We start from the raw sequence: 72089 nt of genomic DNA on the forward strand, positions 1-72089 counted from the left end.
GAGGTGGAATGCCCAGGGGAGGCAAAGAACTATTAGAATAATCTTGAGAGCCCGCGGAGGTAGGTAGGAGACATTCCATGATATGATTACTCTGGAAAGCTCAAATTTATTGATCAAATTGTGTTTGCATACCAACCACTAAATTTTCTAGCCTTATGACTTTGGAAAAACTGATTTTACATCTCTGGGCCTATTTATTAAACCATGTACTGGGACTGTCAGTTTTGGTTTGGTAGAGTTCTTATAATGATTGATAATGACACATATAAAGGTCATGGCATGGTAAATACTCAAAAAGGGTGGGTTTTTCATGATTATTACTCTTATTATTGTTACAGACAGTTGCACACCCTTGTTAGGGATAATATCATTTGACAACACAAACAAATCAGTTATCATGACACTCAGCATTAACAATAGGGCATCAATGAAGGGTTGTCAGTTCTCCAGATGTGAAGTTTAGCAAAGGAAGCTTGAACTTCCCTGCACATGGCAAAAATAAAATGAATCATATTATTTACATATTAGACATTGGGTTGCATATCATTATCTCATTAAAGGATTTCAACTAGGCAAGAGAAAAATAAAGCTATACCTTATGTGTATGCTTAGTTCTGTTTTTAGCCCTACCTTTTCTTTGGAGTAGGTATTAATGCAATTTAACCCTGAGAAAAAATGAAAATGCCTGTACATGAACACAAAATTAGCATAACTATTCTTAATCTCCTTGTAGGACTCCACTGGGTGAATTGCAAATGGATCCCATAACAATAATTTCATGCTTTATGGGGACAATTATTCTGTGGCTATGAAATATTTTCTTAGTTGAGAAAGCAAAAAATAGGCACCTATCTCTCAAAGGGCCTGATATTTAAAAGCTACAGTAGTACATAGTAAATTTTGTATATACAAACCAGCAATGATCATACCTTAAAGAAATGCACTTAAAAGGTGAAATACCAGTGACTCAAAGGTGAAAGCTGATATTTCTCTACTTGAATGTATCATTACAATAGTGTCAGGTAACTGGGTCAAGGTAATATGTTTATTCATTGCTGCTAGCAACTTAAAGAGTACCTCTAGTAGCTATATATTCAGAGTTTCAGTGTGACAGAAACTGAGTAATTGCTGTTTTGAAGTAAGGACCTCTCTGTCTTGGGAGAGAAAAATGATTTATTAAAAAGCCCAATAACTACATTAGCTTCATTGTCCAGTTGATTTGGGTTTTTGATATTAAGGATTTAGTTTGCTTAAAGAGATTTGGGGAAGAAAAGGTTGCATTGCATCTGGTGGTTAGTGAAGCATTTAAATGTACTTTAGGCTCCAAATCCTATGTATTTTATTGTTATATCTTAGAGAAACGTAAGTTTTTATTTTTATTTATATTTTTGTATAGGAGCTGTAGGTACTAAAATGTAGCTTTCACCTAAAACATCCAGTCCTGATTATTCTCATATTGATCAACTGAAGCCAAGACACTTAGGTGGCCCTTGTAAACTGGCAAAGTGAAAAAAAAAGGAAGGAGGCACAACTTTTGCAAGTTGTATCTCTTTCAAGAAGGGTATAGAGATAAATGTTTATGCCCAACTAAGGATGAAGTTAAACAGAATTTCATTCATGTGTAGTGTTCTATTGGATTTGCAGGGTTAAATAATGCCAAATGATTCTATTGTTATTAACAATGATGGAGTGCCAAACCATATGCATCAGGAATGGCACAGATAAAGCATTTTCAAAGATGTTGTCCTTAGTTTAGTATAATCTAGAGGTTTCAGAGCATAAGCTTCAGAGTCAGAAAGTCTTAGCTCAAATAGCTGATCTAGTTTTTGACACCAGTTTTGTTCATTTTGAGCAAGATATTTAAGTTCTCTGGGCCCGTGTTACTTCATTAGTAAAATAAAGATTATAATAGTTTAAGGAGTTCTATAATAAATGTACGACATATAATATAGCCCTTGGTTCAGTACCTATGCATTTTGTCTTTTACTATCAAGAATCTCTTTCCCTCCAATTCCCTTTCTTTTCATATCACAGGCCATTTAATTTCACAGGGCCTTTAAATTTTTATGTGGTGGTGATGGTGGAAACATGCATTGGATAAACAGGCAGCATCTAATTAATTTGAACCGTTCAAATATTCATAAGTAAAATGACCAAGTAAATGTCATATTGATATTTGATTAGTAGTATACTACTTGTAATATGTATATATTATACTTGGAATATGTATATACTATACAGAATGACAATGGATTAATTACAAGTACATGGTACAATAGAATCTCTAAAACATAATGTTGAGTCCATTGCATTCAGACAGAAAAGTCTATATATTGTCATTTCCATTTATTCAAAGCTTGAAATTGGCAAGAATAATTGATGATGTTAAGACTCAAGATAGTGGTTAATTGAGGATTTAATGAGGGATATGTGGGTTCTAGTAATGTTTCTTGAATTTATGTTAGTTCTACAGGAGTATGCAGTTTGAGAAAAAAATCTGATTGTATTTGGCCTGCATGTCATATTTCAATATAATGTTTATACCTTACAACAGCTCTATGGGATGCTAATGGCCAATGTAAAAGATCATGACATGAAATAGATTAACTTTTTCCATGTGGAAAACACCAGTAATTATCTATCAGGAAAGCTGTCTTTTAGTTTTCAAAATTCTCTGGCATGTTATCCTTTATATTCCATAGGAAAATAGTATGCAGTTCTCGGTCCATTCACTAATTGATATAGCTAGAGATTTAGCACCTTGTTTGACAAGAGTGTGTGTGTGTGTGTGTGTGTGGATGGGGATGGAATCTAGGGCCTTCTACATTCTACGCAAATACTCTACCACTGGGATATACCTCCAGCCCTGTGATAGTATTTCCTAAAGAAATTTTTATTTCTTGGAAACAAATATTTCTGGAAATATTCACTAATATTTACAAAACAAGTAGAGTTTGATAGTCTAGTGAACAGCTTCATGTATTATATTAACACTTTTTTTGCTGGTCCTGGGACTTGAACTCAGGGCCTTGGCATTGTCCCTGAGCCTTGTTGTGACAAAGGCTAGTGCTCTATCACTTGAGTCATAGTGCCACTTTTGGCTTTTTTGAATAGTTTATTGGAGATAAGAGTTTCCCGGAGACTTTTATGTCAAGGCTGGCTTCAAACCGAGATTCTCAGATCTCAGCCTCCTGAGTAGCTAGGATTACAGGTGTGAGCCACCATGCTTATTATTATCTTTAAGTAGTTGTACAAAGGAGTTGCCATTTAACAAATCAATTTATGAATACAATGTCTTCATCAATTTCACCTTTCCTTTATGTGTGTAAATTCCTTGTTATATGAATTTTAATATACTATTTAATTTTACTATAGAACACTGGGATTTATTCATATTTTAAACATACATCCATGTTTATTATGTCACTGGTTTTTGTGAGCATGTTTCATTACTCTCTCATTTGAACAGACATTTCGCATCCAAATAGCTAGAAAAAAAAAAGCTTTAGGTAAAAAATTCTTATTGTTTTGTCACTAAGAATTAAAGTAAAGGACTTTCCATGGTTAATAACATAAAGGTGATACTAGTATGAAAAAGATCAATTTTTATTTTATTTTCTGACCAAAACCACAGTTATGAGCTGATTACTTTGTTACTAGTGACTTATTCCTAACTAAATCTATTAGTGACATTTGGCTTTTTTTTTTTTAAGAAAAAGCTAATCTGATTCATGGCTGTGGTGTGTGTGTGTCAAGGAAGAAAAGGTCCAGAGTTGAAAGTCCAGCATTGCACAACTCAGTGAATAGGAATCACTAATATTAATTTTGAAGTTTTGCACAACTAAAGCAGAACTTGTCATATTGTTATATGGGAGACTGATCAGGTCAACCCCAGTCCCAAAGACTTATAGCCCAGAGTGTAGCTTATAAAAGCAAAAGACACCGGATGGGCTGGGGAGCAAACCTAACAAAAGTACTATACATGAGCAAAGCATACCATCTAGGGGAACAATCAGGGGCCAGCATTCCCTGGGTCAAAACTTCCCTGGGGCTAAACTGCCTGACACCTCTTCATATTCTCAGGAGCAGAGTTCTCCTGGGGACAAAACAATGTAATTCATCTGCAATTCAAAGAATTCTAAGCTTTTCAGAATGAGCTGAAAAGCCCTACACCACTCATCAAGGCACCAGGATGGTGGTGAGGACTAGACATTGTTACTTAGACCCTGTATTCTTATTTCAATATGTCCTTTCCTTGTTAGCCCTCTTTTTTTTTTTTAATTGCCTACAAACCATAGTTTAGTCTTGGACTGTACATGAGTGGCTTCATTTTCTTTCCCCAACCTTATTCCTTGTTACTCCAAGTATCAGCAGATTCTTATGATCCCTCACACCTACTCATCTAAACAAATAGGTTAAAATGCACAACATGCTTTCTTCATTAGTTAATAAGCAGATTTCCAAGAAGAGATCTTGGAGGTAAATTCTTGATCAGTCATCATTTCTTTTTATTTTTTTTCGACAGCAGTAATTAAATGGTCTGTCCAAATGAAACATTACCATACACATTTACTGAATGCTTGCTTTCCATCAGGTTCTGTGCTAGATGCTTGGAATACAAAGATCAAGGCAATCTTTCTTGCCTCTTAAGAACTCATAATCTAGAGCCATAGAGGAAAGTAATTTCATGAAATGTGAAAAGAATGTAGGTTACATAGGAATACAGAAGAGAAGCATCTTAGTTTAGTCTGTGGTAGTACAGGAGGAACCACTGTGAAAGGACCAGAGAAGATGACACCTTCACAGAAACTTAAAGGATGAGTAAGTAACTAACCAAATAAAGAGGAAGATGAGAATTTCCAGAAATGAAATTGTATGAGTAAAGTCACAGGAGTAAGAAACAGTCTGTATAGGACAGTACACACAAGCTTAAGAGTTCCACACAAAAAAATGGAAAGAAATGATAGTAACACATAGGCATCTGTAATTTCATTGAAAGCTGTGCAGGGTGTGGAAACAGCTTCAAACAAAAATGTATATTCCCTAAAATAGTTTTTATCTGAAATTTTGTGCCTCAGGTAATTCCAAATGTACCACACAAGGAGAATGACTAGTTTTTCCTTGCACATATCACTTGCCCCTTCATTGTGATCTCCATAATCTACATGTCTGATTCCTATTCTCTTTCTATTCCCTCAGTTACCAACTGTTTGCAGCAGTCCATAGTGGGTCCTTTTATTTCCTATGGGACTCTGATAACTTGGAAATAATTACATGTGCTTTTCAGCGTATCCTTTTACAAATAGGCTTACAAACCCTACATGCTACACTCTTCTGTGACAAAGACAGGCTAAAAACTATTTCATCTTAGCTCTCTCTCTTCCTCCCTCTCCCTCCCTCCTTCCCTCCCTTCCTCTCTCTCTCTCTCTCTTACACACATACACATAGACACACACACACACACACACAGCTTATGTCATTCACAACATCAAGTTACATGAATTTATGAGTGCTTTTTCCTTATAACCTCCTTACTTTTCTTGTGGATTTTTGTAGCTCTACCTGCCTGGATTCCTGAGAGCATAATTTGATTGCAGATGGGAAATTCTTGTCAGTCAGTAGGGAACAAAGGAACTACACATAGCATGCGTAATTTGGCTCTCTGCTTGGTTCTTCTGGTTTCATGGATTTGTGTTGCGTGTTGTTGAGCTTGCAGCATCCCCTACCAGATAAATTGAATGTAAACTCTTTAAATTCTTGATGAAAAGGTGTTAAATATGTAAACAGTATTATAATGATTATTTAATCCCTGGTCAAGCTGAGATGTGTCCTTTCAGTTTACTTTCTAGGCCTCACCCTTCTTGCAGTGTGGAGTCCTTTGTTAGGGTTAGAATTTCCCATAAACCTGCTCAATAATTTGTTTGTATTTGGCTGCTTTGAAATACTACACAAAGCAATCCTTGTAAAAGGCAAAACTGTTCGGAAGGCTGAGAAAGGAGCTTGAGACACAGACTCAAAGTTGCTCTTTTCAGGTAGAGCCAGCTGGGTAATCTTATCTTAGCTTGCTACATTTCTAGGTATGTGGATCAGGGGTTTTCACTGAGGGAGCATATGCCTCAGGGGATGAAGAGCTTTCTAATGAGGGGGCAAACTTTGAGAAACCCAAGGGCCCAAGTCAGTCTGGTCCATTAAGGGTAGTCTTAGTAAACAGAATGAATCTCACAGACTGTGCCCCTCCCATCTTTAACACCACAAAAGATCAGCACTTGGCCCCAGGACAGAGACCAAATTGAGAAGCAAGGTTAATAGGAAGCCAGGGGGAATCCAGGAAAGAAGGCAAGATTGCTAAGGCACCTGAAACGCTCTGAGTCAAAGGCTGTCAGTCATCTAGGCTCCGGTTGCTCGGCTCACTTGCTCCTAGCCCAGCCCTTTCTTGGGGCTGGGACCAGGAATTGCTACATGCAGGATTATCTGGGGAAAAACCTGAGGCTCACTTTGGTCCTTTCCGGAAATTGAGTCCGACTAGGCACCGGGGGAGTGGGAGGAGAGAGCTTCCCTTCATAAATGGTCCCACCCCTGGGCAAGGTGGCTCACTCTGGCAGGTGGAAACGGGGAAGGGTGCGTCTGCCACTAGTCAAGCTCAGCCAGACTGTGAGAAGAGGCCAGGCGGAGTCAGCCAAGGGATTGAGCAAACCATGGACAAATTGAAGTGCCCCAGCTTCTTGAAGTGCAAGGGGAAGGAGGTAGGGGTCTGGGAGCTGCTGGATGTGTGGAGGGCCCGGGATGGGAATATTTAAGAGAAAGGACAAGTTTCAATTTTTACTTTCTGTTACTGCCTTTATTCTCCACATTTCTGTGCAATTATCTTCAAGTGTGCCTGTAATCTCCTAACAGAATAGAGGGGGTAAAATAGTCTTTCTACCCTCTCCCCTGAGGGAGGGGAAAGTATCCTAGCTAGGAACTATATCTTAACTTGGGAACATTTCAGCCTGTATCTTGGTAGCACCTACGGACTCCTCCTGTTCTCTGTCCTGTCCACTGTACCCTGTGCTGGAGGAAAATGCAGAAGCATAATGTCCTTAACTGACCCAGGGAGCCTTCCCTACCGCAAAGCAGCTAAGAGGATGGGAGAGAAACCCTCTTCCCTCTCTCCTCCTACCTTCAATGGAAGAGATAGCTGCTCCAAGTGGTGGGACAGGAAAAATTTATACTAGCACATTATTTATGTGGCTTTTAGAAAAGCACTGTTTCTATGGGATAAGCCGTGGAGAGAAACTACATTTGACTTAACCCTAAACATCTGAAACTATCAGCACATAAGAACAGGAGTACGTAAATTTCTTCATATTTAAGTAGAAACTAAATTTGCTTCTTTTTCCCAAAGATCAAGAACTATAATCTCTAGTGTTGACTTTTCTTAACTCATCTTTAAGACTTGATTTGTCCACTTTTGTTTGCTCTTCCTGCTGGCGTAGTGTTTAACTTTTCAACAAACCTAGGATGGTCTAGTGAAATTTTCTACCTGCACGTTTTCTTTTTATTGTTTCAAGAAGAAAATGTTAAGAGAAAGCAGCTATTTGCAGAGATCTCCCAACTTTGGTAAGAACTCCTTTGGGATCCAGTATTCAGGGACTGTCTGCTCTTTCTACCTTTCTCTTTCTTGTAAGTATAAATGGGTGAAATTATGCTTCTCTGCAATTTGTAAGAGTAAAACAAGTTATTGATACATATTTTCTTTCCTTCTTCAGAAAGTAACAGCGTCATCTGAGAATTTCCATGTTGATGAAGGTGATGAGAATCAGGATCGGGGAAACTGGTCCAAAAAATCAGATTATCTCCTCTCTATGATTGGATATGCAGTGGGATTGGGAAATGTGTGGCGATTCCCATATCTCACCTATACAAATGGCGGAGGTATTCTTCCTAACTTTCCCCTGCTTTGTTTGTAAATGGGGTGCTACATAATCTGAGGATATTTTAAGAGCTAAAGAAAGGTATACAATATTTAGGGTAATTAGGAGGATGAGAAATAAGTATACTAGTTGAAGTTAGGAATCTGGATTCCAGACAGTCTCAGAAAAAAAAAAAAAAACTTGATAAAAGTTTTACATTTTAGCACTTCTGAGATGAGCACCTTAAATTTTTTTGTGTGTTCCTGTCATAATCAAGACTCAAATTGTGCTTTGATCTGTAACTAAATCTAAGAAAAAATCAGGGAAATACAATTCTACTTATATGTGCAAATAAATTGTTTGCTTAAGAAGAATAAGGCATTATATTTGGTATTCAATGTGAAAAGAAATGATTAAAAAGCAATAAAAAATTTAATACTTTAAAGATGCATTATTCAGTTACGTGTATTCCACATTGGACTGACCATGTAGAAGAGCCTTCTAAAATCAGCAACCATAAGACTAGGTATTTTTATTCTTGCAAAATAATACTGTTTATACATTGTAGATCGTTAAGGCATGCTCAATTAGAACAAGGAGTAAAAAATAACTGAGGTGACATACACAGGGAAAGAAAATGAATTGCACAATTGTCTAGTAATGTGGAAACAACTTTTCACTTACAGTATATTTTATTTACTAGAAATTACAGTTTCTGTTAGAATCAGAGAACTGACATGTCTTTTCATTTCATAACTGACTACCAGTGTACCTGTGCCATCATAATTATTTTTTTTCATAGTACAATAGTATTTTGTGTGATAATACTTAAATCTTATGTCTTGTTAATTAAGTTCATTAGAAATATTCACATTGGCTTTCAGAGATTTAAGAAAGGAGTTCTGTTCATTTAGCACTTTAAGTGTTCCTTATCTAGGGCTTAGGTCACTCCATAGTGGATTTGATATATTATTAGCTGGGAAATGAATCAGGTATTATGATGTTTTGTAACATCCGTAAGTTCAGTGTGGTAAAGACAAGTACTTAGGGTCAAAAGGACCCTTTTGACCTTGCTATGCTGAGTATAAGATATTCCCTGTGATTTTACATTATAACCTATGACCTAGTATTTTCTGTAAGTTTCTTTCTTTCTTTCTTTTTTTTTTTTGATCCAGTAGTGGAGCCTGAACTCTGGACCTGAGCGCTGTCCCTCAGCTCTTCAGCTCAAGGCTAGCTCTCTACCACTTGAGCCACAGCGCCACTTCCGGATTTTTTTTCTTTTTTCTTATATGGTGCTGAGGACTTGAACCCAGGGCCTCATGCATGCAAGGCAAGTGCTCTACCACTGAGCCACCTTCCCAGCCCCTTCTGTAAGTTTCTAGGAACTATACCATACTAGATTTATTAGAGAATTTTTAGATACAGTCTAAAAAAAATAATATTTATTATAAACTATTGTTTTTTTTTGCCATTTCCTCTAAAATTAATATACTGTTTGGGCTCTAACATTCTATTTGTTTTTGTGCTGGTCTTGGGGCTTGTACTCAGTGCCTGGGCACCGTTCCTGAACTTTTTTGCTCAAGGCTGGCACTCTAACACTTCCAGTTTTCTATGGGTTAATTGGAGATAAGGGTCTCATGGACTTACCTGCCCAGGTTGGCTTCAAACTGTAATCTTTAGATCTCAACCTTCTGTATAGCTAGGATTACAGATATCAGCTACCTGCACTTAAAGCTTAGCTCTCAACTTTTTCAAATAATTTCCAGTAATTATCTAGGCTCTCTCAACTGTTTCTTTTTAACTAAGAATTCAATATGCATATGACATTCAAGTTTCTCAAATGTTAAAAGTGATCTATTAAAATATATTTTTAAAAGATCTAAACTTAATAGCTTAATTTTTGTCAGGATTGGAAAACAAAGCTAACATAAACTGTTTAAATCTGGAAATAGTTTTATCTTCAGATTTTTAAAATAATTTATGAAATAGAAGTGTTACCCTAATGTAAGCTATCTATTAGTAATATGAACATCTTGTAGCCACTATACTAAACAAATGCTTAATTATTCCTTCTACTAATAATGAAATAATGGGTAAAAAGCCATATATAACACTGAAAGAATCTTTTCCTTTTTTCCAAAATGTCTGTCTGTGATAGACTGGCAATATCTTTGTTCATTGTGGTAGGTAAACCTATTTTGTGTTTGTTTTTTCTTCATATTTATCATTGGTACTGTTTGGACTTCAATTAGTCATAGTAGTAATGGTATCCACATTGCAACATCTATGCAAACATATTTTTCCCTATGGTCTGGTGACTTCTGTGGCTAGTATTAAAGCCAGTTAAATATAAGTTTGAACAAATAATTGTCTCATTTTCAAAAGAATCTATTTTAAGGTTGCAAAACATGTAATTCTGAGCTATGATGTTATAATATCATAGGATGAAAAGTGCTTGAGTGAATCTTTAATATGAGTAGAAGAAATTTCTTATTTGCATCCACTGAACCCATATTACTTTTGTCACACTTTACCAAGACTTCCAGAATGCTTGATCAATAAGTTTAATGTTTTATCTTTGCTTCACATTTTAATTTAGTAATGATTTTAATTGGCATATTATGCCCAAAAGTGGATAAAACAAAAATAATAAAAGTTTCTTTAAAAAGAGGAATAGGTCTGGATAAGCTAACACTGGTAAAATAGTTCATATAATATTGAAAGTTAACTATTAGTATCTTAAAAGTTGAAATTCTTCTACTAAATCAATAAATTTCCTATTATCATTGAAAAAGTCTTGTGACTATTTGGAGAGCAATAAACTTAATTGCAGTAATTTTCACTGTGAACTACATTTAGCATTTTTACCCTAAGTCTTATAAATAGGACATTTATTTTTTATTTATTTTTATTATTTACTTATTTATTTATTTTTTATTGTGAAAATACTGTACAGAGGGGTTACAATTACATGGGCAAGATAGTGAGTACATTTCTTAGCAAGCATTATAGCCTCCTCCTTTGTTTCCCCTTCCCATCTTCCCCCTGCCCCCCCCCAACCCCCCCCCCCCAATCCTCCCCGCTCCCCCTCCCCCCTCACCAAAGTTGTAAAGTTGGTTTTTGACATAACGACTTGTACATCTCATTGTTGCAATGGGTCCACCTGTATCCCTATTTAAACGATTTGTTTTTCCCCTTCCCTTCAACAAATTATACTGACATCAAATACAGTGAAAGCAGGGATTATACTGTGGGGGAAGGACATACAAAGCAACAAAGAAATAATCATAAATATGTTAGAAACAATCGCATGAAAGAAAAAAAAAACATTTGGATACATATCTTAGGGTTCATTTCCCTAACATCACCTTATCTGACCTTTTCTGCTTGACTCAGACATGTACTAGATATTGCAAATAAGGGAAACCATGGGACCTATGTTTCTTAGGCCTGGCTTACTTCACTTAATATAATTTTTCCAAGTCTTTCCATTTCCTAACATATGGGGCAATGTCATTCTTTCTGATGGAGACATAGAATTCCATTGTGTATATATACCACATTTTCTTGATCCATTCATCTACTGAGGGGCATCTGGGTTGGTTCCATATCTTATCTATAGTAGGACATTTATTTTTAAAGGACAAAAGACGTGAGGGAAATTATTATTGAACACATGCCTGTCATGTCAAGTGTTTTCACATAGGCCTAGTATTTAATCCCTTGCTAAAAACTGATGAATTGGTGTTGTACTCTTTTCTTTTGTTTGCCAATCCGGGGGCTTGAATTCAGGGCCTGGGCACTGTCCCTGAAATTCTTTTGCTCAAGGTTAGCACTCAACCACTTGGGCCACAACACTACTTCTGGACTTTTTTGTTTATGTGGTACTGAGGAATCAAACCCAGGGCTTCATGCATGCTAGGCAAACACTGTACCACTAAGTCATATATCCGGCCCTTGTTCTCCCCTTTATGAGGAACACAAAGGTCTATAGGTTAGGTAAATTGTCCTAGGAGACATAATTGATAAATTATAAAGCCAACAATTTAATCCAAGTCCATCTAGCTCCACAGATTGTGAACATTTCATCTCTGCCTTACTTTTGACAGGCCATCCATTTTAATAATTGCAACATCTTTGTTAACTAATAGTAACATTCTAATTTCTTGGATGAGAAACCCAATATTTAGTGAATCAATCACCTTTCTCACAGAAAGTAAGTGAATTAGGGTTCCAAATCTAGGATATTGATTCCACTGTATCAGGAGACTTTAAAAATGTTGTACTGGTTGTGAAAGTAACATCAAGTCTTTGAACTGTAGTGATACTTCTGTTCTTTTTTTGTCTTTTCTAGGTGCTTTCTTAATACCTTATACAATTATGCTAGCATTGGCTGGTTTACCTTTGTTCTTCCTAGAGTGTTCACTGGGGCAATTTGCTAGCTTAGGTCCTGTTTCAGTTTGGAGGATTCTGCCATTATTTCAAGGTTGGTATTCAAGACTTTTCATCATCCTAACTATTGGTCTAATTATGCCCCCTTCTCTTTGTGAAAAGAAACCATGTTTTCTGTGTATTTTTCTACAATAAACCTTGCAAATTAAATATTTATTTTTATTTTTGTTTAACCTGGATGCAGACATGAGAATGATTAGGAAGGTGACTAGAATGGCATTTAATTTTTTTTCACTATTTGAATTCTTTGTTATTTAATCCTGTTGTGTATTATCTTTACGACTTTTTCTTTATACTTCTTATGAGGTCCTTGTCTTCCTGCCTTTGCATGTCTTTTTTACAAAGCCTCATTCAGAAAAGTTGAAGAGCAAGTCAGTACTATTTCTTGGATGCTTCTAATAAAATAGGACACTAATAAAGTGGAAAAATGCTTTGATTGTTATTAAGCATCAAACTCACTTTCTTCCTGAAGATTAAATATCATTTTGGTATGTATTAGCTGCTGGAAATTATTTGTAAAAGGCACAATGCAATTTCAAAAATAAATCCTGCTGGTTGCTGGTGGGTCACGCCTGTAATTCTAACTACTCAGGAGGCTGAGATCTGAGGATCACAGTTCAAAGCCAGCTGAGGCAGGAAAGTCCATGAAAGTCTTATCTCCAATTAACCACCAGAAAACCGGAAGTGGTGCTGTGGCTCAAGTGGTAGAGTGCTTGCCTTGAGCTGAAGAGCTGAGAAACAGTGCCCAGGCCCAGAGTTCAAACCCCACGACTAACAAAAAAAAAATCCCTAGTGAGGTAAATAGAATACTGTGTTGGAAGATTGAAGGGCTGATTTCAAAACTAGTCTCAAGTATTGGAGCTATATCCAGTATGCTAAAATACATTTTGAAATTTGAGGTGAAGAAAATTTCAAAATTTGAATTTAAATTATTACTGAATCACTGAATTTCCTTTACACATACGTCTAAAAATTCAGTACTAGGTCCTTTCAAGACATTAATGCAGAGACCTCCTTTTTTGTGTGGCAAATGCTGCTTTACAGATAAGTTGTAGTGAGTCAATAGAGCCTGAGTTTTGAAATTTTTTAGTGTTAAGTATGCTTATTGTGAGAAGGATTTTAAAAATTAAAAAGTAATAAACACAAGGTTTATGTAAATTTTATGAGTTTGACTTAATACATTTTCTAAACAACTAGAAAATTGTCTCAAAACCCCAATCATCCAAGTGTTGGTAGCTCATGCCTATAATCTTAGCTACTCTGGAGGCTGAGATCTGAGGATCATGATTCAAAGCCAGCCTGGGCCAGAAAGTCTGAGACTATTATTTCCAATTAAAGAGCAAAAAGGTGGACGTGAAGCTGTGGCACAATCGGTGGAGTGCTAGCTCAGAGAACAAAAGCTCAAGGACAGTGTCCAGGCTCTGAGTTCAAGCCCCAGGAATGGCCCAAAAAAGCCAGTTATCAAAATAGTTTTAAATCTTGTATAAAAGGTACTCTGAGTGTATCACCTTTTCATCTCTAACCCTTCTCAAAGGATGACAGAGTTACATGAAATAATTTTTTTATTTAAAATAGATTTTGTAGAAGTTGAGATGAAAGCCTTTTTGTGATTTAACAAGACAAATGTCTCATGAGTTTAATTGTTCTCTTTTCCAGGTGTGGGAATCACAATGGTCCTAATATCCATCTTTGTGACAATATATTACAATGTCATAATTGCCTATAGTCTTTACTACATGTTTGCTTCTTTTCAAAGTGAACTACCATGGAAATATTGTTCTTCTTGGTCAGACAGAAACTGTAGCCGATCCCCAATAGGTAAATTTCATTGATTTAATTTTTAAGATATAATCAACTTTTTCTTTTAAAAAATCTTCTAAAATAGACTTAAAGGATTAAACTATTTTCTAAGTAATTTAGGTAAAATTTTATGTACTCCATGGGTCACTGGGTAAAACAGAATATAGCACAAATCACCTGAAAATATGATTAATGTAACATGTTTCCAGGAATGCTAAATCATGCCTAGGAGTACTTCTTGCAGACCTAAGTCCTGGGCAGAATAGAAATGAGAATGTGATAAAGAGAAAAGTGCTTTGCACTATAGTAGTACTGTAGGTTTTGGAGAACATTGGGGATTGTCTTTGTCAATATGTTGCTAATCTTTGGGATAATGTCCCACTGTGATTATATATACATATCAGTGGATACAGTTATAAAGATTTCATACTTTTAAAGAATTGAAAGACATGTTTATCTATGTAGGTTAAATAAGTAAGTTCACCTACTAAAAATTCCTTCAAGTACTAAATATCAACTTAAACAATATTATTGTTAATTATCATAAATACTAAAATGACTTAAAAGGGCTGGTGATATTATACTTCTTTGCAACATAGTATTAGAGAAGAATCACATGTTGACTGTACATAGTTTATTCTTTAATTTTTGTCAGTTGTGGCGCTTGAACTCAGGGCCTAGGCACTGTCCCTGAGCCTGTTTGTGCTCAAGGCTAGTGTTCTATCACTTGAGCCACAGTGTCACTTCTGATTTTTGAGTGGTTAATTGGAGATAAGTGTCTCCTGGGGACTTTTCTGCCAGGGCTGGCTTCAAACTGCAATCCTCAGATCTGAGTAGATAAGATTATAGGCACAAGCCACCAGCACTTGGCTTTATAATTTTTTTAATTCTACCATCACCATATAACAATTTACAGAGTAATTTACGTATTTTATCATTAAAACTTTTTCAATAGGAAAGTAGTCTTTTAGAATTAAGAATATGTCTATGTCTGAACTTTATTTTTTTATCCTTTTTAGTAACTCACTGTAATGTGAGTACAGGAAGAGAGTTCATCCAAGTGAATATAAGCTGGGTAGATGCCAACAACTTTACTTGCATTAATGGCAGTGAAATTTATCAGCCAGGACAGCTTCCCAGTGAACAGTATTGGGAGTAAGTACACTAGATGATTTATTACAAAGGTTATGGAAAGGTTTTATAAAGAAAATCAAAATCCTTACCAGTTCTTTTTCTAGCAGTCATAAGTAGAAAAAAAGGAAATCATAGCAGATTAGACTTCATTTGACTCAGAGATTTACTTATCCTACATAAGTAGTTATTTCTTGAGACTTCAGCTTATAATTAGTAATATGTATTTTATCAGTTATTCAAGGTGTACAGTATTATAAGTAATAATTTAGTACTTACTAGCTAGAAAATTAACAGATTACTTGGAAAAATATCCAATTTTTTGGCTATAATAAAGAAATTTTGATGATGAATTGGTGGGTAATACTGCTAGTCACTTTTTTTGTTTTACTAAGTTTTGAACTCAGGACCTCTTTCTTGGTAGGCAAATGCTCTACCACATGAGCCATGCTTACAACCTTGATTTTGCTATTTTCTATATAGTCTCATAAACTTTTCTGCCTAAGCTGGTCTCAAAGTATGATCTTTCCATTCTCAAACTCTTGAGTAGCGAGGATTACATTGTGAGACACTGGTAGCTGGCCCAACTTTCCTTCTAAAGTTGCAATTTTACATTATCCATTTTGCTTACAATTGTCACTGTAACAATAGATACTTAGGGTTATGTTTACTTTTATTAATCTTATTTTTGTTTATTTTTTAATTTAACATTTTATCTTTAAGTAGTTGTACAAATTTGTCAAAGCAGTTTATGAATACAATATATCTTGATCAATGTCACTCCTTTCAAAATTCACTCCCATCCCTTATGTACCCAGTCTTTTCCTCATTCTTATAATTTTGTAATATATACGTTGGGTTTTGACTGTTTTCTTCTCCTTTCTCCTCTTTATTTGTCTACTCCTTCCCCTTTGAACCATCTCTCTTTACTGCTTTTATACCTATCCATTACCCTTAGCTAATATACATGACTCTATTGTTTAATGAGCTCTTCAGCCTCATGTTAAGACCCTAAACCTTATGTTTAACTGATACATTTAAACCTAAAAGATACATATTAATGGTAGACTGTGTGATGTTTTGCTACATAAATATGCTGTGTGATGATTAAATAAATATTCAATAACATCTCTAACACCATTTCTTTATGGTGAAATCTCAAAATCTCTTTGTTTAGCTTTTTGAATTTGAGGTGCATTGTTATAGTTACCATGCTGTGCCACAGCACACTACATTGTCTTGTTCCTGTCTAATTTAGCTTAGTGAACATAGTACCTATTGGCCTCTGGTGGCACTGTTCTTTTTTCATCTTCTATGAGATCAGCATTATACATTCCATAAATGAGTGAGATCATGAAATACTTGTCTTCTTTGTCTGGCTCATTTCATGTAATTCAGTGACTTCCAGCTTGATGTACAAAGGAGAGGATTTCATTACTGAATAAGGCAAAATAGAATTCTATTGTATATATGTACCACCTTTTTTATCCAATCATATGATGGACATCAAAGCTGTTTCCATTTCTTGGCTGTTGTGAAAGGTGCTCCCAAGCTTCAGAATGCAGATGTTTCTTCCATACACTAAAACCATTCCCTTTTAGTATATACCCAATAGAGAAATTGCTAGAACATGGTAGATCTATTTATATTGTTTAAGGAACCTTCATCCTACCTTCTATAGCGTCACTCTAAAATCTTAAGTCTTGAAATGATAAACATCAAGAATTGAGAGTCTAGATCCATGTGTATTGTTAGGGAAAAATCAGGAAACCTTTTAAAAAGATAAATAATGGGATGTTTTGAATTTGGCAATATGTACAAGTATGAAAGAAGAAACTATCTAATACAATTTAACATGTTTTCTTTATTATTCTGAGAAAAAATATAATGATGAGTCAACTGAAGACAGGATATATGATTAAATTTTTCACAGTAAAAGTTTTAAATATTAAGGGAAAAATCATACATGAAACTAGTAGATTTTTTTTCATTATAGGTTTTAGAAATTTAGACTGGCTGTGATTAGCCTGACTTTTAAGTTTATAAATACATTTATTTTTTATTTTTACATTAGCATACATTAATAGGAGAGGATTTGATAGTGCCAATTCCATAGATGAATACAGGTCTCTTCAGAGCTTAATTTTTTTTTTTTTTTGGTCCGGTCCTGGGGCCTGAACTCTGGGCCTGGGCGCTGTCCCTCAGCTCTTCAGCTCAAGGCTAGAGCTCTACCACTTGAGTCACAGCGCCACTTCTGGCTTTTTTCTTTTTTGCTTATGTGGTGCTGAGGAATCGAATTCAGGGCCTCATGCATGCAAGGCAAGCGCTCTACCACTGAGCCACCTTCCCAGCCCCAGAGCTTAATTTTTTTAATGGTATTATTTTTGTGCCTTCCTAGAATAGAATCTATCAATGAAAGAGTCCCACGACATTGCTGTATTAATCAGATACATTACTCATGATACTTTCCCTTAGAAGAAACAGACCCCAAAGTTCAATAATTTAAAAAGAAATGATGCTGTGTTCATAAAGGGACTTTTGTGTTTCAGTAAAGTGGCACTTCAACGGTCTAGTGGAATGGATGAAACTGGAGTAATTGTGTGGTATCTAGCACTTTGTCTTCTTCTGGCTTGGCTCATAGTTGGAGCAGCACTATTTAAAGGAATTAAGTCTTCTGGCAAGGTAATATAGGAAGTGCTTCAGATAATGATGTTGTGACCTTCCAATTTCATTGTATTTTTGTCTATAATAGTTTTCATTCAAATATATGAGAACTTTTAAAGTAGACATTCTAAAGTAAATACATTAGATCACTGCTACTGTTAACAAGAAAGCAAAATCTAAATGCAAGAGTTGTATAATTTTTCAGAATTGAAGCTTAACTATATTAAAAAATTTGTCCCACTATAATAATAAGCATCTTGAATGTTATATAGTATTTTAGTGTTTGGTTTGAAACATTGAATTCCACTATGCATAGGTGAAACATTGAATTCCACTATGCATAGGGCAATAATATTGGGACTACTCTTATAAGAGAGACAGAGAGAGACAGACAGACAGAGAGAGACAGAGACAGAGACAGAGAGAGAGAGAGAGAGAGAGAGAGAGAGAGAGAGAGAGAGAGAGAGAGAGAGAGAGAACTTGGTATTTATTTTCCTAAATTAAACCTTTACAAATGGACTCACCTTTTCGCAGCAAAAGGGCTTCTTTAAATTAAAAAATCTGTCATATTTTTCCTCTTTATTTGTTCATGTATTAGTCTGTGGTTTGTGCCAGTACTGGATCTTGAACTCAGGGCTTCACTTTCTTGCTTGGCCTTTCTGCTCAATGCTAGCACTCTACCACTTAGCCATACACCCAGTATGATATTTTTATTTTGCAGAACTTACAGTGGCTTAAGTGGTACAGCACATGCCTAATAAGTGCAAGGCCCTAAGTTCAATCTCCCAACATTGCCAAAAGTAAAAAATCCCAAATCTTTTCATTAGTGTAATGATGATTTCAAAGAACAATATGAAAAGTTCCCTCTGAGGAGTTATACAGTATTTAGGAAAATAATTGTATTTTTTACTATTAAAGTTTATTGAAAGCAGATAAACAGTAATAGCAGGATAATATCTTTTTATTATTGTTATGATATCTAGCACCTTTAATTCATGAGACATGCTTATATTGTAAAAATACCATGAATATCACAACCTAGGTGGAAATTTCCAACATGTTTCAATTGCACATTTTTTGAAACTCTTGGTTCTTTTTTGGTATTAACATTGGAAGAGTCCATTAAATACCATTTACCCAGGCAATTAATTTTTATTGGCCATTGGATGACTTGTTTAAATAATCTCCCTGAGCATATTATCAAATACAGGACATCTATGGATCAAAGAAATTACATTAATGAAAAGCCAGCTACAAAGACGGTTTGTTCAATTGGAACTATGTATGGTCTAGGACCACAGCAGTATGTTTGAATGTGTGCTATCAATGCTCTTAATAGTAGCTTCAAGTAAAAATTGTTCACTATTTAATAAAACTTTCATGGAATTTGGACATGCACTCAGATATTTTTCTTCTTTGGGGGACATGACACTGTACTAACTATTGTAGAATTTTAAATAATTCTTTCATCTTTATGCAATAATTTGATGAAAGACATTCTGTCCCCTCGATGTTTCTACAAGGACATACTTAAGTATTTCAGCTAGATCTCAAGTTATCACTGCCGATGTATTGCTGTTTACAGCATGAACCTGTGAAATATTGCTTCATACATCAGTGTTTTGCAAATAGATCCTCTGAGAGTGGAGAGAACAGAAATGTGAAATTCTATTCACTGTGATAAAGGAATCATCAAACTTATTAATAACCTTATGAAATCTCTAGTATTTTATTTTACTAATCTCAATTGACTAATCATTCAACTTGCATTCAACTGTGCCAAGATTTTAGAATTACACTAACTCTTGGTTGTTTTTATTTGTTAGGTGGTATATTTTACAGCCATTTTCCCTTATATTGTCCTACTTATCTTGTTAATACGAGGTGCAACTCTGGAGGGTGCATCAAAAGGCATTTCATACTATATTGGAACACAGTCAAATTTCACAAAACTTAAGGAAGCTGAGGTAAGAATTTGGATTTAAAATTAACAGAGAATGTAAACCTTAATAGAAAACATTGAAATCCTTTTGTTTCATGTAAATACCATGATACAGTAGCTTGCAAAAGAACATGTAGTTTATTTTTTTAAAGATTAGAAAATAAAATTTAATTTGTGTTATGAATATAAATTAAACTTGTTTTTAAAAAATGTGATAAAATAAACATTGAAAATTAAAATTATAAAGCATAACAAGATTTCTCCTAAACAATTCTAAAATATTTAGAACATGTAGTTGAATATTAAGAGTTCTGGCCACCAGGATGTCTGATATTACTGTGTATATGACAGTAGTCCTCTCCTGTGAATGAGATAACTTTTATCAATAGAAAAATTCAAATTTAATATTTATTAATTGTAAAAATTGTACAAAGGGGTTTTATTGTTATAGTTCCACACATAGACATATATGGTCATATTCATCCCATTATTCTTTCTTAACACTTCTCACCATTTGAAAATATAATATGAATGTGCTTCATTACTCTGTTTTCATATATGTCTACAGTATACTTAAATTGCATCTTTATTTCACCATTTTGTTATTTGCTGAAATAAAGGATACAGGTTGACCCATTGTAACAATGAGATGTAGAAGACACTATTTTGAAAACAAACTTTACAACTTGCAGGGGGGTAGGGGGGTGAGTTGGGGAGGTTGAGAGGGAAGGGATGGTATAGGAAAAACAAAAGAGGAGTTAACTGCTCAATAGGATATGTACTCATTACCTTACTCATGTAACTGTAACCCCTTTATAATAATAATCTTTAAAATAAAAAATATATACTAACATTTAAAAAAATTGTATCTCTCCATCACTTTCTCCTTTTATCTCCACTGGTTTCCTCACTCTCCCTTATTATATTCACGTTCAGTTTTGAGTAATAGACTAAGTCCTTTTATTAACATAACTGATTCTCTTTGACTAGTAGCAGTGAAGGATTATTAATTTTCAAAAGGATATTTCTTTGCTGAAAATTTCATGCCCTATTATACATCTTATTTTACTTATTTTTTGCCAGTCGGGGAGCCTGAACTCTGGGCCTGGGCACTGTCCCTCAGCTCTTCAGCTCAAGGCTAGCACTGTACCACTAGATCCACAGCACCACTTCTGGCTTTTTCTGCTTATGTGGTGATGAGGAATCGAACCCAGGGCCTCATGCATGTAAGGCAAGCACTACCACTGAGCCACCTTCCCAGCCCCCTATTATAAATTTAATTATCTTCAAATATTAATATGCCAAAAGTGAGATCAATTTTTGTCTACTATATTATAAAGCTAAAATAGAAATTTAACACAGACTAAGTATTCTATATATAAAATTTTTACATAAACATGTGCAATGAATGTGAGTCAGGTAGCTGTATTAACTTTGGCATATCTGTAGATAATGGCTTATGTCATGGCACATGATAATTTTACAATTTTTGGAGGAAGAGAGCAAGAATAGTAGTGTACTGTAGATACTAACATCCTATGGTTACAAGCTAAGAATGTTTTCATAGTTTTTGTAGACAACATTTACAAACTGTATATTTTAAGCCTCTGGTAATTTAGAAACTCATACTCATCAAAATCAAGCAAGCCGGGCTCTGGTGGCTCATGCCTATAATCCTAGCTACTCAGGAGGTTGAGATCTGAGGATCCCAGTTCAAAGCCAGCCAGGGCAAGAAAGGCCGTGAGACTCATTCCAATAAACCACTAGAAAACAGGAAGTGGCGCTGTGACTGAAGCAGTAGAGTGCTTGCCTTGAGCTGAAGAGCTGAGGGATAGTGCCCAGGCCTAGATTTCAAGCCTCACGACCGACAAAAAAAAAAACAACAAAAACAACAACAAAACAAAACCAAGCAATAATGTTATCTGCGAAACTAGAACTAGTAGAGCTATAAAGTCTTCTATATAGAATTCATGTTAATTTCCAGCCAGTGGTGTTGTAAACCACCACGAGCACCTTAACCTAGCACGACAGAGAGCAAGGCAGCAATGGAAACTGGACCATGAAAATGGTTTAGGGGAACCAAGGGGGCCTGTGCCTCTTGCCAGCAACAGATTCCCCAAGGTCCCTCATTTTTTTTTATTTTTGAATTTTTTTATTATGAACAAAACTGTACAGAGGGGTAACATTTACATGGACAAGATAATGAGTATATTTCTTATCAAGCATTGTAGCATCCTCCTTTATTTCCCCTTCCCATCCCTTCCAAGCCTCCACCTCCCACCCAATACTCCCCCGACCCCCTCACCAAACTTGTAAAGTTTGTTTTCGACATGACAACTTGTACTTCTCATTGTTGCAACGGGTCCACCTGTATCCTTACTTAAACGACTTGTTTTTCCCTTTCCCCTCCACAAATTATACCGACATCAAATACAGTGAAAGCAGGGGTTCTACTGTGGGGGAGGGACATACAAAGCAACAAAGAAATAATCATGTAAATGGGTTAGAAACAAATGCATGAAAGACAAAAAACAATTAAATACATATCTTAGGGTTCATTTTCCTAACATCACCTTATCTGACCTTTTCTACTTGACTCTTACATATACTAACTATTGCAAATGAGGGAAACCATAGGACCTATATTTCTTTGGGCTTGGCTTACTTCACTTAATATAATTTTTTAGTGTGGTCTTGTTTGTAAACATTTGGGTAAATGCCCAAAAGTGGGATTGGTGGGTCATAGGGGAGCTCTATGTGGAGTCGTTTGAGGAACTTCCATACTGATTTCCAAAGTGGTTGAACAAGTTTACACTCCCACCAACAATGCAGTAAGGTTTCCTTCTGTCCACATCCCATCCAGCATCTGTTATTAGAGTTCTTGATTTTTGCCATTCTTACTGGGGTGAGGTGGTATCTTAATGTTGTTTTGATTTGCATTTCTTTAATGGCTAGGGAGGTTGAACATTTCTTCATGTGTCTATTGGCCATCCTTCTTTCTTCTTCAGAGAAGTTTCTCTTTAAGTCTTTAGCCCACTTATTTATTGGGCAGTTGTTTCTTTGAGGATTTCTTCTTGGGGGATTTAATTTTTTGAGTTACAAGTATATTTTAGATATGAGACCCTTGTCGGTTGTATGGCTAGTGAAGATCTTCTCCCAATCCGTAGGCTTTCTGTTGATCTTGCTAGCTATGTGCTTTGCCATGCAAAAGCTCTGCAACTTCATGCAATCCCATTTGTCCAAACTTTCTTTGATTTGTTGTGTTTCCGGGTCTCTATTAAGAACATTTTGGCCTGCGCCAAGGAGACCTAGGGTTTCTCCTATTCCATCCTGTAATGTTTTCAGAGTGTCTGCTATAACTCTGAGGTCTTTGATCTATTTGGAGTTGATTCTGGTGCAGGGTGATATAGAAGGATCTAGCTTTAGTTTTCCACAAGTAATTAACCAATTTTGCCAGCACCATTTGCTGAAGAGGCTATCTTTCTTCCATTCTATTTTTTTTAGCTCCTTTATTGAAGATTAGATGGCTATAGGTCTGTAGGTTCATTTCTGGGTTTTCAATTCTGTTCCATTGGTCCTGAGGTCTGTTCTTATTCCAGTACCAAGTTGTTTTGATTACTATGGCTTTATAGTAGAGTTTGAAATTTCATATTGATATTCCTCCAGCAGCGTTCTTTCCATTGAGGAGTGTTTTTGCTATTTGGGGTCTTTTATTGTTCCATATGAATTTTTGGATTGCCTCTTCTATTTCCTTGAAGAATGAGGTTGGAATTTTGATAGGTATCGCATTGAATTTGTAGATAGCCTTGGGAAGTATTGCCATTTTCACGATATTAATCTTTCCATTCCAGGAGCATGGGAGTTTTTGACATTTTCTAAGTTCTGTTTTGATTTCCTTTTTCAAGTTTTTAAAGTTTTCATCATAGAAGTCCTTCACTTCTTTGGTTAAGTTAATTCCTAGGTATTTTATTTTTTGTAAGGCTATTACAAATGGAGTTGCTTTCCTAATTTCAGCCACACTTTTCTCATTGTTGGTATACAGAAAAGCCATTGATTTTGGGGGTTAATTTTATACCCTGCTACTTTGCCAAAGTTTTGAATCAGCTTGAGTAATTTGGGAGTGGAGTCTGTAGGATTCTTTAAATACAAGATCATATCATCCTCAAAGAGGGAGTGTTTTATTTCTTCCTTCCCTATTTGGATCCCCTTTATGTTTGCATCTTGTCTTATTGCTGTAGCTAAGCATTCTAATACTAGATTGAAGTGGAGATAGTGGACATCCTTGTCTTGTTCCTGAGTTAAGAGGAAATGGCTTTAGCTTTTCACCATTAAGTATAATGCTGGCTGTAGGTTTTTCATATACAGCCTTTATTGTGTTGAGTAATGATCCATGGATTCTTAATTTTTCCAAAACCTTCATCATAAAGCGGTGTTGGATCTTGTCCAATGCTTTTTCTGCATCTATTGAGATAAACATGTGGTTCTTATCCTTGCTCCTGTTGATGTGATGAATAATATTAATTGATTTGCATATATTGAACCAGCATTGCATCCCTGAAATGAATCCTGTTTGATCATAGTGTATAATTTTTTGGATGAATTGTTGAAGTTCATTGGCCTAAATTTTGTTGAGAAATTTTGCATCAATGTTCATCAAAGAAATGGGTCTATAGTTCTCTTTCTTTGATGAGTCCCTGCCTGGTGTTGGGATCAGGGTTATGATGGCTTCATAGAATGTGTTCGGTAGTAAACTTTCTCTTTCAATTTCATTGAAGAGTTGGAGGAGTATTGGTGTGAGCTCTGCTTTTAAGGCCTTGTAGAATTCCGCTGTAAAACCATCTGGTCCTGGACTTTTCTTAGCTGGGAGGTCTCTTATTGCTGTTTCTATTTCAGTGCTTGATATGGGCCTGTTAAGATAGTTTAACTCATCTTGGTTTAGTTTTGGCATGTCAATATTTGCTAGGAAAAGGTCCATTTCTGCTAAGTTCTCAAACTTATTAGCATAAAGTTTTGAGAAGTAGTCCCGTATAGTGTTCTGAATCTTGGTTGTTTCTGTAGTGATGTTTCCATTCTCATCTCTGAGTTTATTTATTTGGGTGTGTTCTCTTCTTTTTCTGATAAGATTTCCTAAGGGTCTGTCAATTTTGTTAATTTTTTCCTAGAACCAACTTTTTGTTTTGTTGATTCTTTCTATAGTTTTTTTGGATTCTAATTCATTTAATTCTGATTTAATTTTAATTATTTCTTTCCGTCTACTGGATTTGGGTTTATCTTGCTGTTCTTTTTCCAGGAGGCTTAGATGCGTCATTAGATTGTTGGTTTCTGATCTCTCCAATTTGTTGATGTAGGACCTCAGAGCTATAAACTTGCCTCTGAGTACTGCCTTTGCTGTGTCCCAGAGGAGCTGGTAATTTGTGTGTTCGTTTTTGTTGAATAGCATGAACATTTGAATTTCCTTTCTAATCTCTTCCATGACCCACTCGTGATTCAGCAGAGTGTTGTTCAGCCTCCATGTGTTACAGGACTTTCTTTGGTGGCTTTTGGTGTGGAGTTCTAATTTTATTCCTTTGTGGTCAGAGAGAATGCAAGGTATAACTTCAATGTTTCTGAATTTGGACAAGTTTGCTTTGTGGCCTAAAATGTGGTCTATTTTAGAAAATGTTCCATGTGCTGCTGAGAAAACCATGTATTCTGGTGCTGCTGGGTGAAATATTCGGTAGATGTCTGTTAAATCTAGTTGATCTATGCAGCTGTTTAGATCTGCGGTTTCTCTGTTGAGTTTTTGCCGAGTTGATCTATCTAGTGGGGAGAGTGGTGTGTTAAAAAACCCTACAATTAATGTCTTTGGATCTATGTGGGATTTGAGGGAAAGTAGTGTTTCTTGGATAAATTTGGGTGGTCCCTTGTTTGGTGAATAGATATTTAGAATTGTAATATCCTCCTGAAGGAGAGATCCCTTAATTAGTATGTAGCGATCTTCTTTATCTCTTCTCACTAATTTTAATTTGAAGTCTATTTTGTCTGATATTAGGATTGCAATTCTTGCCTGTTTATTGGGGCCGTTTGCTTGGTAGATTTTGTTCCAGCCTTTAATATTGAAAATGTGTTTGTTTTTACGGGCAAGATGTAACTCCTAAAGGCAGCAGATAGAAGGATCTTGTTTTTTAATCCAACTAGACAATCTATGTCACTTAATTGGAGAGTTAAGTCCCTTAATGTTGAGAGATAAAACTGATAGTTATTTGGTAGTTCCTGCCATATTATCCACCTTCTTGGGGCTGCAAAAACTGGGTTCTTCCTATGGTTCTTAGATTCTCAGTTTGGTTGCAGTTTCTTGGCCTTTATTGTGGTCTTGCTGTTTTTCTATGTGTAGGACATCTTTAAGAATCTTTTGTAGGGCTGGTTTGGTGGAGATGTATTGTTTCAATTTTTCTTTGCTATGGAAGGTTTTTATTTGGCCTTCAGTTGTGAAGGAGAGTTTAGCTGGGTACAGTATTCTTGGTTGATAGTTGTTTGTTTTTAGGGCATGGCATACATCATTCCAGGCTCTTCTTGCTTTGATTGTCTCTGTTGAGAAATCTGAGGTGATTCTAATTGATTTCCCTTTATAGGTAATTAATCTTTCCTCCCAAGGTCCCTCATTAACAGGGTCTTTATTGATTATCGGACAGAGGAACACATGCAGAAAGTAAGATCTCAATCTCTTTGTGAAGTTACAGTCATCAGCATGGAAATAATCTTAGGATAAGTGACTTTCTTAGGAAGGGGAAGCAAGTAGCAAACCATCACAATCTGTATAAGCCTTTAACTTCATGGTCCAAGAAAGTTTGGATTCTGAGTAACTCACATTTAGGGCAAAATCTTGGGTATATGTAAGGCTAGAAGCAATTGATCTTTCTCAGTTTGATCTTTCTCAGGCTGCTCCCAGCTTTATGAGAGTCAAAGAATGGCATTCCAATTCTCTTTATCAGACCTCGGGGCTCAGCATTCACAGTGGTGTTTTCTAAATATTTATAATTGAATATTTTATTATGTGATGTAGAATTTCTCTGTGGAACTTTCTCAAATTGATGATGTCTTAGTTGTGGAAACTTGCCATTTACATTTTAAAGCTTGAAATGTCAATTTTTGTTTTGAGTTCCTTTTATTGTGCTCAACAATTTTCATTCAATGATTAACCACAATAAGTCTAAATTATTTGACTTTATTATTTAATGTTGGAGGTTAATTTACATTGATGTGTCCATAGGTGAGATTAGTATATTTCTTCATTTGCCTTAGGTCTACCCCTTTCTAACTTTGGCAAGTTTTCCAATCCAAAGACTATTTCTAGAGGCAAACAGATAGAAATAAAATTGAAGTTCAAATTTATCACCTTCTATCTGTTAGATCATTTAAAAAGTTAAAATGAATTAATGTAGTTTGACTATGCAATTGATATTATAATATAAGATTAGGCTTCCAACATTTTGCATTTTTTATTGTGAAAATACCATACAGAGGGGTTACAATTACATGGGCAAGATAATGAGTACATTTCTTCTCAAGCATTGTTGCCTCATCCTTTGTTTGGCCTTTGCATTTTTTTTCTTAGAGGGGTCAAAGAGGCTTTGAAAAACTATAGCATTGTATTTCTTAAGCTGAGGAGTTAACTCTTGGTTGCTTATTTTGTTTTATGTTTGAAAACATTTTATACAAATGTGTTTTTAAAAAAAATGTTACTGTACAAGTGATGTATGGAGGACTTACAATTACATAAATCAAGTAATGAGTACATTTCTTTTTGAACAATGTCTCCTTTCCCTCATTTTCTCCCAGTTTTTTCCCTCCCATTTCTCTTTCCCCCAAGTTGTATAGTTCATTACTAACATAGTATCTAGTGATGGGACAAAGTAAACAAATACAAATACATTTAAAAAAAAATCTAAATTTTCTCTTACAGGTTTGGAAAGATGCAGCAACTCAGATATTTTATTCCCTTTCAGTGGCTTGGGGTGGCTTAGTTGCTCTGTCATCATACAATAAGTTCAATAACAACTGCTATTCTGATGCCATTGTAGTTTGTTTGACAAATTGCCTCACTAGTGTGTTTGCTGGATTTGCTATTTTTTCTATTTTGGGACACATGGCTCATATATCTGGACAAGAAGTCTCTCAAGTTGTAAAATCAGGTATATAAAATTATACATTTATCAGCTTTGATTAATTCAATGTAACTAACTTATAAAATTCTAATCTAGCATATACTCATTAATGCTTGTGATTTAGAGTATATTTTCTGATTCCATTTTATATAGTTAGTTTTAATATTGTAATAATGGGTGATCTTTGTTGACAACAGTTTAGTAGAAAACCACTGTTTAAGAAGACACAAGGTGCTGGTGGCTCACACGTGTCATCCTAGCTACTCAAGAGAATGAGATCTGAAAATCACTGTATGAAGCCAGCTCAGGCAGGAAATATCTGAAAGACTCTTATCTCCAATTAATCACCAAAAAGCAGAAGTTAAACTTTGGCTCAAGTGCTACAAAATTAGCCTTGATTAAAAAAAAGCTCAGGAACGGTTCTCAGGCCTGGACTTCAAGCCCCAGGACTGGTGCGTGTGAGTGCGTGCACACACACACACACACACACACACATTCTTAGAAAGTAAACACCAGGATTCTTAAAGCAGGAATTCCTTATTAAACTTACTTCTATTTTAAGTCATTTGATAGAATTATTGGTGAATGATGACAGAATGTCAGGACTAGAAGGGATTCAAGTAGAGTTCTTCATAGTGTACTGATGTACAGAAATGTTATCTTTGTGTTACATAAGGTCAAACATCCAGGAAATGATAGCACCTATACTCAAAGTTGATTTTTAGGAATCCCAGGTCAGTCCTCTGGGAAGTAAGAGAAACAAAATAATTAAAGCAAGATCACGTAATTAAATTGGGAGAAAATTAAAAGCATCTATTAAGGTAATATCAAATAGAAAACAAGATTCAATTTATAGTTTACTACATACAACTTTGCAGATACCTATAAGCTAATTAAAATGGCATTGCTCAGGGATTCTGAGTAAGCATTTGGAATGAAGGTTAAAATGTAGTTCCATATTAATATGTATCTTACTAGATAATGGTACTCTTTTTGAATTTGTGACTAAGATAAAGTGAACTGATTTAGGTTTTTAACATTAAAGATAGTTGTTTCCAGCTAGATGCTGGTAGCTCAGGCCTGTAATCTTAGCTACTCAGGATGCTGAGTTCTGAGGATCATGGTTAAAAGCCAGCCTGAGCAGGAAAGTCCATGAGACTCGTATCTCCAATAACCCACTCAGAAAACGGGAAGTGGTGCTGTGGCTCAAGTGGTAGAGCACTATCCTTGAGCTGAAGAGCTGAGGCACAGTGCCCTGGCCCAGAGTTCAAACCCCACGACTGGCAAAAAAAAAAAGAAGAAGGAGAAAAGAAAAGAAAAAGACAGTTGTTTCCAAATCACAAGCTTGTTAATCCCAGCACTTGAAATAGGAGAAGGAGGATTTAGAAATTGAGGCCAGCCTGGGCTATACAATGAGACTGTGTTTAAAATAAATAAAGAATATATATTCTTACATGAGAAATATTCCAAGTGTAAAATTTGCACTAGTAGCTTAACTCTTGTCATATGTTCACATTAGCATATTTTATAACAACTACGTCACATATTTTAAGAGATGAAATCATATAGTTGATAAACATTGCCATAGGTTGCATTGCCTATTTAAGATAAGACTTCTGTAAAATCTTTGAAAGTATCCAAACATCTGGTTTTTCTTGGTGACTAATTTAAAGTATCACACATTTTTCCCCCTAGGCTTCGATTTGGCATTCATTGCCTACCCAGAGGCTCTAGCCCAACTTCCAGGTGGTCCATTTTGGTCCATATTGTTTTTCTTCATGCTTTTAACTCTGGGTCTCGATTCTCAGTTTGCAACAATTGGTAAGGAATACTCCCAGTGCTAACATAATCCCCATTTCCTTCACTTTTTCTCTACTAAAAGTATCCTTTGTTTACTCCTACCATCCCCCTCTAGCTGTTATTCAAAGCATAACCATTCTCAATTAATTTTCAAACTAAAATGTAAATTAAAAGAATAGAAATAGAAAAAATAAATAGTATTCGTGGAGCTGACTCTCTGAAGAAATAAACATAAATAATTTATCATATATTCTTCAAATATTGCTTGGTGTTACAGGTGAACTTGAAGTCTCATACTACACAATTCACGTTTTTCCTGAGAGGAAACATCATCTTCAATTTTACCATATTCATTCCATGTCTGCATACATTGTATATATCTATAATTAGCACAAATATTCAATACTTCACATAAATGTGAAGTCTCACAACTTACATACTATTTTGATATACAAAGACATATAAATGAATCCACATTAAAACATGGACATATAGAGCTATTTAACAAATAATCTATTGCCCTATGGATTGCCCTATTTAATTTAAATTTCCCTATTTAATTTAAAATTATCTTTAGTTTTAGAAAGGGGTTACCATTCAATATGTCAGTTTATTATACAATGCATCTTGATGAACATCACTACTTTTGTCATTCTCCCTCATCTCTCCCAACCCCACTGTCCCAATTTTCCTAGTTTTATTTCATATAATTATTGAATATTATGATGCATTCATCTACATTTTCTCTCTCCATTTTTCTACCATCCTCCCCTTGACCTTCCACCCCCATAACACACCACAAATTTCAGTTTCTTGTATGTGGTTAAACTGTTACTTTAAAAAGTTACAATCACAGCTGAAATAACTATCCTTATACACTGTTCTATATATACATAGGAATTTCCCTTAAGGTACACAGCTAGGAACTATGCAATAGTTTTCATCATATTCTCTTACACAAAAATTTTCTAGATACTTTGTTTTCAAGAGCAAGTCTAGATTCTTCTGGTTATGTTCCAAAGCCCTAAAACATCTCAAACATACAATGATTTCATACACCTTTGTGTTCTTAGCTAGTTCTCTGTTTAATGAACACATATATTTCTGAAATCTAAAGACATGCCCGTGTCTATACTTTTAAAATATTACCTAGATTTAAATCCTATTTGAATCCCCTTTTTTCTTTTAACTCTTTTTAAAACTGCTTTAGTCTCCAGAGATATATTAGTTTGTGACTGATATCAATGAAAAACCTTGTAAGACAGATAAACAAATAAAAAACAAACTAATAAAAAAAAAGGCATTGGTGGCTCATATCTATTAGCTACTCAAGAGGATCACAGTTCAGAGCCAACCTTAGAAGGTAAATCCTAGATTCTTATATGTAATTAATCAACAAAAAGTTTGAAATTGAAGGTGTGACTCAAGTGGTAGAGCACTAGCACTGAGCAAGAGCAAGTAACTCTGAGTTCCATACCCAGTAAACACACACACACACACACACACACACACACACACACACACACACACACGAATAAACACATTCTCTTTTGGTCAGAATCCTCAAGTGATGGTTCCTAAAACAACAGACCATATGATGTTTTGTTTTAAGGTGGGGCTCAGAGTATACACTCAACACATATTTGAAAATATGATTAATGCAAATTGAATTCTTTTATTAGTCTTTTGGATCAAATTTAGCATATTTTTTTTCTTCTGAAGAAACAATTACAACAACAATTCAAGATCTATTTCCCAGTGCAATGAAGAAAATGAGAATTCCAATAACTTTGGGTTGCTGCTTGGTTTTGTTTCTCCTGGGTCTTGTCTGTGTGACTCAGGTAAAGTACAGTTTTTCTCTTCTCATAGACAAAATATTAGTTGCAACTTGGGATTCTAAAGAAAACATACCGAGGCTTAGAGATGCTTAGTGACAAGTGTGTGCATGTTTCCAGTTTTAGCCCATTTCCCTCTATTGTAACTTGACTAGGGAGTATATATTTGCAGAAGAAGAGGCTAATCATGACAATTTTACAAATTAATGAGACTTTAAGCATGCAGTGTTCATTTCTGGGTGGCTGTCTGGAGCATGTAAAGACAGAATGGAAATCAGCTATTCCACATATTCATGTTTTCCCAATTTAAAAAAGTAGAAAGGTTTTTGAACTAGTTAAACACACATTTGTGTATTTTTGAAAGGAATATTTGTTCTCATGTAATTAGTATTAAGTACAAATTATAGATTCTATTTGAACACTTCATCAAGTGTAAAAATAATTCAAATGTCAAGTGCAAAAATAATTCAAATATACCTGAAAGTAATTGATGTTTTTTTGGTAGGCTGGAATTTACTGGGTTCATCTAATTGACCACTTCTGTGCTGGATGGGGCATTTTGATTGCAGCTATACTGGAAATAATAGGAATCATCTGGATTTATGGTAACTACTGACTCTAAAATGATTTATGACTTTCATTAAAAGTTCATTTTTCATTTTCATCATGCTTATGTAATTATATTATTAATAATTGCTAGTAGTAAAGAAAGATGTCTTGATCAAAATGTATTATAAATGTAGTTGAAAGTATAGAATTTCTTGCTGTGATATAGTAAAATTGTAGATAATAGAAAAGATAATTTAGGCGACATGATTTGAGGAAATGAGTAAGGGCTCAATATACTCTGACATTGTTTTCTTCAGGAGGGAACAGATTCATTGAAGATATAGAAATGATGCTTGGAGCAAAGAGGTGGATATTCTGGCTATGGTGGAGAGCTTGCTGGTTTGTCATTACGCCGATCCTGTTGACGGTGAGTACTCATATAGCATGAGCTTGATATTTTAAAAACCATACTTTTGTTTCTGAGAAACTTGGGGAATAATATACATTAAAGACAATGAAAATAACTATTGTAAATGAATGATTTTTGGGTTTTATGTTGTTCCTGAGTGATGCCTGCAACTGCCTAAATTACAATGCCATTTAGTGATGATTTTTGAGGCCATGGGCTTAAACCTCTACCGTTTGATAAAATAAGAGCTTCCTATTGACTGAAAAGGTATCAATAACTCAAAACTATTAATACTATTAATAGGATAAACACATCATTAGAATAAATGCTTGTAACCCTACCTATTCAGGATGCTGAGAGTCAGGATCATGATATGAAGCTAATAGGGCAACAAAATCCCTGACCGTCTTATCTTCAATTTAACCATCAAAAAAGGCCAGAAATGTTGCTGTGGCTTCATTAGTGAAAGTTGAGCATTAGCCTTGAGAGAAAACAAGAATCTCAGGATGGCACCCAGGCCTTCAGTTCAAGCCACAGGACTGGCACACACACAAAATATATGATTTTTCTCATTTTCTCAGAGAGGTGCTGATATGTCAATAATGTTCTTAACAATTTTGCCAGGTAGAGAAGAAAAAACAATAAAGGCCAGGTAAACTTTAAGGACATCAGTGCATCAACACTTCTGCAGGCAGTGGTTTATGCTGATAAATCCAACAATTGGTAATATTTAGGAGCTGAAGGCAAACAAATGATGTCTGATTGAGGAGATGTGATACATAAAACATTAAAAATGTCAAATAACAGTCCAGGAAAGCAAAAAGCTGAGTGCTGAAATTTTAATTTCATGAGCTGGAGAACTTCTATAGTCTTGAGTTAATGATGGGAGTGGAGCAGTGCTAAAGACGTTGGAGATGTTTTAGTTCTCATTAGACATCAAGCAATTTGATTCAGGATTTGTGTTATATCTGAAGTACCATATTTGATTGCTTTTATAAGGTGTTAGGTTTTATTTTTAACATCGTGTTATCACTTTCAAGTAGTGAGCAGTTTGAGACTCGATATGATGAATTAAAGTATTTGTATGGCCGGGCTCTGGTGGCTCACGCCTGTAACCTTAGCTACTCAGGAGGATGAGATCTGAGGACCCTGATTCAAAGCCAGCCTGGGCAGAAAATTCCATGTGAGATTCTTATTTCCAGTAAACCACTCTACAACCAGAAATGGAGCTGTGGATAAAAGTGGTAGAAACCTTGTCTTGGGCAAAAGAACTCAGAGACAGCATCCAGGTCCTGAATTCAAATCCCACAACTGACAAAAAAAATAGTTGTATTCTCTATCCGCAAGTCACTCACACTTGTATTTTTTAGTTGTTCAGGAAAGTGAGATCTGAGGATCACAGTTCAAAATCAGTACAGACACAGAAGTGGAACTCATCTCCAATGAACCATCAAAAAGCTGAAAGTGGAAATGTGGCTTAAGTGGTAGATCATGTTACGATCAAGAAAGAGGTTCAGGCAAGTTGAGCAAACACTTGAGGCCCTGAGGTTAAGCACTGTACTGGTTTAAAAAAAGAATTATTTTTATCTTTTAGGGTTCATATTTTTACCAGAGTCCCTGAATTTGTGCTGAACTTTTTTGTTTCAGTAAATGTCTCCAAGTGATATATACTTTAGCAAAAATGTTCCAGTAGAGTGTATTTAAATTCACATGTGTTTTGATAGGCATAAAAGGGTAGTCTGTGTAGTGGAGAATAACAGAAACAATTGCTTATCAAGGAGAGAAGTATGCCTAGAATGTACTTTTACACAGTGATAGAATTAATATATATGCAGGCTAGCTGATAGGACAAACTATAACTTGATTTTCTTTGTGTATATACTTAGCACTGGCACTTCTGGATGATATGGTAGTTTTATTTTTAAGTTGTGAGTCACTTCCACACTTTTCCATAATACTTACACTGATGTACAATTTGACTAAATGTGTAAAGATTTCCTATCTCCACATCCTTAACAACAATCCCATTTTTGGGAACATATCCAAACAAAAGGAAATTGGTATGTTCAAGAAACATCTACACTGCCATGGTCATTGTAGCACTATTCAGAATAGTTGAGAAATGGAAATAATCTAAATGTCCATCAACTGATGAATGGATAAAGAAAATGTGATACATACCGTGGATATTACTTAGGCCTAAAGAATAATGATATTTTGTCATTTTTGACTACATAGAGAGAACTAGAGATCAGGTTAAATGAAGCAACTCTGGTGCAGATAGACAAGCACCATATGATTTTACTCAGATGAGCAATCTAAATAAGTTGATGTTGTAAAAATTGAGAGTATAATGGTAGTTATCAAATGCTAGAAGTATGTGGATATGTGTTGGGGATCAAAGACATACTGATAAATGGGTACTTAGTTATTGTAAGGTTCAAGTAATAAGTTTGATGTGTTACTAGACAATAAATTATGTTAGATATAATAGATAAAATAATGTCTGTACATTTGAAAAAGAAGAAAGGATTTTGAAACTCTTCACTATAAAATGATGCTGGAGAAAATAAATGTTTAACCTATATATGTATAAAAACATAACATGGTATGTTTCATGATATATTTCAATTAAAATTAAAATAAATTTAAACTTTAAAAATTTTCAGTAATAAATTTATTTATTTTACTTTGAGTATCACAGATAATAAAACATTTTATTGCAATATTTGCTGAACAAGTATTCATATCATTGATAAATATATGGAAGTATTAATTATGGAAGAATTTTGGTTCATTTTATACACTGGAGTATTAGTTCCTTAATTATAGTTTTATTTTCATTATTTTTGATAAGTAAGGAATGGAATCAAAACACTAATCATTTTTACCATAAAGTCTAATCTTTAATTTTATCTTTCCATATTGTACTTTTACAGGCAATTTTTATATGGTCACTGGTGAAATTTCATAGACCTGAATATGCTCAAATTCCTTACCCTGATTGGGGAGTTGCTCTAGGCTGGTGCATGATTATTTTCTGCATTATTTGGATTCCAATTGTGGCTATTGTCAAACTAGTTCAGGCTAAAGGAAACATCCTTCAAGTAAGCACATTGGGTTTTTATACTTTATGTAAAGTATAAATGAAGAGAAAAAGGAAGAAAAATTTAGTTACATGCCAGTAATATAAGACTTTTATGATATCAAATGAATCATTTGTTCCACTTCTGTCTCTGAAACAATCATGTTTCTGGTCCATAGAATCATATTCTCTATATATTTGTGTGTTTCCCTGTATTAGACTATAGCCTCCTGGTGGGAGTCTAATTTTTGTTGCTGAATGCTCAGACTCTATTATAGAGCTCAACTTTAACATTTATGATCTCTGTACTTGTCCAGAGTTATACTGGAAGATTATCTCACAAAGCAAATTATTTAATTACTTATTTAGCCTTTTCTAGTCTCAATTGTTAAGGTTCTATCCAGTTACAATACAAGAATTATATGTATGCTTATTCTGTTTAAGCATACTAAAACTTCTTCTACCCTGTGGAGAACTTGAAACATGCTTTCATAGAGGTCTAGGAAATAGAGTTACTACTTTTTTTACTAGAACAATGACAAGGTGAACTCAGGCATCTTAGATTTACATTCTCAAGGTCATCCAATCAGTGGGTTGACTTTGGAGCTTTCTTTTCCTTGTTGTTGGAACATTATAGTATACAGTAGCTTAGATGTTCACCTCATCCACAATCTAAGGCCAGGATGGATAATGCATGATAATTCAGTAAATGTAGGGTAGAGTCATTTCTCAAGTAGGCAAGTGCTTGCCTACCAGGCCAAGGCTCTGAGTTCAAACCCCAGGATGAACAACTACAGAAAACATATAATCAAAGGTTTATGAAAATAAAAAAGAATTCAGCAAATATATCTGTAATGACACAGTTATTCTAAAGGCTCACATTCTACCTGACATCATTTACATATACATAAGTCTTAACAATAACTTATTTGATTATAATTTCTTAACAAATTGTATATTATAAAGATTTACTTTTTACTTTTCTATGACTTGTTATTTCATTGTTGGTAACAATGAACTTATTTAACATAAAGTAGTTCAGTTTAATACTTGTATACAGATGATAGTAATTACATTCAAAATTTTATTAAATTTCAGCGTATTGTAAGCTGCTGCAGACCAGCTTCTAACTGGGGTCCATACCTGGAAAAACATCGTGGAGAGAGATATAAAGACATGGCACAGCCTGAGAAAGAGACTGACCATGAAATACCAACTATTAGTGGCAGTAGAAAACCAGAATGAGATCTCATTTTAAAACATGATTGTTGCATAATGTGATTTTTTAGAGGAGGGAAATTTTTATTTATTTGTATGTTAATTGCGTAGAAAAATATGTGCTATGTTCACAATAGAGTGATGTGTATTTTTCTCACACAAGACTGTAATATAAAATGTGAATCTATTAATGCTTAGCAATATGCTTATATTTGTTTTAAGATTACCTATCTGTGTAATACATACCTACTAGACTGTTTTACAATGACATTTTGTAAATAGTACCACCATGTTTTTGTAATACATTGAAAGCTTTAATTTGTACCAATTTGACAGAAGTTCTATTATTTTCTATTTTTGTAAACGTAAGGATAGTACTTGCTTCTGCTTTCTTAATATACAAACTTACCTTTTCATAGATGGGGATGGAAATCAGTCAGTAAAAAAGAAAATGTTTCAAACTAAAGACCTCACTTAATTAGAAATATATGTGGAAATATACTGTATGAAAACTGTAGTCTAAGGTTTTAATGCAAAAATATTTAAACCTTTGTGAATTTATCAGGACTCATCTTTTTATGTGAACTTGCTCACTATGTTTTTAATTTACAAACAGTGAAATAAGACAGAAAAGTAAATCCTATGATTACTAAGGGCTAAACCTAGAAAATGTAATACCAAAGCTTGAATACTTTTTTTTGCATACTACCTTTCATCCTTTGGTTGTATTTGGGAGTAAAGTATAGCTCATAATTTCTATTGTGTTTCACGAAAATTATGAATAGTTCTCAGGAGTATTCTCCGAGTACAAGGTTTAATTGCACATAGGATGTAGATTCAAATGTTAATTATAAAATGACTTTAATCAAATCTAGCATTTTATGATAGTGATATATGCCTAAGAGATCAAGGAGAATGATTTTGTCTCATGTGAATAAGTTATTGCATATGAATGACAGTGATTTGCATACTAATAGAAAGTAAGATTGTCAAACTTGTCAAGAATGAAGATTTTATGTTTTATTTTCTTGATTATGTGTCATAGAAAATTGGTTTAAAGAGCACAGCTTGGGATAGTAAACATTACCTAAATATATAAGGAACATTTCAGCAACTCTTCAGGCTCTTCAGCAAGGCTTCTGGAATAATTATATGTGATATTTCCTGTGTGCAGGTGAATATCCTTTTATTATTTTTTTAGGGAGAGTCCATTGTTTTCATCAAAATAGCAAAAGAATCTGTGATTCAAAAAGTGTAAGAATCAATCACATAAACTATCTTTAGCTTTTGGTACTTGGTAATAGAGGTGACAACAATGACAATAGCAAGAATATTTTTTCAGCAACACTTTCAATTCCATTTTCTCTTATTTGTAAATGAATATTAGAGCAAGGAATTAAGGTATTTCTTTAATTTATGCTTGTAATTTATTTTGAGGGGCAAAGGTGTCAAGAATGATAAGTATTCTTGATCAACCTCAGATGTTATGTATATACAGATATTAGGAATTCATTTAATAGTTTTAGTGTTTTCAAGTGCTATTAGTGAACTTCAAGAGAATAATTCCATAGACATACTGGATTTTATAAACTATTGATTGACCTCTATGACTGAGTACAGCGTAGAAATTTTTTCTTAATTTTAATCCAAGTGGAGATGTGGCTCAAGTGGTAGAATGCCAGTCCTGAGCTAAAAAGTCAAGTGAGAGTGTGAGGCCCTGAGTTCAAGCCCCAGTTCAGGCACACAAGTACTTTAATTTTACTCAAACACGTTAGACTCATTCTATTACTGTATTTTGGTGCTATTTTAAGTGTCAGATTTTCTCCAAATTTAAAAAAAAACATGTTTTTCCTTAGTGTGACTCTTACAATTCCAAGATTTGGGTATGTGTTTAATGAAAGAATAGCTGATTGAGTAAAGTGGGATAAAAAGAGGAAATAATATCCAATGCTTACCACAAAGAATAGTTAAGGATTGTCACTATCTTCAAATTGTGAACAGCATATGTTAGAGTGTGTGATATATTGTAGGGTGTCTAGTAAGCTCTATTCCCATTACACAGGTTCAGCAATAGCAAGGAACAATATTCTGTGAAGTTTCAGATAACTTTACCTAACTTAATACAAACTTGAAAATGACTGTATTTTATACTGTACACAATTCAAGAAATCTGTTTTATCAAATTTCAAAGAAATTATAATCACTTTTACTGCAGCTTGCAAGAAAAAGGAAAACGCTTCCTTTTAAACTGTTTTCCTTCACCATTAAAATATATATTACCAAGTATTTGTAATCAATTCATTAAAATAAACAAGCCCATAAATATTTAAAACGATATCTAACTTTACATCCTCTCCATTTTAAATAATTCATTTGGAATAAATACATAGGCATGTAAAATCAAGAGTGCATTTAATGATTGTTTTTATTCTCCTTACAATTGGAAATCTTTGAACATTTCCGATGAGTCAATGTACCATTTGTACCCTTGACATTTAGGAAATGTTCCAGTTCATTTAGTTTGTATTCCACCATCCTGAGGTTTGTCAGTATACGCTTCTGTATAGCCACTGAGTGTGGGAAACTGTTGAAGATATCCCGGGAGAGGCTGTTGACTGACAGAGTATCAGTACTGCTTTCAGGTGATGATGTAGGTGATTTGGGGAATTCCAAATCAGTTGCCATTTCACCAGTGTTTCCCTGTAGAGGAAATTATACACATCTAATTTATTGAGTTTACCAAAAAATGAGCTATCTCATTTAAAAGCTAGAGCTTGGAAACAGGTGAAATAACATTGATTTGAAAGTATGTTTTGCCCAGATTAAGGAAAAAAAATATGAAAGTACCCTAATAAGACCAAATGCTATATTTTTCTTACATTTCTTGAGAAGTAGTCAACACATGGGCCCTATCTTTGACCCTTTTGCAAATTTAAATATTGGGATATGCACATTTAGACATGAGGTATTTTGGATGTCTGGAAAGTCTCCACAATGATGGTGACAAAAGGGTAGAAGCCAACGGGAACTTGGAGAAGTAAAAGTGAGAGAAGAAAAGCTTCTTAACATGAGATGTGGTGAATCAATCCTTTTTCCTCCAGGTGTATGAAAAGTTTACAATTTCTCTTGATAACTCAGGATTATTTTACAACTGACCACAACTATCCAATCACTGGTCAAAACCCAGGGTTTGTGGAAAAGGGGGAAATACAGATTGGCTCTTTTTAGAGTGAGAAGAATGAGGTTATCTCCCTTTAATTCTTGTTTTACTATTTATTCTTTTCCAACCCCACCCCCATCTATTTACACATCTAGCTTCATTTCTTTATCTAATTCCAATAATGGATATATGAACATGTGTGTGTGTTTATCTTTGTGTGCACACACAGGAAATACCCATGTATATCCCTGAAAAATTAATTCTATTTTCCTTTTATTGTCTTACTTCCCAATCTACATATTCGTCTAGTTTCTTCTAATTTCCATCACATGCATGCACACACCATTACAGGAGACCAGTTCTTATTTTACTGTCTTTCTACCTTACTTTCTGCCTTACTCCCCAACCCACATATTTCAAACACACGCATTCCCCCTCTCATATCCTTTACCTGGAACCGCTTTTTCCAGAAGATATACATCAGGGTAAACACAACGCAGGTCATTAGGAGAAAAAAGATGCTCATGTTTCGTGTTAGGCCTCTTCTCTTCTTGAGATAGAGGCACCCCTGCTGGCACTTGGAAAGCAGGGGCGATTACTTGCCCTGTCTTGGGGAGCCCAGGGCCAGTGCGTGCGCTACCGGTCTCTCACCACCTAGTATAGCTGAGATATGTGCCGTAGCCACGGCTTCAGGAGAGGGTGTGAGACGTCATAATTGGTGATGCATCTGAGGATTCTATGTCACAATCAGATGATGTAAAACCTGGCTTGCAAGAAGCCTAGTAGCACTTGGTAACCACCAGCTTGGTAGTGATGTTAGGTCGTTAGGATAGAGAATAAGATTTGGAATTTTTAAGAGGCTAAAATGTTAGAATTACAGACTCTAAATGGATTGACTTGTAAATACATGATTACAAACTTATTCCTCACTTTCTCTTTAACGATGTTTGATACATATAAAATAGAAACAGAATATACAACGTAGTTAGCCACAAAATATAAAATATTGCTAGAAAGAGTACTTCCACCACAGTTCCACTGCTATTTGAGGATTAATCATGTACATTTGTGAAATTTCACATTCTAAAAAGTAATATTGCAAACTTTCCTCATTATCCTTATCACAAACTTGTACAATTGATATTTTTAATAATATCCATATTTTTTGTGATGTAGAAACACATTCAGGAGTTAAACTCAAACTAGTATGAAAATCAGAGGTTAAAGGCATAGAATTTGAACCCTAAGATAAAACTGTCTCAATCTCTCATCCATTCCCACTCCATCATCTGCCTTGTGAGCATTAAATATTAAATATTTTCCAACTAAGAAACTGAAGTGTGTTTGGACTAGCATTAAAGCCAGGGAAGAAATATGGGAATCGTTGCACTGGACAAGTTAGAAATGTTCAAGTAACTCAAAGCGAATTTCAAACTATAACCACTGTCTCTGAGGAACAACTCTCACATTCATATGTATAGGAACAGTTAGATTTTATTTTATTTAAAATTTTTTATTTTATTGTTAAGATATTGTACAGAGGGGTTACAGTTACTTGAGTAAAGCAATGAGTACATTACTTGTTGATCACTCTTACCCTTTCCCTTCCTTATTGTTGTCCCACTATCCCTTCCCTCCCCCACCTCCCATACTACTATTCCCTCCCCACTTGCCACCTGAAGTTGTAAAGTTCATTTCCAATACACTGTCCAGTAGGTATCTTCATTGCAATGGGTCATCCTGTGTCCTTATTTCAGCATTTTGTTATTCCTCTTCCTCTCCCCAGAATAGACATATGTATATACAAGATGCAGGGTATCAAAATCGAGTACAGTGACCACAGGGGATATGCCATAGAGGAAAGAACATACAAAGGAAACAACAACAACAAAAATAAAATCACATGGTACATTTAAAACTAACAATAAAGACAGACCTCTTGTGTCCAAAGCTTGGGATTCATTTCACTTAGCATCAAGTTATATGGTCATTTGTACATGGTTTTTGAGCTTTTCAGCTCATCGGATGAGCTTTTCAATTCATCGGATAAGATTATCCTATATGGATATTAATTACTGCAAATAAGGGAAACCATGAGACCTAAATTTCCTTGGGACTGGGCAACTTCACTTAATAAGATTTTTTCCAAGTCTTTCCATTTCCTAACAAATTGGGTGGTGTTATTCTTTCTAATGGAAGCATAGAATTCCATTGTATATATTTACTACTTCCTTGATCCACTCATCTACTGAGGGGCATTTGGGTTGGTTCCATATCTTAGCTACGGTAAATAATGCTGCAATAAACATAGTTGTGCTGCTAGCTTTAGTATGGCCATGTTTGTGATCCTTTGGGTAAATGCCCAGAAGTGGGATTGCTGGGTCATATAGGGGAACAGATTTTAATATTTTCTTATCATACTATTGCCTAATAATGAATTCAATGTTTTACACATCCAACAAATAACCAGTACTTACACACTGGGCATTGTACTATATTCTGAGAATATGATTATGTGCAAAAATAAAGTCCACAGGGAATGAGTACTGTATTCTGAGAGACAAATGTTAGTCAAATGCACACAAGAGATGAATGTAAAACTGTGGAGGTAAATGAGAGCCAATGAACATAGTGGCACAAAATCTTATGATAAGGGATAGGATGCAAAAGAGAGTGGAGCTCTGGCTTTATAGTTCATTCAATTGGCTAATTATGAATTTGGTCTCGAACATATTGACTTTCAAACATGAAATAATTGATCATAGGGAGATAATTGAACATATAAATTTATTAGTTCTCTGCCTGTGAATGCTATCCCAAACTGTAGCTAAGTTCTTTCACATTAGTGTAGGATATACAAACAGAAGAGAAATTAGAATAAAATCTTGACAGATTTCAATGTTTAATACCTAGGGGATGATAATTTTACTGCTATATTAGGGGCTGGCTTGATATCTAAATTTTCTCATTTTACTACAGTTGAGGAAAGCACAGTAATCTTTATAATAATAGAACTTATGTCTCTCTCTCAACCTTAATTTTATTTTATCAGTTTCACTACAATTGGTACCTCATATAAGTACAACTTTAAAATATATTTGTCCTATTCAGAAGGCTAATACAATTAAGCATGATATGTTCAAGGTTAATCCATAGCTCCATGTTGCAGCATTTGCCAGAATTTCCCGTGTTTTTAAGGATGAATAATGTGTATATCTTCATGTCATATTTTGCTTATCCACTCATTCATCTATTGACACAAGTTATGTGCATATTAGCTATTGTAAGTAATCAGCTGTGAACATGGAAGTACAAATACTAAAGCCATTGGAGACATTTGTTAGTGAGTTGTAGGGTTTGTTTACATATTAAAGATATCAATCACTCTCAGATACATAATTTGAAGATACTTTCTTCATGAATATAGGTTCTCTTTTCCCTCTGGATATGGTCATTTAATATACTGTTTTAAATTATTAATGAAGACTGACTTTCTTTTAGTGTTATATCCTAGAAATCATTGGCAAATTCAAGGTCATAAATATTTTCCTATAGCTTTTCTTCTAAGAGTGTTATACTTTTGTAATTATGTTAGGTGGAAACATGTTGAGCTAATTTTCATACACAGTGTGAGGTAAGGGTCTAATTCCACACAGATACCTAGTTTTTCCAGCACTATTCCTAAAAAGACTCTCTTATTGATTGGCAATCTCCTTGAGATTTGATTGAAGCATATATGTAAGGGTTCATTCTGTTCTTTCTGTTTCCACTCTATTGGCCTTTCTTTATGTTAGTACTACATTATTTGATGACCATAGATTTGAAGTAAACTTTGAAGTTTTGAAATAAGGAAATGTAAGTTCTCTGACTTTGTTGTTATTCTCAAAATAGTTTTTGGCTATCTAGCCTCTAGACATTATAAAACAATCAGTAATTAATTGAAAACGGACTTTACTATTTGGACAAGAACTTCCCTCGAACTTTCATAGGATCACATAAACTCTAACGATCACTTTGGATATTACTGACATGCTAACTGTTAAATCATCCACCCCAATGCCTTTCCATTTATTTGTTTCATCTTTCAGGAACGTTTTGACATTTTCAGTTGTACAAGTGGTTTATCTCTTATTAAATAATATTCTAAGCAATTTATTATTTTTGAGACCTATAAACATTTTTTCTGTCAGTATTCTTTCCTTCTTTCTCTGTTTTTCTTTCTTTCTCTCTTCTTCGCTCCTCTTTTCTTTCCTTCCATCCTTCTTTTTCTCTTTCCTTCTTTTCATTCTTTCTTGCTTTCTGACTTTCTCATTTCCTTTTCTTGCATCCGTCCATGTCTTCCTCCCTTTTTCTCTATCATTTCTCTCTTCCTACCTTTGACCTTCCTTTTTTCTTTTTCCTTCCTTCTTTCCTTTATTTTTCACTGTCCTTTTCTTATCTCCTTCCTTAGTTCTCCATTTTTCTTTCTTCATTTCTTTATTCTTTTCCTTCTTTCATTCCTTACTTTCCTTCCCTTCCTTTCTTTTTTATTCTTTACCTTCTTTTCTTTCTGCCTTTCTGGTTTTTGTCATTTTCTTTCTTTCCTTTTTCCCTCCCTCCTTCTCCCCTTTCTTCCTCTTTTAAATTTTTTATTCTTCTTTTTCCTTTTCTTTTGTCCCCCCATTTCATGATTTATTTTTTTCTTATTATTATCTCTATGCTTCCTCCGGCTCTCCTTACTTCCTTTTTTTTTCCTTTCTCTTATTCCTTCCCTTCCCTTCCTTCTTTCATTTTATTTCACTTTCTCTACTTCCTTATTTTTCTACATGCCTTCAATTCTTTCTTTCTTCCTTGTCTTCTTCCTTATTTCCTTCCTCTTTCTTTCTTTCTTTCTTTCTTTCTTTCTTTCTTTCTTTCTTTCTTTCTTTCTTTCTTTCTTTCTTTCTTTCTTTCTTTCTTTCTGTCTCCTTCCTCTTTTCCTTCCTTCCCTTCTTTTTCTCTTTTCTGTTCCTTTCTATTTCTATTTTCTCTCCTTCTATATTTCCTTCTTTTGTCTTCCTCCACTTTCTTTCCTCTTACTTTTTTTCTTGTATTTTCTTCCTTTCCACTTTCCTTTTACTTATCTTCTTTCTTCCTCCCATCCTTCTTCTCCTTCTCTTGGTTTCCTCCTTTCATCTTCATCCCTTCTTTTATTTCTTCCTTTGCTTTCTTCTCTTTCTTCTTCCTTGTCTCCTCTTTTTTATTTCTCCCTTTATTTGTTTCTATTCTCCTTATCCATGTTTCTTTCTTCTATTTCTCCTTTTTTCTTTGTTCTTTTTATTGTCTTCATCCTTTCTCCTTCTCTCCCTCCCTCCTTCCTTCCTTTCCTTCTTTTTTCCTCTGTGTTCCCCCCTCTTCTTCCTAACTTCTTTCTTCTCTCTCTCATTCTTTATCATTTCTTCTTTCATTTTGTTTTTTCCCACCTTTCTGACTTATTGTGTCTCTCCTTCCTTCCTTCTGTTCTTCCTTCTTCACCTTTTCTTCCTTTTGAAGAGCCAAAGTAACTCCATTTTGAGATTAACTCCACCATCTTGTCCTAGGCTGTCCTCAGAGCAACCAAGAGAGAGAAAAACAGTTCTCAGAAAAACCGCAGGTTGCCACCAACCTTGCCCACCCTTAAGATACAGAACAATTGCCAAAGTGTTCCAGAAACAGAACATAACGGTTTTGCAATCATCCAACCATCAAACATGGACCAATGGTTCAGAAAAAGGGCAGTGTGGTTAGGGTGGACTCAAACCTCAGTACATGGGCCAATAAAAAATGACTATGCAATCTTTATAGATGTTAGCCAATCATGTAACTGCTTGTGTGGAAATTTTCTAAACTTGTTTGCTCAATACTATAAAAGCTGTGCTGATTTTGTGCTTGGGCCTTTTAGTGTCACTGGTTACCGAGTGTGCAGAGGACCAAACTTGCAAATAAACGAGTCTTTTGCTGTTTGCATTGGTCATGGTCTCTGGTGGTCTTTCGGGGGTCCCGAGTCTGTATACAACACTTTCTTTTCTTTCTCTTTCTTTCCTTTCTTCCTTCTTTTTCCTTTCTTGTCTTTCTTTCGTTTCTTCCTTTATTTTCTTCCTTCATTTCCTTTTTCTTTTCCTTCTCTCCTTTCTTCCATTCTTTCTCTCTCTCCATATCTTTTCTTTCTTGTTTGCTTGCTGTCTTTTTCTTTCCATTCCTTTATTTCTTTCCTTCCCTTATTCTTCCATCTTTCTCCCTTTTTCTGTTTATCCTTTCTTTTCTTCCTTTCTTCTGTTCTTTTTCCTATTCTTCCTTACCTGTTTTCTTCCTTCCTTACCTTCCTTCCTCTTTATTATTTTCTTTCAATCTTTATTCTTTCTGTCTCTTCTCCCTTCCTGTATTTTTTCTCCCTCCCTATTTTCTTTTAGTGTTTTTTTCTTTTTCCTTCCTTACTTCTTGTTATTTCTTTCTCTGTTTCTCCTTAATTTCCATCCTTCCCTTTGTCTCTCCCTTCCTCCCTTTCCTTCCATTCTTTTCTTTCTCTTTCTCATTGTCTCTCTCATTACCTTCTTTCTTTCCTTCCTTTCTTTTCTCTTGAGTTCTTGCTTTTTGCTTGTCGTTAATATTCTTCCTTTTTTCCTTCCCTCCATTTATTCTTTTCTTTCTTACTTTCTGCTTTCCTCTCTCTCCTTCCCTCTTCCCCCTACTCTTCTTTTGATTTTTCCTTTCTTTCCTTTTCTCGGACTCCCTTTTCTTTGTCTTTTATCTTTCCTCTTTCTTCTCTATGCATCCTTCTTCCTTCCTTTATTGGCTTTATTTTATATTCTCCCTTCTCTTCTTTTTCTTAATTTCTTCCTCCCTTCAGCCTTTCTTCCTTACTTTTTTTCTTTTTTTGTTGGTTTCTTTAATCTTTCTTTTTTGACTGTGTCTATCTCTCTTCCTGTATTTATTTTAGTACATTGCTTTCATCTTTTTCTTTTTTATTCTCACCTTTCTCTTTTATTTTTCTTCCTTTTTTCTCCCTAGCTGTTTGTTCCTCTTCTTTCTTGTTTCCTTCCTCCTTTCTTTCTTTTCTCCCTTTTCTTTTTATTCTCTAATTCCTTCATTATTCTGACATTAAAAACAATTCCTTTTTCTTCCTCATACCCTGTTCCTATCTCTTTCCCTGTCTTGATTCTTTTCTTCTGTTTGTTTCCCTGTTTTCCTTCCCTCTTCCTTCTTCCTTCTTTCTTTTCTTCTATTTTCTTTCATTTTATTCAATGGAATTCTCCAATATGTTTTCAGTTTTTTAAACATGTTTAATCCCAGATGCCTATTTTCAAATATATTGAATGGATGTAACTGTATGCCCTATATGAAAATGTTCCTGCTCATTTCTTTTCTTTTCTTCTTTCTTTGTTTTTCTTTCTTTCTTTCTTTTCTTTGTTTCTCTCCCTCCCTGTCTTCCTTCCTTCCTTCCTTTCTTTCTTTCTTTCCTTCTTCCTTCCTTCCTTTCTTTCTATTTTTTCTTTCTTTTTCTCTTACTTTTTGTGAAGGTTTCAGGGCTTGAAATCAGAGCATGGGTGCTGTCCATGAGCTTCTTTGCTCAAGGTTAGTGAGCTACCACTTGATTCTTATCTCCAGTCCTGGCTTTTTTGGATGGTTATGTGAAGACAAGCCCCATGGACTTTTCTGTCTGAGTTGGCTTTGAATCAAGATCCTTAGATCTCAGCCTCCTGAGTAGCTAGGATTATAGGGGTGAGCCACAGATATCTACTTTTTAAAATATTAGTCATGTTCTTGCTCTTCTATTTTATTTGTTAAAAGAAGTCAATGACTAAGAGTATTTCATCCCACCAGGGAAATATTTGGAGATGTGGAAAAATAAAGTAAGTCAGAAGTTACAGAGAGATGCTTCAAATTTACCAAAATTTCTGTTGCATAGAATATATAAATTTCTATGGAGTAGAATATAAAAACTTGTGACAGAAGAAAATCAGGTGAGTGACCAACTGTCCTTCATAAAGAAGATGAAAAAGAAGGAAGAAAAAAGAAAGAAGAAGAAGAAGAAGAAGAAGAAGAAGAAGAAGAAGAAGAAGAAGAAGAAGAAGAAGAAGAAGAAGAAGAAGAAGAAGAAGAAGAAGAAGAAGAAGAAGAAGAAGAAGAAGAAGAAGAGGAAGAGGAGGAGGAGGAGGAGGAGGAGGAGGAGGAGGAGGAGGAGGAGGAGGAGGAGGAGGAAGATAGAAAGAAAGAAAGAAAGAGAAAGAAAGAAAGAAAGAAAAAATGGGCTTCATATAGGGAAGGTATTCTCTGCCTATTGGGATTAACTGCCAACTGAAGTAACTGAAGTACTCAGGAGCCTTTCTCTATGATTTTGAGGCAATATTCCAAATGTATTTCCTTCTTCCTCATGGACTCAAAACACCCAAAGACAGTTTTTAATTTTGCTTAGAGACATGGTTTCTTGCTAACTTTAAGGTCTTAATTATCTTCCTATAGTCCTAATTGTGTGGAATCTAGGTGGTTATTTTTACTTTCTTTCAGTGGTGGTGGGGGTGATGCCAGCCTTGAGGATTGAATTCAGAGCCAGGCCCTATCTTTTTTGCTTAAGGTTAGTGCTCTGTCACTTGGGCCATACCTCCACTTCTGGCTTAGTGATTAAATGAAAATGAGTCTCACCAACTTTGCTACCCAGGCTGGATTTGAACTGCAATTCTCAGATTTCAGTCTCCTTAAATAGCTAGGATTACAGACAAGAGACACCGGCACCAAAATTGTAGTTTAGTTTCTTATGTAGTAGTTAGACAGTTAATGAAGAATAATTTGAAATATGATGTCATTGTTTTTGAGGGGAGACAATACTTGAATTTTGAAATCAGTTTTGGTCTCAGACAAAAATTCTCTTGCTTCTGTCTTCTGTATACCTGGTATTATTGATGTGTCCTTATTTGCTTATGAGATAGAATTTCACTAATTTTAAAAATATTATTGTAAAGGTGATGCACAAGAGGGGTTACAGTTACATAATTCGGCTAATAAGTACATTTCTTTTTGGACAGGGTCACCCCTTCCCTCATTTACTCCCAGGTTTTCCCTCCTGACACCCCTCCCTGCCAGATTGTGTAACTTTCACTAGAGTATCATGCCTAGTTTATGAAATAGGGTCTCACTTATTTTGTCTACATTGCCTTCATCTGAAATTACCTTCTTTAAAAATTTTATTGTAAAGTTGCTGTGCAGAGGGGTTAAAGTTACCTAAGGTAATGAATACATTTCTTGTCAAACATTGCTACCTCCTCCTTTATTTTTTTCCCACTATCCCTTCCATGCTCCACCTCCCACATTCCTCCCTCCCTTGAAATTGTAAAGTTCATTTCCAACATAGTGTCTTGTGATTAACATTGCTTAAATGTATCATTTTATGCCCTTCTTTTAGCATTTTGTTATTTTTCTTCTCCTCCCCAAATTAGATAAATGTGTATACAAGATTCAGGGTAACAAAATCAAATACAAAGACAACAGGGGATTTACAATTGGGGGAAGAACACACAAAAGAAATCAAAAAAATCACATACTACATTAAAAACAACAACAACAAAGAAAAACCTCTTGTGTCTAGATCTTGGGGTTCATTTTCCTTAGCATCATCTTATATGGTCAAATGTACAGAGCTATTGAGTTTTTCTGCTCATCTGATAATTTTATCCTAGAGGTATACTAATCGTTGCAAATAAGGGAAGCCATGAGATCAATTTTTCTTCGGGTCTGGCTTACTTCACTTAATATGATTTTTTCCAAGTATTTCAATTTCCTAACAATTCCTACTGATGGAAGCATAAAATTCCATTATATATGTATGTATATCTATGTATATACACACATACACACACACATATCACATTTTCTTGATCCAGTCATCTACTCAGGGGCATCTGAATTGGTTCTATATCTTAACTAGGGTAAATAATGCTGCGATGAATGTAGTTTGGCCTATAGTTTGGCCTTGGTTTGTGATCATTTGGTTAAGTATCCAGAAGTGGTGGGTTTAATGTTTTGATTTCTAAGTATATTTTAGATATGAGGCCTTTGTCCATTGTATGGCTAGTCTTGCTACCTATATTCTTTGCCTTCTGCCTTGCAGAAGCTCTGCAGTTTCAAGTAATCCCATTTGTACAAACTTTCTTTGATTTATTGTGCTTCTGTGTCTCTTTAGGGAAATTTCTGCCTGTGCCAAGGTGCCCTAGATTCCCTCCTGTAATGTTTTCAAGGTGTCTGCTTTGACTTCGAGGTCTTTGATCCATTTGAAGTTGATTCTGGCACAGGGTGATATGTAAGGATATTGCTTTAGTTTTCTACAGGTGTTTAACCAATTTTTCCATCACCATTTGCTGAAGAGGCTGTTGTCCATCCATTGTACTTTTTTTTGCTCCCTTATCAAGATTAGGTGGCTATAGGACTGCGGGGTTCATTTCTGGGTCTTCACGTCTATTCCATTGGTCTTCAGGTCTGTTCATGAGCCATTACCTAGATGTTTTGATTACTTTGGCTTTGCAGTAGAGCTTGAAATTTGGTATTATATTCCTCCAGCACTATACTTTCTGCTAAAGATTGTTTTTACTATTTGGTTTCATGAGTTTTTGAGTTACTTCTATTTCATTGAAGAATGAAGTTTGAATATTGATAGCTATGACATTGAATTTGTAGATAGCCTTTGGCAGTATTTCCATTTTCACGATGTTAATCCTTCCAAACCAGGAGCATGGCAGGTTTTTCCACATCCTTAATTCTGCTTTAATTTTCTTTTTCAGGTTTTTGAAGTTTTCATTATAGAGATCCTTCACTTCTTTACTTAGCTCAACTCCTAGCTATTTCATTTTTTACTGGTCTCTTACAAAAGGAGTTGCTTTCTTGATTTCAGCCGAGCTCTTCTCATTGTTGGCATACAGAAAAGTTGATTTTTGAGGGTTAATTTTATAACCTGTTGCCTTGCCAAAGTTTCAGATCAGCTTGAGAAATTTGGGAGTGAAGTCCATGGGGTTCTTTAAATACAAGATCATGTCATTTGCAAAGAGGGAAAGTTTTGCTTCATCTTTCCTTATTTGGATCCCCTTTATGTTTGCATCTTGTCTTATTGCTCTATCTAGGTATTCTAATACTAAATTGAAGAGATATCAGGAGAGTGGGCATCCTTGTCCCATTCCTGATTTAGAGGAAATGGCTTTAGCTTCTTTTAGCCATTAAGTATAGTGCTGGCTGTAGGTTTGTCATACACAACCTTTGTTTTACTTAGGAATGTTCCATGTATTCCTTTTTTCCAGAGCTTTCATCATAAAGGGCTATTGGATCTTGTCAAATGCTTTTTCTGCATCTATTGAGACAATCACGTGATTCTTATCCTTACTCTTGCTAATGTGATGAATTATATCAATTGATTTGTGTGTATTGATCCAGCTTTACATTCCTGAAATTAATCTTGTTTAATCATGTATGATATTTTTGATGAGTTGTTGAAATCATTTGGGAAAAAATTTGCTGAGAAATTTTGCATTGATGTTCATCAAAGATATGGGTCTACAGTTCTCTTTCTTTTATGAGTACCTGTCTGATTTTGGGATGAGGGCTATGATGACTTCATAGAAAGAGTTTGGTAGTGAACTTTTACTTTCAATTTCATTGAAGAGTTGGAGGAGTATTGGTGTGAGTTCTGCTTTGAAGGCCTTGTAGAATTCTGCTGTAAATCCATCCGGTCCTGGGTTTTTCTTGTGTGGGAGGTCTCTTATTGCTGTTTCTATTTCGATGCTTGATATGGGTCTGTTAAGTTGGTTTACATCATCTTTGTTTAGTTTTGGCATGTCGATATTTTCTAGAAATTCATCTATTTATTTCAGATTCTCAAACTTATTAGCATAAAGGTTTGAGAAGTATTCCCTTATAGTGTTCCGAATCTTGGTTTTTTTCTGTGGTGATGCTTCCATTCTCATCTCATCTCATCTTTGTTTGCTTGGGTGTATTCTCTTCTTTTTCTGCTAAGGCTCTGTCAATTTTGTTAATTTTTTTGAAGAACCAACTCTTTGTTTTGTTGATTCTTTCTATGGTATTTTTGGGCTCTAGTTCGTTTAATTCTGATTTAAATTCAATTATTTGTTTCTGTCTACTGGATTGAGGTTTAACTTGCTGCTCCTTTTCAAATTGCTGGTTTCAGACCTCTCCAACTTTTTGAGGTAGGAACTCAGAGGTATAAACTTGCCAGAGTTACTACTGTGTCCCAGAGGAGCTGGTATTTTATGTGTTCATTTTTGTTCAGTATTATGTAATTTGAATTTCTTTCCTAAACTCTTCTATGACCCACTGGTGGTCCAACAGTATTTGTTCAGCCTCCATGTGTTACAGGATTTTCTTTGGTGGCTTTAATATTGAATTCTAATTTTATTCCCTTGAGGTGTGAGAGAATGCAGGGCATAATTTCAATGGTTCTGATTTGGGATGAATTTGCTTTGTGACCTAAACTGTGGTATATTTGGAGAATATTCCTTGTGCTGCTGAGAAGAATGTGTATTTTGATGCTGCTGGGTGAAATATTCTATAGATCTCTGTTAGATCTAATTGATCTATTCAGTTGTTTATGTCCGAGGTTTCGCCATTTTTTTGCCAGGTTGATCTATCTAGTGGGGATGGTGGTGTGTTAAAGTCCCCAACGACTAATGTCTTTGGTTCTATGTGTGATTTGAGGGAAAGTACAGTTCTTTGATTAATTTGGGTGCTCTGTTATTTTGTGAATAGCTGTTTAGAATTGTAATATCCTCCTGAAGGAGAGTTTCCTCAATTAGTAATGTAATGATGTTCTTTATCTCTTCTCGTTAATTTTAATTTGAAATCTATTTATCATATTAGGATTGCAACTCCTGCTTGTTCATGGTGGCCATTAATTTTGTAGATTTTATTCCAGCCTTTCACTTTCAGAATATGTTTGTTTTTGTGGGTAAGGTGTGTCTCTTGAAGGCAGTAGATAGAAGGATCTTGCTTTTTGATCCAACTAGACAGTCTATGTAGCTTAACTGGAGAGAAGTCCATTAATATTGAGAGTTAGGACTGAGAGGTGTTTGGTAGTTCCTGACATGTTATCTACCTTCTTAGGGGCTATGCCAAGTGAGTTCTTCCTATGATTCTTGGATTCTCTGTTTGGAGGCTGTTTCTTGGCCTTTATTGTGCTCTTTTTGTTTTTTATGTGTAGGACATCTTTAAGTATTTTTTGTAGGGCTGGTTTTGTAGAAATATATTGTTTCAATTTTTCTTTGCTGTGGAAGGTTTTTATTTGTCCTGCTATGAGGGAGAGTTTAGCTGGGTCCAGTCTTACTTGTTTGTGTTTAGGACATGGCATATATTATTCCAGGCTCTTCTAGCTTTAATTGTCCCTGCTGAGAAGTCTGAAGTTATTCTGATTGGTTTCCCTTTATAGGTGATTGACCTTTTTTCCCTGACAGCTTTAAGGGTCCTCTCTTTCTTCTCTATTGATTGTGTGGTTGTCCTGTTCAGGTCTGATCTATTTGGGGCTCTAAAGGCTTCTTGTATTTGAATGGGCCTATCTTTTTACATGTTTTGGAAATTCTCTGCTAAGATTCTGTTACATAAGTTTCCTAGACATTTAGCTTCTGTCTGGAGGCCCTCCCTTACTACCATTAGCCCTAAATTAGGCCTTCTGATGGTGTCTTTGCTGAATGGATCTATCATATTTCTTGAATTTGTCTTGAATAATTGTCTATTGTTTCTGTTATGTCTTGGCCATCTTCAATCCCAGAGATTCAATCTTCTGTATGGTCTAACCTACTTTCAAGACTTTGTACTTTGTTTTTATTTCCTTTCCTCCTAATTGGTCAGATTTGATGGCTTCAATTTCTTTGTTGGAGCTTTGTTTTAGATCATATATGGACTTTGTTACCTCCTTGATTTGGTTTTCAGTGTTCACTCTCAAATCCCTTAGTGGACTGGTTATAGTTTCACTAGACTCCCATTCCATCTGTTGGAATTCATTTAGCTTTGCATTTGTGAACTCCATGGATTCCTCCAGCTTTCAATTTGTGGATTCCATGAATTCCTCTATTTATCTTTGGTTATTCTCATCCTACTCCTCTATTAATTTTTGTTTAGGCTCATCACACTCACACAATTCCTCTATTAATCTTTTGTTAGCTTCATCAAATTCACCCATTGCCCTATAGCACTCACACTGTGCCCATTGGAGGCTTTCAATATTTCATTCAGCATGATTATCCATAGTGTTTGTAAAGCATTTTGAGACCTCTCCTCTGGAATATTCATTAACTGCTTTGTTTCCTGTTTATCATGAGCAGGACATAAGGTTCCTCGACTTGACATTTTTCTTGTATTTGTACGGCTTGTTCTGACCATTTGGGTATGAAAGCAAAACCAATTCTATGCTAAAACACTATTTTAGGGCAAGCATCAACCCAGAGCCCTGTAGTTGCACTGATTTTTTTTGACATGGTCAAAATTAGTTCAGATACAATGTAGTTCAACAACAAACATCAATGGACTAAGAAAATCAAAGAAAGGCTCAGGTGACCAGAAATTAATAAGTACAGGGAGAATTGTGAGGAGAAAATAAAATTTGGGGAATGTAGGGAAGGAAAGGAAGAGAGGGAAGATAACTAAGACCTAAATTCAGAGAGAGGAAAAAGAAAGTAAGGAGAAGAAACCAAAAGTACAAAAAAATATAAAGACTTAAAACGAAACAATTAAAAATTATTTAAGTATAAAGAAATATTTCTACAATTAAAGAAACTAAAGTTGAGTAACTGTGACTTAAGTAATTGATGTCTGAATTATGTATGCACTCAATGAAGGATAAGGCCTAAATATCAAAGATTAGTACGAATCTAGGGATGAACAGAAAAGCAATTATGTAGAGTCAAAAAGGAATAAGGACCAAAAGGGAAAAGGGAAAAAATTTTTAAAAATAGTGAAAAAAGTAGAAAAAAAAAACTTAAAAATTTGCTAGTGGCCCAGCCTGGAGCCACTCGAAGGATTTATGCTGTATCCACTTTCAAATTGTTTTTTTTTTAACCTCCTGAAGCTAGCTGGAAGAGCTTCCCAAGCTTCAGAGGGGTGGGGCTGCTTCCAACTCTGTTTACCCAGTGAAGAAAGTGGCCCTGTTGTGGGCGGAGCTTGCTCTGTCTGGGAAAGTCAACCTTCCCCTGGGTGGAGCTGAGTTTCACTGGTCAGGTTCCTTTACTCCGTTCAAAAAGAGCTCATCAGTGTCTGCTTCTGAGGCCTGAGTTATCTGCCAGCTGCTCTGGCCCAGTCTTTGCCAATATCCAAGATGGGATTCTCCAGTTGTGGGGGATGGGCTACCTTCTAAATGCTGTTCTGTGAAGAGTGGGAATATCTTGTGGGTTATTCATGCTTTTCCCTTGGTTTATGGCTTTTGCGTCCATCTGTGGTCAGCAGGATGAAGATTTTGCTCCTTGTCAGTTTGTGCTGGTGCTGAATAGAAGCTGCTCTCACTCTGTCTCTGGTGCCTTTGTCCCAAGGTTTGGCTGTTGATAAGGTGGCAGCGGTAGCTGCCACCGCAGCCACCACAGTCATGGGTGAGTGCTTGAATCTGTCTCTTTAAACAAGCTGAATTTTTCCTCTCTGGCCAAACTCTCTATACTATGATGGCACACTTGGTGTGAATCTCTAGCCTTGGATTTTTCACTGGAATGCTGAAACTGGTTTCTTTGCAAGAGCTTGGTTAGCACCCAGCTACCCCACCAACATCTTCCTCATTTATCTCTGTCTTCCAAGTAGTTGTGATTTATACTCTACAGCCATCACACCACCTTGAGAATCCAATGTCAATAATACTCAATTGGACCTAGGAATCCCCTTATTTTATTATTTACTTATGTTTGTTTTGTTTTAGTGATGGGAGCAATTTTAATCACAGAAGTACAGTCAGGATTTGTAAGTAATCCTTAAGGAGTAATTATATGACCTTAGTATTTAACATCCTGACAACAAAATTACATTTTATCTTTAGATATTTTATGGCCTCTCTTGGCTAGGTTCTATAATAATAAAATTACATTAGGGAGCATACAAGAGTAGGTTATCCACATATTATGGTAGACTCACAGAAGTTATAAATCTTCTAAGTTGTTTTTAGAATTTTTTGAGAAAATATGTGAAATTTTCAGTGTATATTTATGGCATTGCAATCCAATCATATTGTAATTCTTCCCAAGTAAAGGCAAAGAAACACTAGTTATTTCTTGCAACTCAAATATTAACAGGAATGAAAAATATGCTGAATTTAGGGAGAATAGAATGTAACAATATGTAGGGGTTAAGCATCATGATATGCTGAGAAATAGCTGTCCTATTTATGTTTCACAGTTCTTGCACACATCATCATTTTTCATTTAACTTCCTTAAGGGTAACATAAGAGTTGCAAAGGCTAGTAGTGCAAGGGATATAAGACCTTTTGCAGGTATTCTTGCAGGATGAACTTAATTTCCACTGAAACATTTTTTTCTCAAAGGGTGTTTGTTTTCTGTTTGGCAAGAGTCTTGTTTATTGTCATCTCAGCTGAGTGGCTGATCTTATCTGCATTGTTGAGGATTTTGTCCACACTTCATGTGGTACTTGTGAAGGTTCTCAATTGCTCCCTGTCAGGGTCTTTTCTGCCTGCTTTGTAAGAATCATAGAGAAGACAGGTGTTTAGAGGTTTTCAGAATCTCCTATATTCAAGATTATCCTTCCCTTTTGAGAAAAGAAGATCAGAGAATTCTCTGCTTCAAAAAAATTGCTTCCTAATAAATATATAGGGGCAAGTTTATCACTTGAAAGTTTTTTTTTATTGTGAAAATACTGAACAGAGGGGTTACAATTACATGGGCAAGATAGTGAGTACATTTCTTATCACTTGAAAGTTTTTCTTAACTGAAATTTTATGAAGATTTTCTGAAAGATAGGTTAGACATTTTTACTTGAATTTTACCTTCATTGGAAGAATGGAATTTATAAACATGATATGGGGTTCAAAATAGAATATGTTACACATTTATCTCTTAGGAGCTTTGTTTCAAATTGCTTTATAATGGCCTGTATTCCTCTCAAGGTAATTGTTAAAAAAACAAGCACCCTCAATTACCCCAGAGAAGCCCTAGCTTGTCTTTGATTTTTTGCTAATAATTTCTCTCAGAGGATATGTTGTCCACTTTGAGAAAATATCCATTTGAATTTTTCATACTCTTGAAATGGATACACTTTGACAATAGTTACAAATAAACTTGTTTTCCTGAGGATGGAAAAAGCAGTCCCTTTGTCTGAGACCCTAGTTGTTATGACTATAGGTTCATAATGATGGTAGAAATATCTTTTTGCTTTTTGATAGCTTCTAAAAGGAGGAATGCTAAGATGACAAGGACATCTGAGGAAAGTGAGACCTGTATGGTGGTGTTTCCTTTGACCATAGTGGTTAATTCCTCTTCTACGATTCCATAAATATGAAAATGCAGAATTAATGAGTATTGTTTAAATATTATGTGGTTTAAACATTTTTCAGTATTGTCCAAACATTAAAGAAATGGGATAATGGAGTCAGGTACAGTTTCTCCTGCTGATATTTACACTGTAGTTTGGTCCAATCAGTAACATGAAAATGTTTTGGTATCATGCTGAAGTAGTCTCTTAAGCATGTTTAGCATTGCAATTTATTTTTTTATTAAAGTTCCAAGCTACTAAAGGGGCTTTCTTTAGTCTGGCAGCAAAACAATTCATTTGCCTTATATTCTGAAACAATTGAATTAACTGATATAAGTAAAAAAATGTAGTTCATATGTCAAGAAGGCAATCAGATATTTTTAACCAACCCTACAGAGTTCTGGTACAGACTAAGATATTCTATAATCAAAGCTTTTAGTTCAGTATTTTTTTTAATCAGGGGAGTAAAGAGAATCAAGATCTCCTCTCCCTTGAGAATTTTTCTAAAAATGAATCATAACAATCATTTCCTTTGATAAAGAAATATATATATAGTAAAAATATTGCACAGAGGTGTTAGAGTTACATCAGTAGGGTAATGAGTACATGTCCAAGCGAGCATTTTTACCTCCTTTGTTTTCCCCCTACCATCACTTCCATCCCCACATTCCTAATTCCTCCCACCCCTCTCCCCGACATTGTAAAGTCGTTTGCAACATAGTGGCCTGTACATCTCCTTGTAACAATGGGTCAACGTGCATTCCCATTTAAGCATTCTGCTATATCCTTTCCCCTCCCCAAATTACAAAAATGTATATACAAGATGCAGAATACCTGCATTAAATCCAGTGAAAACAGGGGTTATACCGTGGGGGAAGAACATACAAAAGAAACAAAGGAATTATATAGTGCATTACAAGTACATTAAAAACACTAGCAAGCAAGAAAAAAACTCTTATGTCCCTGTTTTGGTGTACATTTTGCTAAACATTATCTAAAATGGTTGTATGAATATAACCCCTTCTCTGCTTGTCCTAGACATGTACTCGTCAATGCAAACTAGGGAAACCATGGGACCTATGTTTCTTTGGGCCTGGCTTCCTTCACTTAATATAGTTTTTTCCAAGTCTTTCCATTTCCTAACAAATGGGGCAATGTCATTTTTTCTAATGAAGGCATAGAATTCCATTGTGTATATATACCACATTTTCTTGATCCATTTATCTACTGAGGGGCATCTGGGTTGGTTCCATATCTTAGCTGTGGTAAATAATGCTGCGATAAACATGTTTGTGCTGGTAGTTTTGGTATAACCTTGTTTGTGATCGTTTGGGTAAGTGCCCAAAAGTGGGATTGCTGGGTCACAGGGAAGCTTTATGTGGAGTCTTTTGAGGAACCTCCATACTACTTTCCAAAGTGGTTGAACAAGTTTACACTCCCACCAACAATGCAGTAAGGTTCCCTTCTGTCCACATCCCCTCCAGCATCTGTTGTTACTAGAGTTCTTGATTATAGCCATTCTAACTGGGGTGAGGTGGTTTTGATTTGCATTTCTTTTATGGCTAGGGAGGTTGAACATTTCTTCATGTGTCCATTGGCCATCCTTCTTTCCTCTTCAGAGAAGTTTCTCTGTAAGTCTTTAGCCCACTTATTTATTGGGCAGTTGTTTCTTTGAGGATTTGTTGTTGGGGGTTTAATTTTTTGAGTTCCAGGTATATTTTAGATATGAGACCCTTGTCCTTTTTATGGCTAGTAAAGATCTTCTCCCAATCCGTGGGTTTCCTATTGATCTTAATAGTTATGTCATTTGCCATGCAGAAGCTCTGCAATTTCATGTAATCACATTTGTCCAACCTTTCTTTGATTTGTTGTGTTTCTGGTTCTCTATTAAGAAAATTTCGACCTGTGCCAAGGAGACCTAGGATTTCTCCTATTCCATCCTGTAATGTTTTCAGGGTGTCTGCTTTGACTCCCAGGTATTTGATCCATTTGGAGTTGATTCTGGTGCAGGGTGATATAGAAGGATCTAGCTTTAGTTTTCTGCAAGTGATTAATCAATTTTGCCAGTGCCGTTTTCTGAAGAGACTGTCTTTCTTCCATTCTATTTTTTTAGCTACCTTATCAAGGATTAGATGGTTATAGGCCTGTGGGTTCATTTCTGTGTTTTCAATTCTGTTCCATTGGTCCTGAGGTTTGTTCTTGTGCCAGTACCAAGCTGTTTTGATTACTATGGCTTTGTAGTAGAGTTTGAAATTTGGTATTGATATTCCTCCAGCACTGTTCTTTCTGTTAAGGATCAATTTTGCTATTCAGATTCTTTTATTGTTCCATATGAATTTTTGGATTGCCTCTTCTATTTCCTTGGAGAATGAGGTTGGAATATTGATAGGTATCGCATTGAATTTGTAGATAGCCTTGAGAAGTATTGCCATTTTCACGATGTTGATCCTTCTAATCCAGGAGCATGGGAGGTTTTTCCACTTTCTAAATTCTGTTTTGATTTCCTTTTTCAAGTTTTTAAAGTTTTCATCATAGAGGTCCTTCACTTCTTTGGTTAATTCCTAGGTATTTTATTTTTTGTTGGGCTATTACAAATGAAGCTGCTTTCCTGATTTCAGCCACTCTTTTCTCATTGTTGGCACACAGAAAAGTCCGTCGGTTTTAGGGCTTGAACTCTGGGCCTGGGTACTGTCCCTCAGGTCTTCAGCTCAAGGTGAGTGCTCTACCGCTTGAGCCACAGCGCCACTTCCAGTTTTCTAGTGGTTTACTGGAGATAAGAGTCTCAGAGACTTTTCTTTTTTTTAATTTTTATTTATTTTTTATTGTGAAAATACTGTACAGAGGGGTTACAATTACATGGGCAAGATAATGAGTACATTTCCTATCAAGCATTGTAACCTCCTCCATTGTTTTCCCTTTCTCAGAGACTTTTCTGCCCATGCTGGCTTTGAACCGCGATCCCCAGATCTCAGTCTCCTGATATAGGCATGAGACACCAGTGCCCGGCTAGAAAAGCCATTGATTTTTGAGGGTTAATTTTATACCCTGCTACTTTGCCAAAGTTTTGAATCAGCTTGAGTAATTTGGAAGTGGAGTCCATGGGATTCTTTAAGTACAAGATCATGTCATCTGCAAAGAGGGAGAGTTTTACTTCATCTTTCCCTATTCGGATCCCTTTTATGTTTGCATCTTGTCTTATTGCTGTAGCTTGGAATTCTAATACTAAGTTGAAGAGAATTAGAGAGAGTGGGCATCCTTGTCTTGTTCCTGAGTTAAGAGGAAATGGCTTTAGTTTTTCACCATTAGGTATAATGTTGGCTGTAGGTTTGTCATATACAGCCTTTATTGTATTGAGGAATGTTCCATGGATTCCTAATTTTTCCAGGATCTTCATCATAAAGGGATGTTGGATCTTGTCAAATGCTTTTTCTGCATCTATTGTATGTTGAGGAACCTCCATACTGCTTTCCAAAGTGGTTGAACAAGTTTACATTCCCACCAACAATGCAGTAGGGTTCCCTTTTGGCCACATCCCCTCCAGCATCTGTTGTTATTAGAGTTCTTGGTTATAGTCATTCTAACTGCGGTGAGGTGGAATGTCAGTGTTGTTTTGATTTGCATTTCTTTTATGTACAGAGAAGTCGAGCGTTTCTTCATGTGTTTATTGACCGTTCTTATTTCCTCTTCAGAGAAGTCTCTCTTTAAGTCTTTAGCCCCCTTATTAATTGGGCAGTTATTTCTTTCAGTATTTGTTGTTGGGAGTTTAATTTTTTGAGTTCCAGGTATATTTTAGATATGAGACCCTTGTCTGTTGTATGGCTAGTGAAGATCTTCTCCCAATCCATGGGCTTTCTATTGATCTTGCTAGCTATGTCCTTTGCTTTGCAGAAGTTCTGCAGTTTCATGCAATCTCATTTATCCAACCTTTTTTAGATTTATTGTGCTTCTGGGTATCTATTAATAAAATTTCTGCCTGTGCTAAGGAGCCCTAGAGTTTCTCCTATTCCATCCTGTAATGTTTTCAGGGTGTCTGCTTTGACTCCGAGGTCTTTGATCCATTTGGAGTTGATTCTGTTGCAGGGTGATATATAAGGATCTGGTTTTAATTTTCTAGAGTAGAAGTGTTTAACCAATTTTGCCATCACCATTTGCTGAAGAAGCTGTCGTCCTTTCATTCTACTTCTTTTGGCTCCCTTCTCAAGATTAAGTGGCTATAGGACTGCGGGTTCATTTCTGGGTCTTCAGTCCTATTCCATTGGTCCTCAGGTCTCTTCTTGTGCCAGTACCAAGCTGTTTTGGTTACTATGGCTTTGTAGTAGAGTTTGAAATTTGGTATTGATATTCTTCCAGCACTGTTCTTTCTACTAAGGATTGTTTTTGTTAACCGGGTATTTTTTATTGGTCCATATGAATTTTTGGATTGCTTCTTCTATTTCCTTGAACAATGAATTTGGGATATTGATAGGTATTGCATTGAATTTGTAGATAGCCTTTGGCAGCATTGCCATTTTCATGATGTTAATCCTCCCCATCCAGGAGGATGGGAGGTTTTTCCACTTCTTTAGTTCTGTTTTAATTTTCTTTTTTAGGTTTTTAAAGTTTTCATCATCCAGGTTCCTTCACCTCTTTTAACTCCTGTGTATTTTATTTTTTGTAGGGCTATTTCAAAAGGGATTGCTTTCCTAGTTTGAGCCATGCTGTTCTTATTGGCATACAGGAAAGCCATTGATTTCTGAAGGTTAATTTTATACCCTGCTACTTTGCCAAAGTTTCTGATCAGCTCGAGTAACTTGGGAGTGGCATCCATGGAGTTCTTTAAAAACTAGATCATGTCATCTGCAAAGAGGGAGGGTTTTACTTCATCTTTCCCAATTTGGATCCCCTTTATGTGTTCTTCTTGTCTTATTGCCCTAGCAAGACATTCTAATACTAGTTTGAAGAGGAGTGGAGAGAGTGCACATCCTTGTCTCATTCCTGAATTTAGAGGAAATACCTTTCATTTTTCGCCATTAAGTATAATGCTGGCAGTAAGTTTGTCATACATAGCCTTTATTATATTGAGGAATGTTCCATGGATTCCTAGTTTTTCCAGAGCTTTCATCATAAAAGCATCTTGGATCTTGTCAAATGCTTTTTCTGTATTGATTTAGATAATCCTGTGGTTCTTATCCTTGCTTTTGTTGATATGATGAATTATATTAAATGATTTGTGTAGTTAATTTTTGAGTAGGAGGACTATTTGCATGAGGAACACACATTTTGTGTGTGGCAGTTCTGGGATTTGAACTCAGGGCCTGAATATTGTTCTTGGGCATCAAAACTGTGGCTGGAAACACAGCTCTTGTTCCAAAGAGGATAAGAAACAGTTTATTGTGAGGCAAATATGAGTGACCATGGCCTGGAAATCTTAAATGAGATTGTCCACAGCAGATGAGCTTATATAATCTTTTATATTACAAAACAAAGGAAAGTCATAAATAATTCAAATACATTGATGAGGACATTAGTTTCGTGGGTTACAGCACCATCAAGGAATCTCTTTCATCAGTTTTTAGATGCTATGTTATAACAGTCTTAGCTATGGGATTAGTGGAAGTTAGTGATCTGTTGAAATTAGCAATGCATTCCAAAAGTGTTAACTCCTAGTCACAAAGAAATAAAATGTAGTAAATTAAGGAGACTAACAATACCCTCCCCCCCCAATTTTGGCTCTCATTCTGCAATATTCCATCTTACAATAGCCACAAAGTTTTCGTCAACTGGTATGTATTATCTTCAACACAAGTATGGCCTCCTCAGAGAACATGATTTAGTTCACAGTTTTTCCTGATGACCAAGCATAGATTTTTTATGTGTGAATGTTAAGGATTATTTTATGTCCTGTGATGACAAGAAGGCTTATTTCTAAGATCTGATAAACACAAGGCAGTCTACATAAGGGAATCCACAAGAGAAAAAAAAATAGTTGTTGAAACCAGTACGGGAGAAGTCTCTGGGTCATTTAACATTATTATCAAGCTCTAGGTCAGAGTTTTTCCTTTTCCGTCCTTGCTTCTTACATTAGTAATTACATGTGACATTTAATAGAAGTAGTCAAAGTTAAAAAATGAAGAATACAATACAATATAGACTGAGGAATGTATCAGATAAGGGAAACAGGCATACAACCAGAAGAAAGCCTTCAATTTTATGTTCTTTTGTGGAAGAGATCACACAAACAATTATAGAAAGTTAGAAATTAGTGCATTTACTAAATCCATTTGTGTGGACATCAGGGAAGAAGATTGTAGCAGAGCAGGGAAAATTCTACAAATTTGAGATATTTTCTTTCAAGTTTCTTAGCTTTAGAGTTGGTGGAAGCTAGTGGTCTTCCAGTTATGAGGGCACAATTAGCAGAGATTCAAAATGACACGAATTCAAATAACCAAAAATAGTGTATTAGAAGGAAGTGTTCCAGCATAGAGATGGGAAAGTCACAAGTTCCTCGGGGATCTACATTTGTTGCTTTTAGCATTCTCAACATGCATCTTTCACCTCATGGTCCAAGATGATTGTTATACTGTCCTCAACTACCAAGCTGGTAAAAGTTGAAGAAAGTAAGTTCCCACTCTTTTAGAGATACTTCTAAAATTTTTGCATGGAGCTATTTTTATTTTACTGACCAGAAAGTAGTTCTATGGACAAAGCTTGGTGCAAGTGAGCTTAAGAAATATTCCATTTATTATTAGTGACCAATATGTCTGGAAAATTTTATGGTTATGTTACCAAGGAGAGAACAAAGAATTTTCATGTTTATCAAACTCTATAAAACATTCTATAGGACAGGATTCAGGTTTTATCACAGGATAAGAAAAACTAATCTTGTAACTATAAACTCCAAATGAACTTACTCATTTGTGAGAATATCTATTGATATTTGAAGATTAGAAAACTGAAGAAGAACAACAACAATCTGTTGTTTTCAACAATGTTACCCATTTATCTCTTTAACCTTGACTAAATTAAAATTTTCTAAAAATAATTCTTCTTTCCCCATTATTATTCCTGAACAAGAGCAGACTAGATTCTGAGTACTCAAGAGCATGCAATACAGTGTACTCCATTAACAAATTTTATATTTAATATTTTCCTATTATCTAACTTTTAACTTTATGCTGATTGATAGAAAAACCAAACATAGTACGTTCATCTTTTACAACTATATTAGAACATATTTTTGAAAGCTGTTGTGAACTAAATTTATGTTGAATATTTTCTCATCACATTTTTTCTAGTAATACATTTCATCAACAGAGGGCATTGTAGGTTTATTTTATTTTTTGGTTGCTCTATACTTTTCAAAAGCTGCTTTACATTTGGAATTTTATCCTATTATTCAGTGTCAAATCAATAAATGGTATGTTGTGTTTGTGAAATATTCTTTGCATCATGGATTTATGACCCTATAATATTTAAGTCACTACATAATTTCTATAGTATTTTGTTTTGGGCATGTTATTTAAAATTAATTATATGTGAGTTAAAATTATTAGACAATATTTTTCTTTGTTTTAAAAGAAAATATATAAAAACCTAAGAATATTATGATCAAATTTTACCTATGATGCTTTTATTTTTCTATCCTCATCTTGCTCCTGAGATAATACCCTTATTATCATATACACAAAATAAAACCATCATAATTTGAAGATCCTGCATATTCAAAGTGGTTTTAAGTCACATTGTTTTAGTTTGAATGATATTTTGAGCTTATTTTATGTCACCTTTTGATGAGTAATATGCTCTGGAATATATTAAGAGGTTTGGAAGAGAAAATACTCAGCACTTTTAATAAGAGATTGAACTAGATGTCCATTTCAAATTGACACTTTAACAATTCATTGTATTTATTACTGAAGCCTGAAAATACTAACATCAAATTTTTCTGAGGATGTAATTTTTAGTCATGTGATAATTGGAAATAACTAAATGTCACCAAATATTGAAAATTGTTCTCACTTGGAGTGGAAAACATGTAGAAATGTATGTTTTCTTTTGCTAATGAGTTTTCTAAAAGTTTTTCTGCTTTTTGTTCAGGTGCTAGGCAGGTGTGTGTGTGTGTGTGTGTGTGTGTGTGTGTGTTGTTCTAAAATATGTTTACTGTTCTAAAACATGTTTATAGACTGAAATGTGAGATAGAGTGGCAAAAAAGAAAATTGGACAAACAATTCCATGAAAGTTCTGGGGAAAGTCTTCATTATTTCAAATCCATTTGAATTTTTTAAAAATATCTACTCTGTACAGCTTCTATGCTATATTGTAGAGATGCAGTGGGGAACAAAATACAGAAATCTTTGTTATTTAAAGATAAAAAACAAATCATTTAAATAGGATACAGGTGGACCCATTGCAATGAGATGTACAAGTTGTTATGTTGAAAAATGAACTTTACAACTTTGGGGGGGAGGATTGGGTAGGGGGGTGGAGGGGTATGGGAAGGGATGGGAAGGGGAAACAAAGGAGGAGGCAACAATACTTGATAAGAAATGTATTCATTATCTTGCCCATGTAACTGTAACCCCTCTGTACAGCATTTTCACAATTAAAAAAAAAAAGAAAAAAGAAAAAAAAAGATGAAAGGCTTTCTGAAACTAAAAATCTTTTGATTAATTTTATTTTGTCCTATACATGTGTTATATTAAGAGACATTAACATATTCCTGGCATAACTAATTATTAACATATCTTTATATTTATTTAGATGTTATAGTCTTGCCAAATATAGATAATTTTTTAATGTTCCATTTTAAATGAAAAACATTCCAAACTAAATAACAAGATGAAGATAATATAGCAAATATTAAAATAAAGATACCAATCATAATTTGTTTCAGGAATATGCTAAAATCCCATAGTAGAACTTACACATAAGTCAGAGTAAAATAAGGTATAAGACAATATCAATGTTAAACCATAAAAAGAATTTGCCAAAGTTTGACTCCCATTTCTGATGACAAAGCATATATTTTATAAATTCTTAGGAACAAAAATAGATTGTTCATAGTATAATAGTCAGACAAAATATTAACCAATATCATCTCTAAGAATGATACATTAGAGAGATACTAATGAAAATAAGGAGCAAGGCAAACATGTTTCAACAGTAGGCTCATTTAATACTAGTATACACATTTCAGTGACTATAAAAGAAATATTTATACAGGACACTTAATAAAAGAGTTTACATTAAAAATCTTACAATAAGTAAGAGTATAGTGAAACACCTGGATATAAAATCATTGGACAGAATAAAGAGCTTTTTATATATTGTTAATAATTAGTTAGAAAATAAATTAGTCAGAAAAAGGCCTCCTTTTATTGGTAACACTATACACAAAATTCAAACAAACTATAAAAAGCTGGCTGAACAAAATTACAAAACTTGGAGAGATACAAGATTCACGTAAATTTATGTAGAAGAATAACATGTTCCTGGATAGGAAGACTAAACACAATAAACATGCCAAATTTTCCAAAACTCAGATGTAAGTTTATTGTAATTCAAATTGAAATCCCAACAGGATTCTTGAAACTTGAGAAAATAATTTTAACATTCATCTGGAAGTTTTTAAAAGTGAGACTGCCAAGAATTTTCTGAACTAGAAAAATAAAGAGAGAACATTTCTGTACAGAAAAAATAGTGTCAAAGAATATTGAATAAAACACAGTTATGGTGGAATTAAAATCAGAATAGGTAAAAAGAATCTAGAAAATTCAGAATAAAGTTGAATATCTTAATAAGAAAGAAATAAAGATAATAAGCAGAAAAAAGTTGACAAAGAATTACAGGTGATAAAAATGAAAAATAAAATTTAAAAATATATTTTATAATTATATTTACAACAATAGCCCTCTCAAATGCAATTGGCAAACTTGTTTCTTAGTGTTTGTGGATTTTATTTACTTATTACTGTTTTAAAAACTATTTTCTATTAACTTGTAATAATTATATATATATATATATATATTTTCTACTATTTTATTGACAAGGTAATGTACAGGGGGTTTATAGTTACATAAGTAAGGTAATAAGTTCATTTCTTGTGAACTTGTTATCCCCTCCCTCATTTTTTCCCACTTTCCCCCACTATTCCCTCCCTAAGTTATACAGATCATTTCCAACATGTTGTCTTCTGAGTATTGATGTTGCATTGGTTACCCCTTGTCCTTTGTCTCACCATTTTGTTGTTCCTCTTCCCTTCCCTAATTCAGATAAATGTATATACAATACCCAGGATACCAAAATCAAATACAATGACAACAGAAGATAAACCATAGGGTGAAGAACACATAAACAAGAAATCACATAGTACATTAAAAACAACCACAACAAAAAAACCTCTTGTGCCCATGTCTTAGAGTTCATTTCACTTAGCATCATCTTATATGGTCATATTTAGAGCATTCACTCTGCAGTTTCCATAAATGCATGTCGTGTGTACTGATTGAATGCATCTAGCCTTCCTCTAACTTCTTCCACTTTTGACCAGCTCCCTATGTCTTCTCAGGTCTAATAGCCACTATTCTACTTTTGGATGAATTCATTTATTAAAACAATTTCTACACGTGAGAGTAAATATATAATACTTGTCTTTCCATTGCTGACTTACCTTGTTTAATATGGTGCCCTATGGTTCTATCAATTTTGTTGTAGATTACAGGATTTAATTAATATTCTATTGTCTATATACATAGCACATTTTCTTTATATCTTTTAAAGGGGACCTAAGTTGATTATTAATTATTGTGAATAGTGCCATGATAAACATGGATATTTATATAACTCTCTTACATACTGTTTTCATTACTTCAGGACGTATACTCAGTAGTGGGATAAATGAATTATATGCTAGTTCTATTTTTAAGTTTTTGAAGGAACTCCATATTGCTCTTCATAATTACATACCTAAAAGTAGTGTACAAGTTTTCTCTTTTGTTCACATCCTCACCAGCATTTATTATTTTTATAATAATCTTTCTAATAGAGGTGAGAAAGTATATCAATGTAGTTTTAACTTGCACCTCCCAAATGGCTAATGATATTGAGAGTTTTTCATATATTTATTTGCCATTTGTATTTCTTCTTTCAAGAAGTGCTTGTTCAGATCATTTCCCCATTTTAAATTAGATTGCATTTTTTGTTTTTAAGTTCTTTAAACATGCTAAATATTAGTATTCGCTCGGATGAATAGGTGGCAAATATTCTCTCATTCTATGGATTGTCTGTTCATTTTGGGTTTAGTTTCCTGTTCTTTGCAACCTTTTTTTTGTTTAATGTAATCCTACTTGTCAATTTTTCTTTTGTTGCCTGTGATTTTAGACTGTTATCAAGAAAATCATTGCCTAGACTGTTATCAAGAAAATCATTGCCTGAATCCAAAAATTTATATGGAATAATAGAAGAATCCAAATAGCAAAAAGAATCCTTAGCAGGAAGAATAGTGTTGGAGGAATATCAATACCCAACTTGAAACTCTATTACAAGGCTGTAATAACAAAAACAGCTTGGTACTGGCACAAGAATAGGCCCGAGGACCAATGGAACAGAATAGAAGACCCAGAAATGAACCTACAGACCTACATCTACCTAGTATTTGATAAGGGAGTCAAAACCACAAGATGTTAGAGAGATAACCTATTCAACAAATGGTGCTGGCAGAATTTGCTATACACATGCAGAAAATTGAACTGAGTTCCTTATACGTCACCCTGAAACAGAATCAATTCCAAATAGATCAAAGACCTCATTTTAAGGCCAGATACTTTGAAAAAATGACAGGAAGGGACAGGGGAAACACTAGGGCTCCTAGTGTCAAACTTCCTTAAAAAAAGATCCAGAATCACAACAAATAAGAGAAAGAATAGATAGATAGGATTGCATCAAACTGAAGAGTTTCTGCATGGCAAAGGACATAGATGGCAGGATATATAAGAAAGACCCAGAATGGGAGATGCTGTTTTTTGCTAGCTATGCCTCAGACAAGGGCCTAATATCTAAAATATACTTAGAGCTCTAAAATTAACCTCCCCAAAACAAACCCTTAAAGAAACAACCCTGTATTAATATATGGCCTAAGACTTAAAGAGAGGCTTCTCAGAAGAAGCAAGAAGGGCCAATAGACACATGAAGAAATGTTTGACATCTATGGCCATAAAATAAATTCAAATGAAAACAAAATTGAGACTCCACATCATCCCAGTTAGAATGACCATTATCAAGAAAATTAACAATAATAAGTACAGCTGGTAGGGATGTGGCCATAAGGGAACACTACTACACTGTTGGTGGAAATGTAAACTTGTTCAACCACTATGGAAAGCAGTATGGAGGTTCCTCAAAAGACTAAACATAGAGCTTTCCTAAGACTTCACGATTCCACTCCTGAGCATTTATCCCACAGACCACAAACAAGATCACTCTAAAGTTCCCAGCACAACCATATTGATTGCAACAGTGTTTACCCAAGCTAAGATAAATCATCAACCCACATACTCCTTGGTGGACGAATGGATGAAGAAAATGTGGGAAATACATACATACATACATACATACACACACACACACACACACAGTGGAATTCTATGCTTTATCAGAGAGAATGATACTGCACCATTCATATGGACATGGAAAGACTTGGGAAAAAATTATATTAAGCAAAATAAGCCAGACCCAATGCAACATAAGTTGTGTATTTTCCCTCAGTTGTTGTAACTAGAATGTGACTATAAATCTACAATACATACACTAAATGGTAAAAGACAAAACTACACTTGGACATGATAAATTATACAGACAGGACTCTAGACATTCACACAGTGAGACCAATGGAGGGTATTTTTAGGAGAGGATCACAAAGGCTGAATAGCTGTGTGCATATGATCATATAGAATGATGTTTATCAAAATGAACGCTAAGAAATGGAAGCAAGAGGTTGTTCTGTTGTTTTGCTTTTGGTTTTTTATTCTTTGGTTGCTGCTTTTGATTTCTGTTTTGGGGAAGATAAGGGGGAGAACAAAATGGTGGGACAAAGAGTGAACAAAGGGGCTGAGAAGGTGGCTCAGTGGTAGAGCGCTTGCCTTGCATGCATGAGGCCCTGGGTTCGATTCCTCAGCACCACATAAGCAAAAAGAAAAAAAGCTGGAAGTGGCTCTGTGGCTCAAGTGGTAGAGTGCTAGCCTTGAGCTGAAGAGCTGAGGGACAGTGCCCAGGCTCAGAGTTCAGGCCCCATGACCGGACCCCCCCCCCCCAAAAAAAAAGAGTGAACAAATGGAACAGTGATTTTAGACACTATATTGAAAATGAACTATGCAATCGTGGGGGAGGGAGGTTTGGGGGGAAAACTGGGAGAAAATGAGGGAAGAGGTGACTTAAGTCATTACCTGACTTATGTAATTGTAACCCCTCTTACATCACCTTTAAATAATAAAAGATTAAAAATAACCATTGTCTGTACCTTATCTTGAAATGTATTTTTTTCCCATACATCCTCCCTTGGTTTAGAGTTTCAAGTCTCAAGGTCATTCATCTATTCCAATTTTTTTTTCCAGTTGTGGAGCCTGAACTCTGGGCCTGGGTGCTGTCCCTCAGCTCTTCAGCTCAAGGCTAGTGCTCTACCACTTGAGCCACAGTGCCACTTCCCGCTTTTTCTGCTTTATGTAGTGCTGAGAAATCGAACCCAGGGCCTCATACATGCAAGTCAAGCGCTCTACCACTGAGTCACCTTCCCAGCCCTCCAACTGTTTTTTTTGTACAGAGTAGTTGGGGTCAATTTTCAATATTCTACATGTGGATGTCAGTTTTCTTCCATCATTTGTCAAAGAAGCTGTCTTTTATCTTTTTTTTTCTTTTTTAAAAAATTTATTGTACAGATGCTGTACAGAGGGGTTACAGTTACATGAATAAGGTAATGAGTGCATTTCTTGTTGTACATTGTTTCCCATTCCTTTTTTCCCCCACTATCCCTCCTCTCTCCCATTTCCTCCTCCCCCAAAGTTGTAAAGTTCATTTCTGACAGTGTCTTGTGAGTATTGTTGCTGCAATGGATCATCCTTTGTCCTTATTTCAGCATTTTATTATTCCCCTTCCCTTCCCCAAATCAGATAAATGTATATACATGACACAAGGTATCAGAATCAAAGACAGTGATTGTCAGGGATAAACCAATGGCAAAAGAAACATGAAATAAAATAAGAAGAAAGAACTAGATATAGTACATTGGTGACAACAATGTCAACAGAGGCTGTCTTTTTTGCAATGTATATTTTTGTTAATTTTTGGGGGCTTATTTCTGTTTTTTTTTATTCTGTTGTTTAGATCTATGTATATGCTTTTATATTAAGATGCTCATTTTGTTATTATTGCTCAAAAGCTATCTTGAATTCAGATTACATGAAGCCTACAGATTTGCACCTTTTGTTAAAGATTTCTTTGGATCCTTGGGATCTTCTAGTACATATGAGTTTTAGGTGTGTTGCTTCCTAATTCTGTAAAGAATGTGGTTGGCTTTGGAAAGCAGTTTGGAGGTTC

At 35.0% G+C, this 72089-nt stretch overlaps 2 protein-coding genes across 2 annotated transcripts; one reads left to right on the top strand and one right to left on the bottom strand.

Annotated features, from left to right (window-relative positions):
- The first annotated feature begins 6454 nt into the window (after positions 1-6454).
- On the top strand, positions 6455-39325 carry Slc6a14 (solute carrier family 6 member 14). The gene is made up of 14 exons (XM_042665829.1): positions 6455-6743; positions 7749-7914; positions 12247-12378; positions 14001-14162; positions 15164-15299; positions 17825-17957; positions 19766-19906; positions 27824-28052; positions 29721-29846; positions 31548-31666; positions 32166-32265; positions 32527-32636; positions 35558-35725; positions 36802-39325. Exons 1-14 carry the CDS (start codon positions 6696-6698, stop codon positions 36946-36948), a joined length of 1917 nt encoding a protein of 638 aa, XP_042521763.1. The 5' UTR covers positions 6455-6695; the 3' UTR covers positions 36949-39325.
- Positions 39326-39333: 8 nt separating this feature from the next.
- On the bottom strand, positions 39334-40607 carry Ct83 (cancer/testis antigen 83). Its single transcript, XM_042665826.1, has 2 exons — positions 40533-40607; positions 39334-39621 (listed from the first exon to the last, which is right to left on the bottom strand). Exons 1-2 carry the CDS (start codon positions 40605-40607, stop codon positions 39334-39336), a joined length of 363 nt encoding a protein of 120 aa, XP_042521760.1.
- Positions 40608-72089: the final 31482 nt, after the last annotated feature.

This window comes from Dipodomys spectabilis, unplaced genomic scaffold (genome assembly GCF_019054845.1).
Source record: "Dipodomys spectabilis isolate Male_0828 unplaced genomic scaffold, ASM1905484v1 ptg000353l, whole genome shotgun sequence".
Taxonomy (NCBI): domain Eukaryota; kingdom Metazoa; phylum Chordata; class Mammalia; order Rodentia; family Heteromyidae; genus Dipodomys; species Dipodomys spectabilis.

Bases quoted from the DNA above. Each gene is read 5' to 3' on its own strand.
- Slc6a14 (XM_042665829.1), top strand. From the start codon at position 6,696: ATGGACAAATTGAAGTGCCCCAGCTTCTTGAAGTGCAAGGGGAAGGAG. The intron at 7,915-12,246 runs GTATTCTTCCTA...TGTCTTTTCTAG, and splicing joins CACCTATACAAATGGCGGAG to GTGCTTTCTTAATACCTTAT. The intron at 14,163-15,163 runs GTAAATTTCATT...TATCCTTTTTAG, and splicing joins CTGTAGCCGATCCCCAATAG to TAACTCACTGTAATGTGAGT.
- Ct83 (XM_042665826.1), bottom strand. From the start codon at position 40,607: ATGAGCATCTTTTTTCTCCTAATGACCTGCGTTGTGTTTACCCTGATG. The intron at 39,622-40,532 runs GTAAAGGATATG...TTTCCTCTACAG, and splicing joins TCTGGAAAAAGCGGTTCCAG to GGAAACACTGGTGAAATGGC.